At 45.1% G+C, this 72,089-nt stretch overlaps 1 pseudogene; it reads left to right on the top strand.

Annotated features, from left to right (window-relative positions):
- The first annotated feature begins 44,528 nt into the window (after positions 1–44,528).
- On the top strand, positions 44,529–70,587 carry LOC145338578 (tubulin alpha-1C chain-like; annotated as a pseudogene).
- Positions 70,588–72,089: the final 1,502 nt, after the last annotated feature.

Here is a 72,089-nt window from a genome sequence, read left to right as displayed (position 1 = left end):
AGGGCACTTTGGCAGCTGACTGAAAATTAGCTGGTCAATTAGCTGGTTCAGCCAGCTGACCAACAGATGCCACAGCCAATCAGGGAACTCCAAATGCCAGGTGAGGGCTGGCTCAGCCAATGGGAGTTGTCCTCCGCTGACTTAAAGCTGATCAATTCAATCATAGAGTTTCAAGTGACAGAAGTTTCAACCAATCAGGGCACCCCACCTTTGAATGCCGCAGCCAATGGAAAAGACCCTCTGCAATCCTGTTGCTGGGCAAAATCTGCCCCGCCAACCACCTGACTGGCAACTTCTTCAACCAGTCAGCAAGTTCCTTGCAGCTCATTGACCAATCAAAATTCAGTCTTACCCTGGTCGCTGACCAGGCCAAAGTTCTTAAAGCAGAGGTGCATGGAGAATTATGGTCTACTGACATTATTTTGCGGTTGTTAATTAAAGTGACAACCAGAGGGCAGAAATTCGGAGGGCAAATGATGAAGAAGGCACAGGAAAGAGGGAGTGAAAAAGTGCAAAGAAGGCTCACCAAGATCGTGCCCGGTCTCGACTATGAGGGGAGGTTGTAAAAACTAGAACTGTTTTCACTGAAAGACGGAGGCTGATGCGATTCCTTGGAGGGGTCTCCAAAATTATGACAGCCATCGACACGGTGGACAATCAGACCCATTTTCCCAGGTGGAAGTGTCAAATACAAGAGGGGAAATGTTAAGGGTGAGAAAGGGAAAGTTTAAGGGAGATTTCCAGGCACGTTTTTCACAGGGATTGGTGGATGCCTAAAACATGCTGCCAGAAGAAGTGGTAGGAGCAGGCACATTATGAACATTGAGTAGGCATTTGGATGGGTACATGAATAGGGAGGGAATAGAGGAATATGGACCGAGTAAGGGCAGAAGGGTTTTCTTAGTTTAGTTAGGGTATCATGATAGCACAGGCTTGGAGGGCCGAAGGGCTTGTTCCTGTGCTGTAGTTTTGTTTGCTCTTTGTAAAGACGCAGGAATACCAAAATGTTACATTGCAAAATAAGACAATTTGACCCATTATTTTTCTTCTGACTCTCTGAATGAGCAACTCAGCTGTTCCTGTTCTAAACAAACTTTTTTTTATTTCAGAAAACAGTCTTATCCCCTTTTGAAATGTTTCAATTGAACCTTCTTTCACCACACACTCAGGCTGTGCATTCACTGTGCTCACTACTCACTGTGTGGAAAAGCAAAGTCCATAGTTCAGATCATCATTGCTTCATTTAGAGATTAATTTAAATGGGGACAGTTTCTCCCTCTCTCCTCTACACTACTCATTATTTTGGATACTTCAATATCATATGAGGAGAGACTAAGTCGGTTAGGATTATATTCACTGGAGTTTAGAAGAGTGAGAGGGGATCACATAGAAATTTATCAAATTCCCACAGGGTTAGACAAGTTAGATTCAGAAAGGATGTTCCTGATGGTGAGGGAGTCCAGAATTAGGGCTCATAGTTTGAGGATAAGGGGTAAACCTTTTAGGATTGAGGCGAGGAGAAATTTCGTCACCCAGAGGGCGGTGAATGTGTGGAATTCACTCCCACAGAAAGTAGTAGAGGCAAAATCGTTGTCTCATTTCAAGAGGAAATTAGATAGAGCTCCTGGAGCTAAAGGGATCGAGGGATATGGGAGGAAGACGGGATGAGGAGATTGAATTTGATGATCATAGTGAATGTTGGAGGAGACTCGAAATGCTGAATGGTCTACTCCTGCTCTATTTTCAATGCTTCTATGAATCTTCTCTCTGACTTTTCTTCTTCAAGGAAATCCCTCCTATCCTCACCAATCTATTGTCACGACTGAAGTTCTTTAGCATGGGAAAAACTCTCGTGAATCATGTCTGCACTCCATACAGTACCTTCCCAATGCACACGAGCTAGGAATTGGATCCAATATACCAATTGAGACTTGTACAAGTTCTACATAAACTCTTTGCTCTTACACTTTATGCCCCTATTATTAAGGCCTATCATTTGTATTTGTTTGGGACCAGAGCAGAAACTCCAAGTTACTTTATGCAGTTAGCCAAACCCCAACTTTTGCAATAGGCTGTGGGTAAGATGTTATTTTCCAGGCATGATGCAATTGGCCCACTATTTTTACTTAAAAACACAGTTTGAAAAGAATTAACATAATTTTACCAATTAAAATACTTAACATGACATGGAATAATACTGAACAACCAACAATCTCTATAGTTCTAATGTAAGCAACATGCTCCATGGACATAAATCCCCTCATCAGAACCAGTTAGCACTAAAACCCAATATATTCACGGGGCTGCTAGATTTCCTGCCTTTTAACCCTACTGGACAGAGATCCAGACAGACACCTGGTTTCTAATTCACATACAGAAACCTCCCGAGAAAGATACATCTCCAAGTAGCAGAATCCCACAGAAAGGGACATATGTCCTGACAGATTTTTACAGAGACTATTTCCTCGGGTGGATGTAGCTGTTACTAGGGGGCATAAATATAAGGTTCATGGTGGGAGATATAGGAGGGATGTCCGAGGTAGATTCTTTACTCAGAGAGTGGTTGGGGTGTGGAATGCACTGCCTGCTGTGATAGTGGAGTCGGACACTTTAGGTACTTTCAAGCGGTTATTGGATAGGCACATGGAGCACAACAGAATGATGGGGAGTGGGATAGCTTGATCTTGGGATTGGACATAGCTCAGCGCAACATTGAGGGCCGAAGGGCCTGTACTGTGCTGTAGTGTTCTATGTTCTAGATTCCAGTCTCTAAGTCTAAAGAGAAAGAGAGACAGAGAAAGCAACCTTTCCCCACAGATCAGAAACAGCACACTGCCCTTGAGTTATCTGTGTAAGCCTAGCTCCACCCAGTCACCTGATTCTCCTGTCACGCAACCTAATCAAGCCCTCCTGTTGAGTTTATGAAGTTAGAATTTGATGTTGGTAAAGATGTAAAACGTTTAAAAATGTGAGAGGGAAAGAACATTTTGCGGTCCCTTTAAAAACTGGTGTTTTGTTTCAGTGCTTGGAGGTTTCAAATGCAAAGTACATCCAGAATCCAAGCTGAAACATTTGTATCTTGACAAGACAACCTCTTTCTGTTTGAATTTTGCCCAGTCATTTTTAAAGCAGACACTCAGCTGCCAAGTACCTGTCAGAGTTGAACTTGATAATGTTGACAACATCAGACAAATCCTATTGTAGGAAAATTGATTGGTCATCACAGGTATAAAAGGGAATGTGGGGTGGGTGGGGGGGGGGTAAACAGAAGACAGCAACAAGAGTACTGCTACCTCTCAAGGTTTGACAAGGAGAGAGCAGCTCTCAGCAATGCCAGCTTCAGATATCTCTTACAAGAACCACCTAAAATCCAAAGTTCCAAATCAGTAAGAACTTCGACAGAGGAATCAACAGAGGAATTCCAAAGATTCCGAAAGCCACAAACCTGGTTGTATTTTTGAGAGTGACTGAATTCCATTGTTATGTTTTTATTTGGATACAGAATGAACATCAGAGTTATTTGAACAGCATTCCATTTGAATCTTATTTTATTTGGTATGTTGTTGTTTAGTTAAAGATCTTTGCTAGTTAAATAAATGAATTGTTAAGTGTTTCTTTTAAAGTGAGCGTGAGTTATTTCTGATGGTTACCCACTAAACGTTACTGAAGAACAGCTCACGCTTTTCGACACATTTTTAACAGATCACAGGATGAGGTATTCCTCTTTGGGGGGTATTTGGCATTACTTCTCAAAAGGGAATCAATCTCTGCCTCATAATACTCATCTGAAAAGTCCCAGGGAAAATCTCAATAACAAATTAAAACAAACATTATGGAAATTAAGATCAATTATGCTGCTGCAGTAACAACAGAGGCTGCTGGTTACTGTCAAAAGGACATTGGTTAGAACCTATTGTTAGAAGAGAAACATGCATTCCTTAAAGGTACAGTACTGTCACATATTCTATATTAATTCACAACGTCCTGCCACATTCAACACTACCCTTTGGTCTTGCCAAATTATTGATGTACCCTTTATTTGACACGGCCTCTATCTTTGAAATGAACTATCCTGGGAGGAAGACACCTAAATATTCAATTCTCAAACACGGCCCCAAGGTTTGTTGTGGTGCAGGATGAAGACAAAAGAGGTCTCCACATTCTGACTGAACATCGTCATGTGGGGAGGCTATGGCCCAGTGGTGGTATTGCTGGACTAATAATACAGAAACTCAGCTAATGTTCTGTGAATCCCGCCCTAGCAGGTGGAGGAATTTAAAGTCAATAGAAATATAATCTGAAATTAAGACTCTACCAATGGCCATGAAACAATTATCAATTGGTGGAAAAAAAACATTTGATTCACTAATGTTCCTTGTGGAAGGAGATCTGTCACTCTTACCTGATCTGACCTACATGTGACTCCAGAGCCACAGCAATGTGGTTGACTTGTCAGCTGCCCTCTGAATAAGGGCAACTAGGGATAGGCAATAAATGCTGGCCAGCCGGTGATGGCCAGTCCCACAAATGAATTAAAAAAAGTTGGTTTGCATCAGGTTTAATTTAAAAGGGACGCAATCCCCCATGGCTGCCTCCAACCCATTCATTTATTTCTTGTTGTTTGAAAGCAGCCACTTAAACCAGGCTGTTTGATTCTGAGAAAGAGCAAGTTTCACCCCAAGAAAGATAATTAAAAACTCAGCAGTAACACACCCACAGATGTGAATTGAGAAGTTAATAGCACAAGGAAATTTTAAAATATATGTATATACAAATCAGCATTTGGCTTGCCTGTGAGGCATAGATGGTGATTCCATAAAATATATGGCCATATCATTCAACCCATCGAGTGTGCTCCGCCATTTGATCATGGCTAATAACTTTCTCAACTTCATTGTCCCACCTTTTCTCTGTAATATTTGTTCCCCTTTCCAATTAAAAATCTATCTATCTCTATCTGAAATACACTCAGTAAACTGAGTTCCACAGCCTGATGTGGCAATGAATTCCAAAAATTCACCACCTAGGCAAAAAATATCCTCCTCATCACAGTTCTAAAGTGCGGTCCCTTTACTCCGAGGCTGTGCCCTCGGATCTAAGTCTCTCTGATTAATGGAAACATCTGCCCCGCGTTCACTCTATCCAGACATTTCAGTATTCTGTCAGTTTTAATGAGATAACCCTTATCCTTCTAAACTACATCGAGTACAGATCTAGAATACACAAACGCTCCTCATACATCCTGGAATCATTGACATAAACCTCCTCTGGGCCCTCTCTGGGGCTAGCTCATCCTTCCTTAGATACGGGGCCCAAAATTTCTCCCAATATTCCAAACGTGGTCTCACCAGAGCCTTATAAAGCCTCAGCAGTACATCCCTGCTTTTGTATTCTAGTCATCTGGACACGAATACTAACATTGCATTTGCCTTCCTAACTACCCAACTCAACATGCAAGAGGATCCTGAACGAGGACACCCAAGTCCAGCTGAGCTTCTCTTAAACGTTCCTGACATTAAATTGGATGATTCCAGAGGAACTATCTGGCAGATTCACAGTCATTGGGAGACATTTCTTCCCCCAGGAGCACGGGAGAGGCTGTCCTATTCCCTTTGGATTGTGGCTTCCAGCAAAACCAAGACAGACTTTGTCTGAAAACTGCAGAAGTGATGGTCTAATGTTCTTTCTTGTTTGTGTCACAGGCGATTACAGTAACATACTGGCACCCAGGCCAGGTGTGGAGGAGCTTGTTTCTTCACTTCCCTGTGGTAATCTTGAAAGAAAATATTGTACAGGCAAAATGTATGATCTTTCAGCCTCCACCATTTCCACATTCTGATTAATAATTGAACAGGAATTGGATTTCAAGACAGCAGCTCTGAGCTGAAGCAATCAGTCTCCATTTTCTCCAGAACCACAGAATATTAATGTTTAGCCTCATGCATTTCATATGGTCTTTTTCAAGTGTTTCTTTTTAAACTCTGGCTCTGAAACCTCTTTACTTGTAACACTCCATGTTCTCTCAGCACTGTCTGTCATGAGAATCCACATTGGACTCCTCCAGGAAGTGGTGCTATCGCACTATCAGCCGTATGTTGCTCAGTTTTATTGTGCTTCTTTTTGAAAAGACTTTTGGAAAAAGGATGTGCATTGTAGGAAATTTTCCAGGAAGTGGTCTATTTGCAATATCACCAGTATTTTGCAGTTCTTTTTAAATAACTGGTCTTCCTTTAAATAAAAGTGATATATGTCCATATCTAACTTGTGGCTGTAATCTCTCTTCCATTGTATTGCCAAAATAAAATATTGTACATTTATACATATGTGCATTGAACATTGTGACAAACTATGAGTGATGTCGAGGCGAGCACAGACGGAAAATCTCCACCAAAGTCTTCACCACGTCTCTAACACCCTCTCCCACAATCTCGCTGACTTCACAAATTCACTCATGCTTCCAGTGTCCCACTCTCCCTCTCCAAAACTTTGTCCAACTCTCACTCTCTGGCGTTCTTTCTCACAATTCTTTACATACTTGCTTAGACTCTTTCACTATCTTCCTCATTCACTTGTGTTCTCTCCCTTTCTATTCTCTGCCCTCCTCTCTCACTCTCTCTCTCCCATTCTCATACTCACTCTTCCTCTCTCACACTCATGCACCCACATGCTCACTCTTCCTCTCTCACACTCACGCACTCAAATGCTCACACTTCCTCTCTCACACTCACGCACTCACTCACTCTTCCTCTCTCACTCACATGCTCACACTTCCTCTCTCACACTCACGCACTCACATACTCACTCTTCCTCTCTCACACTCACATGCTCACACTTCCTCTCTCACTCACGCACTCACATACTCATACACATATTGAATTACACTAACACACCTGTATCATCTCATGCTTGCTGTCTCACTCATGCTCCTTTGCGCAGTCTGTCTCACTCACACTCACTCAATCTCTCTCACTCTTACACTCATACACCCACTCATATTTGCTCTCCCATGCTCACACACACAAAAATACATTCGTTCACAATCTCTGTCACGCACTTTCAATTACATTCTCTTAAAATCACCCAACATCTCACATTCCGTTACACACTCCATCACACAATTTCTCCCTCACTATCACTCACTCATTCTCAAAATTTCTCACTCTGTCCTTCAAATTCACACTCTCTCGCACACTCCCACTCTCACGCATTCTATGTCACATTTTCTCCCACTATCTCTAGCTCTCTCAAACTCTCACAATGTCCTTCCACGCCTTTTATTCTCTCTGTCTCTCACACTCACTCACTGGCACTCAAATACTCATACACATAATGACCAAATATTCCAATGCAAACTCACACACACTAACACACCCTGGCAAAGTCAATCTCTCCCACTCCATAGCCCTCAGCCTCCCGTCTCACTCTCTATTTCGCCCCATCAGTCTCTCACCCTGTCTCAGTCCAGGAACTATTCTCTTTAATTGTGTCTGAACTCACGAAAGATCTTCACATCCTTCTTGAAGTGTGTCACCCAGAAGAGGACACAATACTCCATGGGGCCATTTCAATTGAGTAAAGCACTGAGCCATTTATGAGAGAGTTGGCTTTCCTTAAAGTTATGCTCATAATTTAACCTCTATAATCTCACCCCATCTGCCTCTCCTATCCTCTCACTCACGCTCAACTTTCCAAGGAATCATAGAAACCATACAGTGCAGAAAGAGGCCATTTGGCCCATCGAGTCTGCACTGACCACAATGCCACCCCAGGTCCCACACCATATCCACCCACTATTCCCTCTAACCTATGCATTTCAGGACACTAAGGGGCAATTTTAGCATGGTCAATCAACCTAACCAGCACATCTTCGGACTGTGGGAGGAAACCGGAGCACCTGGAAGAAACCCACACAGACACGAGGAGAATGTGCAATCTCCACACAGACAGTGACCCAAGCTAGGAATTGAACCGAGGACCCTGGAGATGTGAAGCAGCAGGGCTAACAACTGTGCTTGTGCCGTCCTTGCTACCTATGCTCATACCTATTGTCTCACTATCCTCTCTCTCACTTAGCCAAACAATCTCCACCGATTACCTATTTTTGTCTACCGCCCTCTCTAACTCACTGTCTCTTTCTCTCCTGCCTTATCTATTCTAAGCCTATCTCACAACTCACCTGTCTCTCTCTCTCTCATTCTTCTCTCAGGTCTCTCTCATACCTGTTCCCTTCACATTTCAACACATTCTCTCTCACACTTTCAATGTGTGTATCAGATGAAGGAACAGTTAGAGTTGGAGCCTGTCCATTTCCTTTCACAGCTGGCTATGCTTTTGGCTGCTCTCCATGTTTGTCTCTGTTGCAGCCTCTGCATTTTCTGAAACATTCCATTGTAGAACGTAGAACAGTACAGCCCAGTACAGACCCTTCAGCCCTCAATGTTGTGCCGAGCTATGTCCAAACCTAAGATCAAGGTATCCCACTCCCTATAATACTCCATGTGCTCCATGTACCTATCCAATAATCACTTGAAAGTTCCTAAAGTGTTGGACTCCACTATCACAGCAGGCAGTCCATTCCACACCCCAGCCACTCTCTGAGTGAAGGATCTACCTCGGACATCCCTCCTATATCTCCCACCATGAATCTTATAGTTATGCCCCCTAGTAACAGCTACATCCACCCGAGGAAACAGTCTCTGCACGTCCACTCTATCTATCCACCTCATCATCTTATAAACTTCTACTAAGTCGCCTCTCATCCTCCTCCGCTCTAAAGAGAAAAGCCCCAGCTTCTTCAACCTTTCCTTATAAGAACCATTGTTTTAAAATGTTTTCTCAGTTTGAGAAGTTGCATTAGATTGAAGAATGGAATCATTTTCTTTGGACACTAAAGAGCGCCAGATAATTGAATTTTGCAATTTCTGCTCACCCATAATTCATTTAAATCCCATAACTGAGTGTCCACAGTTAAAGAGTCAGCTAATGCCAGAGTTCAGTTGCATCACCCAGGGAGAAACACACTAACAATTGGAGCTTAATGACTGAATGGTCACTGTCCAGTGACAGATATCACCGAAACAACCTGAGATCTACAGATGGGACTGATGGTGTTTGAGTGGACAGTATCTCTCCTGTAATTATTTATTGATAAATATGTTCAACACACTCCAGTGTTTGGAAAGAGATAACTCACTCTCAAAATATATATTTTCCATCACTGAATTCAATATTGTAATCTGTTTACTCTTTTTTTTAACATAAAATGATGCTGCAACCCCAACATCCCTGGAGTGAGCCATGAGGGTATAAATGAAAAGCTTTGGGAATTTCCAACCTGAGAGTTTAAGACGGAGAGACTGACGCAGCACAAAGGGACACTTCACAATAACATTGAAAATGATGTACACAATTCGAATGGTTGAGAAGATATTCTACACAAGCCTTGCTGTTATCGGTCTCCCTGGTAAGCGACTACACCCACTGAAGTTGTGTAAATCTGTGTTCTCTATTTGTAAACTCTGACTAAAAATGTTCCCTGCTGATCTCATGTTCACTGTTACAGGCACATCAGATGAATGCTGCAATTCATTTAAATCAAATGTCTTGGAAAATCTTGATGGTTTTAATTCTGTGCATGAACTGATTATAAACCTCTGTAAGAAATTCATCAGCTCTCTCTGATCAGTGTATGTGTGAACTTTCGTGGAGTATTGTGTACTGTTGGATTGGACCTTAAAGTAGGCACAGTTGTTAGCAAAGCTGCCTCACAGTGCCAGGGACCGATTCCCACCTTGGGTCACTGTCTATGTGGTGTTTGCACATTCTCACCATGTCTGCGTGGGTTTCCTCCCACAGTACAAAGGTGTGCAGGTTAGGTGAATTGGACATGATAAATTCTCCCTCTGTGTACCCAAACAATGGCCAGATTGTGGTGACTAGGGGATGTTTACACTATCTTCATTGCAGTGTGAATGTAAGCCAACTTGTGACTAATAAATAAACTTTATTTTAAGACAGTCTCTCTGGAGCAAGGTATCGTACAGTTAATTATAAGATTGCAGTAATGTTGGTCATTAATGCGATTGGATTTGCTGACAGCTCTGAACAGGTATTCCTTGAAATATCTGTCAGTGTAGAATTGTATTGAAAGTGTGTCTCTCGCCACGGTGGAATATCTAAGTATCCATCCATTTCTGGCAGTGTCTGCCTGTGTAAGAACATAAGAACATAAGAAATAGGAGCAGGAGTAGGCCATCTGGCCCTTCGAGCCTGCCCCGCCATTCAATAAGATCATGGCTGATCTGTCGTGGCTCAGTTCCACATTCCCGCCCTCTCCCCATAACCCTTAATCCCCTCTCTTATCAAAAACCCATCAACCCGCTTCTTAAAAATATTTAGCGAGGTAGCCTCCACCACTTCAACAGGCAGAGAATTCCAGAGATTCACCACCCTTTGAGTGAAGAAGTTCTTCCTCAACTCCGTTCTAAACCGCGCCCCCCCCCCTTTATTTTGAGGCTGTGCCCCCTAGTCCTACTGTCCTTTCTGAGCGGGAAGAGTCTCTCCACCTCTATCCTATCCATCCCATTCATCATCTTATACGTCTCAATGAGATCTCCCCTCATTCTTCTAAACTCCACCTGCAAGCTGGGTTTTTGCGACTCATGCACAAGGACCCCGAGGTCCCTCTGCACCGTCGCCTGCTGCAGTTTTTCTCCACGTAAGTAATAATCCTTCCTACCATTATTCCTACCAAAGTGGACCACCTCGCACTTGCCAACATTAAATTCCATTTGCCAGTTGTAGAATTGAATTGTGTGTGGGACAAGAACTGGAATGAAATAATAATATGGAGATGCCGGCGACTGACGGGGGTGGGAACAGTAAGATGTGTCACAACACTAGGTTAAAGTCCAACAGGTATATTTGATAACTGGAGCTTATGGAGACCTTCTCTTTCATCAGATGAGTGAGCCACTCACATGATGAAGGAGCAACTTAATCTAGTGTTGTGAGACTTCTTACTGGGATGAAGTAAAGTGATGCTATCTTGATTTTATATCGGTGAATGAGTTCTCCATTCCATGGAGCTGGCTCTTTGTTTTATCTTTGGAATAGATTGAAAACAGGAAGAGTTTAATACTGTTTTGAAAATATTTGCTATTGAGTGTATGATGTGAAATGTCTCGCTATCTCTGATTTCCACTACACTGTTCCAACAGAAACAGATCTTAACTAGTCTCTGACATCCAGACAGGCCAGCACCACATGTGCAGTATTTCGGATTTTTTTTTGTGTGATACTTTTTTCATCTCCATTAACCTCAAAATGAATTTGGATGTGTCTTTCTAACATGTGTTATTGTTTCACAGGATTTGTGAGTCTGTTCACATGAACCCTCGAGTCCATTCAGATACTTGTTTCACAAGCACCGACTCCTTTATAGAAGAGTCAACTTCTCTCTAAGATTATACTGGTATTTTAAGCTCCATGTATCGCATCCCATCTGCCGCCCCCATCCTTTCCCCATGCCCTTCTCCACTGTCTCTCTTGTCTCTCTCTCTCTCCGATAATCAATCTCCACCTCTGGCTCTTCGCCAGTTTTTTTTTCTTCCATCCTCCCTCTCCCCTTCTCTGCTCTCATTATATTAATTTCCCAATTAATCTGCTCACTTTATTATTGTTAATGTATTACTGTATTTAGTTGGGTTCTTCCCCTGTATTTGTGATCTTTCTCAGTTTTGTCTGTCAATTTCAAAATTATCATTTTGTTTCCCAATTCCATATTGTTGATGTAATTGGTGAAGGACGTTGATCCCAGCACTGATCCAGGTGGAAAACCACTTCCCACCTTCTACCAATAAGAGAAAATCCCTTTAACTCCTACTCGTTACACGCCTATAACTGTGTGGCCAATTTCATCTCCAACTCGATTCTCAAGTTGCTGATGATACCATCGTAGTCAGTCAGATCTCAAACAAGGATGAGACAGAGTCCACGAAAGAGATAGAGAATCTGGTGTACTGGTGCAATGACAATCATCTGTCCCTCAATGTCAGTAAAATGAAAGAGATAGACATTGGCCTCAGGAAGCGTAATGGATAACATGCCCCTCTCTACATCAACAGGGATAAAGTGGAAATGGCCGAGAAATTCAAGCTTCTAGTTGTCCAGAACACTAACAACCTCTCCTGGTCCCTCCACAATAATGCTGTAATTAAGAAAGCCCACAAACATCTCTACATTCTCAGGAGGTTAAGGAAGTCAGCTACGACTCTCATCAACTTTTAAAGATGCACCATAGAAAGCATTCTTTCTGGTTGTATCACAGCTTGGTATGGATCCCTGCTTTGTCCAAGACTGTAAAAAATTACAAAGGGTCATGAACAAAGCCTAGTCCATCACGCAAACCAACCTCCCATCCATTGACTCTGTTTACACTTCCCGCTGCCTCAGTAAAGCACCTAGGATAACTAAGGACCCCACGCACACTGGACAAATCCTTTTCCACTGTCTACTATCAGGAAAAAGATACAACAGTCCAGGACACATACCAACCGACTCGAGAACAGCTTCTTCCCTACTGCCATCAGATTTTTAATACATCGACCTCATATTTTCTCTACACCCTAGCCATGGCAATAACACCACCTTCTCACAATCAGAGGTGACTTAGGGTGATAATATTCCCTCACTAAATCCAACGTCTCTGGGACAGTTAAGCTGTGAAGAATGGAAAATGCCAATGGTCCACAAGTGGTTGGAAGAATGATCCATTACTTTTTATCTATCGCAACGTTATTGGCCCCAAAAATAAATTATATATGGGTTGCACATATTCTTCCCTAGTCCTCCCTCCACAGCCAGGTCAGAGATCGGTTTCCCAATCAGAAGCACGATGGCTGAAATTGCTTTACTCCAAGTACAGCTGGCTGTTAGGGAGCAAGTTCCTTTGAGTTGTTCTTTTTCCTCGTTGCCAGTGAAATAACTCCTTAGAGGCCAGTGTCTCTTCACCTGAGTCCCTGTATTTACAAACATATCACCTCTCCAAAGAGTTCTCCATCATAAAGTCGAAATCCAGAAAGTCAGTAGCCCTGACACTCCTGAATATGTGTACAGGTGAGACTCCCTGATGGGGCAGGCAATCATCATCACAATCAGGGAGCTCATACTCCAAGAGGCCCACCTCATGGACCTTGTTGAGATCATTACAATTTCCAAACTTTGGGGGGATGGGGGGTTTATTCCTGGGAATAGTGTGATATGGGAATGTTCAGAGAAAGACAATGCTGTATTTTTGGGAGTGGGTGCTTTACGAATGAATGAACCTGGAGAGGGTCTATTCCTGGGAAGAATGCCCTGGGGCAATTACTGAAATGGGAGGGTGCATGGAAAATGCACCCACCTAAGGCAAAGTGCCTCATTCCGGGTAATTCATGACCTGGGGTTCAGCTAAAGCTACTCCTCAAAAGCACGATTGCTACGGATGCTTGGAAACTGGAGTTGCTCTGCTCCTAGCAATAGTGTTCCCTGGGAAGTGTCCAACATTGGAGGGAGGCTCCTTCTGGGAAGACTATACAATTGGGAGATGGTTGAACATCGATAGGGTGTATTCCATGGAAATCTCTGCTTTGTGGTGTCCAACTGCATCAGATATCCAGTCCAGGGAAGGGTCCAAAATGGTCGGGAGACCGATTATTGGGTGGGAGGAGGGATGACAGTTCCTATTGACAATCTCTGCTATATTTGTGTCTACTTTGTGAAACCGGGCCATACTGAGTTAATACTGCCAACAGATTAAATGAGAGATATTATGTCTTCAAATGATATTTCAATTGGCACGGTAGCACAGTTGTTAGCACTGCTGCCTCACAGCGCCAGGGACGCAGGTTTTATTCCAGCCTGGGGTGACTGTCCGTGTGGAGTTTGACAATCTCCCTGCATCAATTTAGGTTTCTTCCAGGAGCTCCATTTCCCTCCCACATTCCAAAGATATGCAGATTAGGTGAATTAGCAAAATAAATTGCCCCTTAGTGTGGGTTAGGTGGATTGACCATGTTAAACCGCCAATACTAAAGTGTCAGGGGGATTAGCGGGGTGAACACGTAAGATGACGGGGACAGGGCCTGGGTGGCATTGTTGTCAGTATTTGATTGGTGGACCGAATGGCCTCCTCCCGCACTGTAGGGATTCTATGACTCTAATTAACAACGTGATCTTGCTACTGCTCATCAAACTGACAGAACTGCAACTCACAGTTTCCTGTAGCAACCCTCACCCACATGCCCCCCCCACCCCCAAACTCCCCACTTAAACAATTGGATGAGTTACAGTATTTTCTGTTCTAAAACTTTAATCTACCAGCACTCCTCCACCAACACGTTCAAGCCAATGCCCATTTTTCCTTCAGGTTCAAATCCAATACTTCCCACCAGTTCAGACACGGACAATGGTTATTCAGTAATATTCCGGCTCTTCTCTCCCTGACAGTCAATTTATTGGGAATTGTGATCCTGAGTCGGGGAAAGTGTGGCCTAAGTTCCTGCATCACTCGCTACCTGGTGGCCATGGCTTCAGCAGATCTGCTGTACGTGATCTTTTCACTCATATTGGGCCGAATCAACAAGTATTATTTGCCATGGAATTTCTTGTCCTTCAGCCCTGTGTGTCAAGTTAGAACAGTCCTAGGGTCTGTAACCTCGGACTGTTCTGTCTGGTTCACCGTTGCTTTCTCTTTTGATCGATTTGTGGCCATTCGCTTCCAGAATCTGAAGACTCAATACTGCACCGGGAAAACTGCCACTGTGATTCTGGCGACAACTGGCTTCCTGCTCTGTGTAAAAAACATTCCCTGGTACTTTACAATGCAACCTGTGACGATAATCAATAACGTCCCATGGTTCTGCACGTCAAAGCCAAGCTCTTTCACTGATGATGGATGGATTGGATTTTCCTTGTTTGACAAGATTTTAACCCCATTGCTGCCATTCGGTTTAATCCTGCTAGTTAATGCTCTGACAGTCAGTCACATTTTAGTGATCAGCCGAGTCCGGAAAGGACTGATGACTCACAATAAAGGAGAGAATCACAGAGACCAAGAAATGGAGAGCAGAAAGAAGTCAATGATTTTACTTTTCAGCATATCCGGCATTTTCCTTCTCCTCTGGTCAGTGAGTGTTGTGAAATTTTTCTATTTGTTCAGAGTACATTACATCTCTATCTCTGAATATGTATTACAAAGTGTGGGATTCATGCTGCGCAAGGTACACTGCTGCACAAACACTTTTATTTACGCACTGAGCCTGTCCAGGTTCAGAGAACAGATGAAGATCATGGTGAAATATCCAGTTACTAAAATTATTCAATTAATAAATTAAGCTGACTGCCAGCCAATGAGTGACTGCATTTGCCAATCAGGAGATTCACGGAGCCAATCATGGAGTCCATGCCTTCAAAAAGCTAACGCTTCTGATAATCAAGGAGCTCGTAACGCTCATTATATTACCATCAGCCAGAATGATAGCCCCCTCACCCAGTGAGGGAGCTTCTGACTGAAAGACATCACAGCCAATCAAGAACCTCCACTTGCTGAAACACAATTGCCAGTACCAATGAGGGAGCTTTGGCAGCTGACAAAACGATCCTGAACCAATCAGCTGGTTCAGCCAATTGACCGACAGATGCCTCCGCCAATTAGGGAAGCCCAGCTCAGCTGAGGGTCACCTCAGCCAATGGGAGGTGTCATCCACCTACCTACAGCTGGTCAATCCAATCATAGTGTTTGATCAAGTGACAGGCAGAAATCTCAACCAATCAGGGCACTCCATCTGTGAATGTCACGGCACAATGGAAAAGACCCACAATCCTGTTGCCGGGCAACGTCTGCCCCACCCACAACGTGACTGACAACACCTTGAGCCAATCAGCGAGCTCCTTGCAGCCCACTGACTGATGGAAATCTGGTCCCATCCTGGCGGGAGATTGGGCCAAAGTTCTTAAAGCGGAGGTGCTCTGGGAATTATGGTGTAGCAACATTATTGTCGATTAAAGTGGCAATCAGGTGGCAGGAATTCAGAGTGTGTGATAAAGGAGGCACAGGAAAGAGGAAGGAGGGAGCAAAGAAGTGCAAAGAAGGTTCGGCAAGATGTCAGGTCGCGGGGGTGTTGACTATGAGGAGAGGGTTTATCAACTGGGATTGTTTTCACTGGAAAGATGGAGGCTGAGGGGAGACCACATAGAGGTCTACAAAATTATGCCAGCAATCGACAGGGTGGATAGTCAGAGGCATTTCCCTGGGGTGGAAGTGTCAATTATAAGGGGGCACAGGTTAAGGGTGAGAGGTGGAAAGTTTCACAGAGATTTCCAGGCAGGTTTTTCATGCAGACAGTGATGGGTGCCTGGAACATGCTGCCAGAGGAAGTGGTAGAAGCAGGCACAGTATGAACATTGATTAGGCATCTGGATGGGTACATGAAAAGGGAGGCAATAGATACAGATCGAGTAAGGGCAGAAGGGTTTTCTTAGTTTATTTATAGCATCATGATGGACACAGGCTTGAAGGGCTTGTTCCTTTGTTGTTTATCTGTGTAAACACACAGGAATACAGAAATGTTACAGTGCAGCATAAGAACATTTGACCCATCATATTTGTCCCAACTCTCTTCATCTCTCTCCTTTCTCCCGAGAACTCTGCACGTTTTGATATCAGAAAATAGTCTAATGTGCCGTTGAAATGTTTCAGTTGAACCTTCCTTCACCACACAGTCAGGCTGTGCATTCCCAGCCCTCACTGCTGGCTGTGTGGTTAAAAAAAAAGTCATAGTTTATATCATCATTGCTTCGTTAACAGAGTAATTTAAATTCTAACCCCCCCCCCCCCCCGCAAGCTCTCAATCTTTTCACAAATGGAAACAGTTTCCCCCTCTCTCCTCTAAAATACTCATTATTTTGGAAACTTTGCCTTTCATACGAGGAGAGACTAATTCAGTTAAGATTATATTCACTGGAGTTTAGAAGAGAGAGAGAGGATCTCATAGAAACTTATCAAATTCTCACAGGGTTAGACAAGTTAGATTCAGAAGAAAATGTGCCCAATATTATGGGAGTCCAGAATTAGGGGCTGTAGTCTGAGAATGAGGAGTAAAGTTTTTAGGATTGAGGTGAGAGTAAATTTCTTCACCCAGAGAGTGGTGAATTTGTGGAATTCTGAATGTAGTTGAGGCCAAAACGTACTCTCATTCCAAGAGGAAATTAGAAACACCTCCAAGGATGAAGGGATATGGGAGGAAGGCAGGATGATCAGCCCTGACCATAATGAATAGTGGAGCAGGATTGAAGGGCCGAATGGCCTACTCTTGCTCTATTTTCTATGTTTCTATGAATCTTCTCTCAAACTTCACTTCCTGAAGAAATCCCTTCTAACTTCTCCAATCTATCATCGTGACTGAAGTTCCTTAGCGCTGGTAATGTTCTCGTGAATCATGACTCCACTCTATACAACACATTCAAATTCTTCCCAAAGCACGCCACCTGCAACTGGATTCAATACTCAAACTGAGACTTGTGCAAGTTCTATATAAGCCCTTTGCTCTTACACTCTGTTTCCTATTATTAAGACCTATCATTTGTATTTGTTTGGGACCAGAGCAGAAACTCCAAGTTACATTATGCCTCGACCCCAACATTTGCATTAGGAAAAGCATCAGCTGTTTTGCTCCAGGTGTGATGCAGTTCACCCACTTTTGACCCCTGCTTTCATCAAAGCAAACTTTATTTAAGAACACGGTTTGAATATAGCAAAAAGAATTAACCTAAATTTATCAATTAAGATACTTAAACACAAACAAGGTATAAGTCTCAACAACCAACACTCCCTATAGTTCCAGTGTAAGCAACATATTCCATAGACATAAATCACATTTTCAGAACCAGTTAACACTAAAACCCAATATGCTCACAGGGCTGCTAGGTGTCCAGCTCTTTAACACTACTGGACAGAGATCTAGACAAGACATCTGTCTGCTAATTCTCATACAGCAACCTCCCGAGCTCTGATCCATTCCCAAGAAGCAGAATCTCATAGAAAGGGACTTATTTCTTTGCAGATTCAAGTTTCTAAACCCAGAGAGAACGAGAGGCGGAGAAAGCAATCTTCCTCTACAGATCACAAACAGCACACTGTCCCTGAGTAATCAGTGAAAGCCTTGATCCACCCAATTCTCCTGTCACGTAACCTAATCAACCTCTACTGTTGCAAAGTTGAGCTTTGAAGTTAGAATTTGATATTGGTAAAGATGCAAAAATTTTAAAAATGCTGGAGGGAAAAAAACATTGTGTGGTCCCTTTAAAAGCTGGTGTTTTGTATTAGTGCTTGGTGGTTTCAAATGCAAAGTACATCCAGAATCCAAGTTGAATCATTTGTATCAAAACATTAAATAGTAGTCTTGTCAAGACAACCTGTTTCTGTTTGAATTCAGCCCAATTGGTTTAAAACAGACACTCAGCTACCAGAAAAAAATATAAGATTGAATTTGATGATGTTGACAGCAGCAGACTAGTCCTGTTTTAGGAAAATTGATAGCTCATCACAGGTAAGGGGGAAACAGGAGAGAGCAACAGAAGAACTGGCACTTCTCAAGCCTCGAGAGGGAGATAGAAGCTCTCAGCTCTGCGAGCTTCATATATCTCTTCTGAGAATGCACCATCTATTGAAAGGCACCAAATCAGTAAGAACCTACAGACAGAGGAACAACAGAGGAACTACAAAAGATTCCAAAAGCCACAAACTTGGTTGCATTTTTAAGAGTGACTGAATTCCATTATTATATTTTTTGGTTTATGAATGAGTATCATATTTATTTGAACATCATTCCATTAGAATCTTATTTTATTTGGTATGTTACTTATTTAATGTTCCCTGCTGGCAAAATAAATCAATTTTTAAGTGTTTACTTTAAAGTGAGTATCAGGTATTTCTGGTAGATAACCACAAAAAGTTACAGAACAACAGTTCACACCTTCCCACACACTTTTAATAGATCATAGGATGAGGTATTCCTCTTTGGGGGAGTCGGTCTTACTTCTTAAAAGGGGGTCAACATCTGCGTTGTAACACTGCTCTGCAAAATCCCAGGGGAAAACTCACTAATAAATTAAAACAAACACTATTGCAGTTAAGATCAATTATGCTGCTGCAGTAACAACAGAGGCTGCTGATTACAGTCAAAATGGCACTGGCTAGAACATATCGTTAAAACAGAAACGTGACTGGAATACATTTCTTAAAGGCACAGTACTGTCATATATTCCATATTAATTCAAAACGTCCTGCCACATTCAATGACTATCCTTTGATCTTGCTGATGTACCATTTCATAACGCTGCCTCTACTTTTTTATTGAGCTATCCAGAGAAGAAGACCACTAAATTCTCAAATCACAAATGGGACCCCAAGTTTGTTATCGTATGGGGTGAAGAGGAATGAGCTGTCTCCACATGCTGATTGAACATCCTCAACAAGTTGAGTTTAAGAGGGATGCAATTTTCCATGGCTGGCTCTTCTCCATTCTTTTTTTTATTATTGTTTAGAAGGAGCCACTTAAACCAGGCTTATTTGATTCTAAGAAAGAGCAAGTTAATTTAACTTGTGAAATATAATTATTGCACACAGATATGATTTAAGAAATTCATAATTCAAGGAAATGTTGAACTAGATATACATAAGAATCAGCATTTGGCTTTGTAATGACACATAAATGGCGATACCACAAGACCATAAGAGATGGGAGTAGAATTAGATTATTCGATCCATCAATTTTGATCCACAATTTGATCATAGCTGATAAGTGTCCCAAACCCATTGTCCCACCTTTTCTCCATAATTTTTGTTCCCCTTACTAATTAAGAACACAGCCAACTCTGTGTGAAATACACTCAATAATCTGACCTCCACAGCCTCCTGTGGCAATGATCTCCACAGATTCATCACCTTGGCTGGAAAACTCCTCCTCACCACAGCTCTAAAGTGTTGTCCCTTTACTCTGAGACTGCCCTCGCAACCTAGTCTCTCCGACAAATGGAAACATCTTCCACATGTCCACTATACCCAGGCCTTTCAGTATTCTCCAAGTTTCAATGAGAACCCCACTCATTTTTCTAAAGTCCATCAAGTACAGTTCCAAAGTCCTCAAACACTTCCCATATGTTAAGCCGTAATATCCCAGGATCATTGACACGAGCCTCCTCTGGACCCTCTCCAAGGCCAGCACACACTTCCTTAGAAATGTGGCCTAAAATTGCTCCCAGTATTCTAAACATGGTCTGACCAGAGACTTATAAAGCTTCAACAGTACATTATTGTTTTTGTATTCTAGTCCTACCTGACTACCAACTCAACCTGCAAGTTAACTTTAAAAGAATCCGGAAGTAGGACTCCCAAGTCTCTTTGTGCTTCCCTTAACCATTCCTGACATTAAGCTGGGTGATTCCAGTGCAGCTCTCTGGCAAATTCACGGTCATTGGGAGCCATTTGTTCCTCCAGGGTCATGGGAGCAGCTGCTCTTTTCCCTTTGGATTCTGGCTTCCAGCAAGATCAAGACAGTCTTTGTTTGAAAACTGCTGGGGTGACGGTTTAATGGTTCTTCTTGCTTGTGTCACACACTCACTACACCAACATGTTGGCACTCAGGCAATAGATTTTATATTCACTTTCCTGTAGTAATCCTGGAAGAAAATGTTGTGCAGGAAAACTCTTGTGTTCTTTCAGCTTCCACCATTTCCACATTCTGAGATACGATTCAACGAGAATTGGATTTCAGGATAGCAGCTCTGAGGTGAGGCAATCAGTCTCCATTTTCTCCAGAACCACAGAATATTAATGTTCAGCCTCATGCATTCATCTTTTTCAAGTGTTTCTTCTTACACTGGCTATGAGACCTCTTTAGTTGCAACATTCCATGTTCTCAGCACTGTCCGTCATATATAATCCACATCGGAATTCTCCAGGGAGTGGTCCTATCACACTATCAGCCCTATGTTGCTCAGTGTGTTTTATTGTACTTCTCTTAGTAAAGACTTTTGTAAAAAAAAATGTGCATTGTGGGAAATTTTCCAGAAAGTTGTCTCTTCACAATATCAACTTTATTTTGCATTTCTTTTTAAATAACCGGTCTTTCTTCAAATAAAAAGTGAAAAATGCCCATGTGTAATTTGTGGCCGTAATCTGTTTTCCATTACAGTGCCAAAAGAAAATATACATTTCTCCAAATCGAACATTGTGACAAGTTATGAGTGACATTAGCGCGAGTGCAGCCAGGAAATGCCACCCAAAGTCTTCACTAGTCTTTCACACACTTTCTCCACACTGTCACACTCTCTCACAAACTCACTAACGTTTTCAGTCTCCCACAATCCCTTGCCCAAATCATCTCAAACTCTAACTCTCTCACACTCTCTCACAAACTCTTTTACGTACTTGCTTAAACTCTTTCACTGTCTTCCTTACTCGTGTGCTTTCCCTTTCTATTCTTTGCCTTCCTCTCTCACTCTCTCCCATTCTTATACTCACTCTTCCTCTCTCACACTGATGCACTCACGTACTCACACTTCCTCTCTCACACTCACATACTCATGTAGATATTGAATTACACTAACCCACCTACACCGTCTCACTCACGCTCTCTCACTCTTGCTCCCTCATGCACTCTCACTCAATCTCTCTCACACTCACACACCCACTCCCTCATATTCGCTCTCTCACACTCTCACACACACTCATTCACAATCTCAATCACACTCTCACTTACAATTCTGCTTGCACTCTCTTAAAATCACTCAACATCTCAAATTCTTTTTCACACTCCATCACATACTTTTTCCCTCACTATTACTCACTCACTCTCAAAATCTCTCTCTCTCTGTCCTTCAAACTCACACTCTCTTGCACACTCTCACTCTCACGCATTCCATGTCATATTCTTTCCCACAATCTCTTATGCTCTCTCAAACTCTCACAATGACCCCCTATATTCTCTTTTGTGCTCCATCTCTCTCCGTCTCTCACACTCACTCACTTGCACTCACATAGCATACACATAATGACATGCACAAGCATCCCCAAACAAATTCATACACTCACTCACTCTGGCAATGTTGCACTCTCCCACTCACTCACTCTCTCCTGTCCTTTGTCTTTCTCATTCATACCCACACACTCTAAATCTCTCACCCACGGTACAATCTCCCTCACCGTATCTCACTCTGACATATAATCTCTCACGCTCTCACGTTCTCACCCTCTCATACCCCTGCACAATCTGACACTCTCTCTCACCATTTCTCTCTCTCACCCTCTCATCCTCTCTGACACTCTCCTTCTCTCAAATGCTGTCTCGGTCTCTCTCATTCTCATCCAGTCATAGTCTTGCATATTCTCACAATCGCCCTCAAACTCTCAAAGTTCTTCTCACTTTCTCTCTCATAATCTCTCTTCAAATCTCTCTCATATTCTCTCACTGTCACATTAAATGTACATGCACACACATAGACATAAACAACCAAATCATAGGCACATTTGTTTTCTCTCTCTCTCTCTCTATCTCTCTCTCTCAAAGACACACAGGTTCACGCACACCTTCTTTCACTCTCCCAAATGATCACAGGCAATTCTACTTTACTACCTGAAACATGCATACACACAGACACACACATTCACAGATATAATCTCTCTCACACACATACACTTCAATGTACACTCTCTCACACAGACATATCACACTCTCTTTCAGACACATTTAAACACACAAAGACACACACCCTCACTCATACACATGTGGAAATTAGGTTGCAATAATTGTGGAAATTAGGTTATGGCAAACAACTCTGTCAATAAATGGAAAATGCTTATTAGCAAACAAGGCCTGCAGTAAGGCTAGCACTTGCACTCTGAGGATAAGAGACTAATCTAACCTTGTGTCAGTTCCATAAACACTGCATTCCAGGGCTTGGCTACAGGATGAAAACAAAGACAAGTTACCATGACAAATACCAAAAAAACAAGATATATTGACATATTACGCGAATGAAGGAAACTTTTCTTTATTGGATAAGAAAGAGCAAAAAGCTGATCTATAGTTGGTGGACAATGTATGCAAATGAAGGATTATAAATTCTATTGGTTGAAAGTACACCAATTTGGCTATAAGGCTATTGGTGATTTAACTGGCATGTTCTCTCTCACTGGCTAAAAAGAGCTACAACTGATATTGTTTGCGGAACTCTGTGAGAACACCACCATGAAATTCACTGTGTCTGTTCTCCTTGCTAGAAGGTAATAATACCTTAAAAGATTTGAGAACTTATCGTGCATTGTCTGGTTAATCCTAAGCGCACACAATGTCATAAAGTCTATCACATATACACACAGAGAAACATATGTACAAAATTTCAGACACTCTGCACAGGCACCCATACTCTCAAAAACACACACACGCCACACACACACTTACACACTCATAGACACATACACAAAGATGCAAACACACACACACACACAAACATACACACATGCTCATAAGCAAATACACATACAGATAAACATACACACACACACAAACATACACACATGCTCATAAACAAATACACAAGTACACATACAGATAAACATACACACACACACACACACACACTCAACCTCGACCTCTCTCACACTCGACCCTACTTCAAACATAGTCTTTTAACTTGCAGTCTGTCACGTTTTGTCTCTCTTTCACCTTCTCTCACACTCACATACTGATACACACTGACTCACACCAACATTTAGACCATTTCTCTTGCAATTGTGTGTTCTCACAAACATACTCATATTTTTCATTCTCAAACTCTCAGATACTCACATTATAACACATTCACTCTCTCACAAAGTCTCACAAACAATACTTCTTTAACACTAGCTCTATCACTCACACTCCATCTCTCACACACTCACACTATGTCATTCTCTTCCCCTTGCTCCGTCTTCTCTCAGGCAATCTCAAATCCATTCACCCCATACGTATCCCAATCTCTCTCTCTCTCCCACTGTAAATCTCTCTATCTAACTCCCTCTCTGTCATCGCATGTGTCTCCGTTTCTCTCTCCGTCTCTCTCACCCACTATCTCATCCCACTTGCTTCCCTCTTTATCAATCCATTTGTCACCCTCCGCAAACAGCGAGGCATCTTGAGGAGAATTGTTTGATAGAGCAGACGCAGCACGGTTTCGTTAAGGGGAAGTCGTGTCTGACGAATTTATTGGAGTTCTATTAGGATGTGTCTAGGGCGGTGGATAGAGGAGAGCCGGTGCATGTGGTGTTGCTTGATTTTCAGAAGGCGTTTGATAAGGTGCCGCACAAGAGGTTGTTACAGAAGGTTAGGGGGCATGGAGTTGGGGGTAGGGTGTTAGCGTGGATAAGGGATTGACTGTCAAATAGGAGGCAGAGAGTGGGGGTCAATGGGTGCTATTCGGATTGGCCATTGGTGACTCGTGGAGTGCCCCACGGGTCGGTGCTGGGGCCTCAGTTATTTACCATTTATATAGGTGATCTGGAGGAGGGAACCAAGTGTATGGTGTCAAAATTTGCTGATGACACCAAGATTGGTGGAACGGCAAATTGTGCAGAGGGTGTGAAAAGTCTGCAGAAGGATCTAGATAGGCTGGGCGAATAGGCCAGGAACTGGCAAATGGAATTTAATGTTGGCAAGTGTGAAGTTGTCCACTTTGGTAGGAATAATGGTAGGAAGGACTATTACTTATGCGGCGAAAAACTGCAGCATGCTACGCTGCAGAGGGACCTCAGGGTCCTTGTGCATGAGTCGCAAAAACCCAGCCTGCAGGTGCAGCAGGTGGTCAGGAAGGCAAATGGGATGCTGGCCTTCATAGCAAGGGGGTTTGAATATAAAAGTAGGGAGGTCTTGCTGCAACTGTACAGGGCACTGGTGAGGCCGCAGCTGGAGTACTGTGTGCCGTTTTGGTCGCCGCACTTAACGCGAGGATATTTTGGTCTTGGAGGGAGTGCAGAGGAGGTTTACTAGGCTGATACCGGAGTTGAGGGGGTTGAACTATGAGGAGAGGCTGAATGAACTAGGCTTGTACTCATTAGAGTTTAGAAGAACGAGGGGAGATCTCATTGAGACATATAAGATGATGAATGGGATGGATAGGATAGAGGTGGAGAGGCTCTTCCTGCTCAGAAAGGACAGTAGGACTAGAGGGCACAGCCTCAAGATAAGGGGGGGGGGGGTCCAGTTTAGAACGGAGTTGAGGAGGAACTTCTTCACTCAAAGGGTGGTGAATCTCTGGAATTCTCTGCCCGTTGAAGTGGTGGAGGCTGCCTATCTAAATATATTTAAGACGCGGGTAGATAGGTTTTTGATAGGCAAGGGGATTAAGGGTTATGGGGAGAAGGCGGGAAAGTGGAACTGAGCCACGACAGATCAGCCATGATCTTATTGAATGGCGGGGCAGGCTCGAGGGGCTGGATGGCCTACTCCTGCTCCTATTTCTTATGTTCTTATGCCTCATTCTCTGTCATCCACTCTGTTTCCTTTACCTCCACCTTCCTGTCTCACTATCTCAAACTCAGTCTCCTACCATCTCTCAATCATTCTCTTGAATCGTGTCTGAACTCTGTAAAGGTCTTCACATCCTTCTTAAAGTGTGTCACCCAGAACAGGACCCAAAACTCCACTGAGCCATTTCAATTGAGCAAAGCACTGAGCCATTTATGGCAGAGTTGACGTCTATCGAAGGTTATCTCACCCTATCTCTCTCCTCTATCCTCTCACCCGTGCTCTCACCCACAGTCTTTCTTTCCTCTCTCTCACTCAGACAATCAATCTCCACCTCTCTCTCCTACCCATTTTTTCTCCCTTCCTCTCTCTAACTCTGTCTCTCCCTTCCCGCCATGTTAAGTCTAAGCCTAGTTCCCAACTCTTTCTCTCTCTCTCTGTCTCTGCCTCTATCCCTTTCTCTCTCTTGCATCTTCATCTCGCTGGTTTTCTCCACACCTCAACATGTTTTCTATCACACACTGAATCTGTGAATCAGATGAAAAAAAAAGTTATAGTTGGAGCCTGCCTATTTCCTTTCACAGTTAGCTGTGCTTTGGGTTGCTCTATGGGTTTGTATTTGCAGCAGGCTCTGAACTTTCTGAGGGGTTTTATTCTTTCGATGTGCTTTCTCAGTTTGAGGAGCTGCAATAGGTTGAGAAATGGAATCTTTTTTTGGGACATTAAATAACTTCAGATGATTGATTCCCTGAATTTTGAAACTTATTCTTACTCAGAACCCACTTGAATCCTATAATTGAGTGTCCACAGTTAAAGAGTCAGCTAACGCCAGAGTTCAGTCGCATCACTGTTCTCCGGAGCATTGAGCCTGGTGGCTGTGGCTGTGGTGAGTGACTGATTTGAATTGAAAACCGCTTTTTTCCTGTACTTCCGGTTCTCGGGGCTCGTGAGTGTAGTTTACTTCCGTACCGGAAGTTAGGTGAGGGGATAGTCGTTAAGGGGGAGCGGGGGGTATAAATCGGATACTCACCCGGGGACCCACCTCATTGTTCTCCGGAGCATTGAACCTGATGGCTGTGGCTGTGGTGAGTGACTGATTTGAATTGAAAACCGCTTTTTTCCTGTACTTCCGGTTCTCAGGGCTTGTGAGTGTAGTTTACTTCCGTACCGGAAGTTAGGCGAGGGGATTGTCATTAAGGGGGAGCGGGGGGTATAAAAAAGGGGTAGCAGCACACAGCGGGCAGCGTCGGGAGCGGGCAGCGGAGTGAGTGGGAACTGAGTGAGAAGGGCTTTGGCTCGCTGGGCTTAGGAGAGAGTAGGCTCAGAGAAGGTGAGTGACAGATTTCTACCTTTTGCCACATACAGGAGGTTGGGACATGGCAGGGAATATAGGGAGGAATATAAGTTGTGTCAGGTGCCACATGTGGGAGTTCTTGGTGGTGTCACGTGTCCCCAAGGTCCACATCTGCAGTAAATGTTTAGAACTGCAGCGGTTGAGGGCCCGGGTCAGGCAACTCGAGGGGCATCTGGAAGATGCGTTTCTAATCAGGGAAAACGAGGAGTTGATGGCTAGGAACCACGAGCAGGAAGAGGTCCCAAGGGCTGAAGAGCAGGAAGGGTGGACGACTGTTAGGAGGAGAAAGAGGAAGAAGAAGAGTAGTCAGGGTCCCCCAGCCTCCCCGGAGGCCCCCCAAGGTTCGTCGACAGGGGCACAGAAAGATAGGCAGGAAGGGGAGACTGACTTAGAGGGACAGAAGGGGGCTGGCAAGGTGATAGTGGTAGGGGATGGGAGGGTCCGAGGTATTGATAGGAGGTTCTGTGGACAGAGGCGCGACTCCAGGATGGTGGTCTGCCTCCCTGGAGCAGGGGTAAAGGATGTAACGGAAAGGGTAGAGGGAATTTTGAAAGGGGAGGGGACCCAGGCAGAGGTCATAGTACACATAGGGGAGGGGGGCATAGGAAGGAGGAGTAGGGCAGAGGTCCGTAGGCAATTTAGGGAGTTGGGGTCCAAACTAAAGAGCAGGACCTCCAGGGTAGCACTCTCTGGATTGCTGCCCAGTACTAGCAGGGCAAAGAATGACGAGATCATGCAGTTGAATGCATGGTTGAGGGATTGGTGTAGGGTGGAGGGCTTTACTTTTGTGGATCACTGGGAGGTGTTTAGGAGAGAAGGGCAACTGTACAGGAGGGGTGGGGAGAATTTGAACGGGAGGGGAACTAGTGTCTTAGCGGGGAGGTTAGCTGGGGTGTTCAGGAATGGTTTAAACTAATAGGGAGGGGGGGTGGGGAGGTGGCTGGGAGAGAGTCGGGTGAAAGGAAAATTATCAGGGAGAAGGAGGTTCCGAGGGACGCTCGTGGGTTGAACTGTGTCTGTTTCAATGCTAGGAGTGTGGCAGGGAAAACGGATGAGCTTAGGGCCTTGATGTTTGTGAGGCAGTTAGATGTGGTGGCTGTAACGGAGACATGGTTACGGGAAGGGCAGGACTGGCAGCCGAATGTTCCTGGGTACAAGTGTTTTAGGTGTGACAGAGGAGGGTTGAAGAGAGGTGGAGGGGTGGCACTGTTTGTAAAGGAAAACATCACAGTAGTGCAGAGGGAGGACGATATGGAAGAGACAGGCATTGAGTCACTGTGGGTGGAGTTGAGGAATCTTCCAGGAGTGAATTGGAGGGGGCCTAGAGCTGGGGGTACGGAGGGAGAGGAGTTTGTGAAATGTGTTTTGGAAGGGTCTCTAGAGCAGTATGTAACTAGCCCGACTAGGGGAGGGGCTATACTTGATTTAGTGTTGGGTAATGAGCCGGGGCAGGTGGGTGAGGTAGAGGTAGGCGAACATGTGGCTAACAGTGACCACAAGTCCGTCTACTTTAGGATAAAAATGGAAAGGGACGAGTGCCGGCCGAACGGGAGTGTGCTGAACTGGGGAAAGGTGAGCTATAGCAGGATTAGGAGGGAGCTGCAGGACACTGATTGGGAGGGACTGTTAGCTGGAAAGTCCACGGTTGGCAAGTGGGAAGCTTTTAAGGGCAAAATGAAATGGTTGCAGGGGAGGTATGTTCCGGTTAAGCGGAAGGATGGGAAAGGTAGGATTAGAGAGCCGTGGATTACAGGGGGTATTGAAGACTTGGTCAGGAAGAAGAGGGAGGTGTATGTTAGGTCGAAACGACTGGGTACGGAGAGTGCGCTGGAGGAATATAGAGAGAGTAGGAGGGAGCTAAAAAGGGGAATTAGAAGGGCGAAGAGAGGGCATGAAATGGCTTTGGCTGGTAGGATTAAGGAAAATCCAAAGGCATTTTATTCCTATATTAGAGGCAAGAGAGTAGTTAGAGGGAAAATTGGTCCTCTTAGGGACAAGAGTGGAGAGTTATGTATTGAGTCGGAGGGAATGGGGGAGCTCCTGAATGAATACTTTGCGTCGGTATTCACGAAGGAAAGGGGTTCGGAATCGTGCGGTCTCTTGGAGGGAGCTGAGGATCAATTGCAGGGGATATCTATTACGAGGGAGGAAGTGCTAGGGCTTTTAGGTAGCGTAAGGACGGATAAAGCTCCGGGGCCTGATGGTATTTATCCCAGGCTGCTTAGGGAGGTGAAAGATGAAATTGCTGGGCCTCTGGAGCAAATCTTTGTCTCTTCTTTGGACACAGGTGAGGTCCCAGAGGACTGGAGGGTAGCAAATGTGGTACCACTGTTCAAAAAAGGTAGTAGGGATAACCCTGGAAATTATAGACCGGTGAGTTTGACATCGGTGGTAGGGAAATTAATGGAAAAAATACTTAGGGGTAGGATGTATGAGCATTTGGAGCGTTGCGATCTGATTAGGAATACGCAACATGGCTTTGTTAGAGGGAGGTCTTGCCTTACGAATCTGGTGGAATTCTTTGAGGAGGTGACAAAAATGGTTGACGATGGGAGAGCCGTTGATGTCATCTATATGGATTTCAGTAAGGCGTTTGACGAAGTCCCTCATGGTAGGCTGGTAGAAAAGGTTAAGGCGCATGGGATACGAGGCCAGGTAGCTAGGTGGATTGAGAACTGGCTGGGTAATAGGAGACAGAGGGTAGTTGTGGAGGGGACCTTGTCGGGCTGGAGGCCTGTGACCAGTGGTGTGCCGCAGGGCTCAGTACTGGGACCTCTCCTCTTTGTAGTATACATAAATGACTTGGAAGAGAGTGTAGGTGGTGTGATCAGCAAGTTTGCTGATGACACCAAGATGGCAGGGTTGGCGGGTACTGAACTGGATTGTCAGGTGATACAACAGGATATAGATAGGTTGGTGCATTGGGCAGACAGGTGGCAGATGGAATTTAATCCTGACAAATGCGAAGTGATGCATTTTGGAAGGAATAATGCAGAGAGGAGCTATGTGATAAAAGGTAGACAGATTAGGAGTATAGACATACAGAGGGACCTGGGAGTGCAGGTTCACAAGTCTATGAAGGTTGCGTCACAAGTGGAGAAGGTTGTTAGGAAGGCGTATGGAATGTTAGCCTTTATAGGAAGGGGTGTAGAGTATAAAAGCTGCCGTCTAATGCTTCAGTTGTACAGAACGTTGGTTAGACCGCATTTGGAGTACTGCGTCCAGTTCTGGTCACCTTACTACCGGAAGGACGTGGAGTCTCTGGAAAGGGTGCAGAGGAGGTTTACCAGGATGTTGCCTGGCATGGAGGGGCTCGGTTACGAGGAAAGGTTGGAGAAACTGGGACTTTTCTCCTTGGAAAGACGGAGATTGAGGGGGGACATGATAGAGGTATATAAGATACTGAAGGGAATAGATAGAGTTAATAGTGAGAGACTGCTCCCTAGACTGGGTACAAACACAAGAGGTCATGATTTAAGGGTGAGGGGGGAGAGGTATAATTTGGAAGTGAGAGGAAGGTTCTTTACCCAGAGAGTTGTGGGGGTATGGAATGCGCTACTGAGTAGGGTGGTGGAGGCAGGAACGTTGGACTCGTTTAAGGTTGTTAGATAGATAGACACACAGGCGACGGTGCAGAGGGACCTCGGGGTCCTTGTGCATGAGTCGCAAAAACCCAGCTTGCAGGTGCAGCAGGTGGTCAGGAAGGCGAATGGGATGCTGGCCTTCATAGCGAGGGGGATTGAATATAAAAGTAGGGAGGTCTTGCTGCAGCTGTATAGGGCATTGGTGAGGCCGCAGCTGGAGTACTGTGTGCAGTTTTGGGCGCCGCACCTGCGCAAGGATATTTTGGCCTTGGAGGGAGTGCAGAGGAGGTTTACTAGGCTGATACCGGAGTTGAGGGGGTTGAGCTATGAGGAGAGGCTGAATAAACTAGGCTTGTACTCGTTAGAGTTTAGAAGAATGAGGGGAGATCTCATTGAGACGTATAAGATGATGAATGGGATGGATAGTATAGAGGTGGAGAGACTCTTCCCGCTCAAAAAAGACAGTAGGACTAGGGGGCACAGCCTCAAGATAAAGGGGAGGCGGTTTAGAACGGAGTTGAGGAGGAACTTCTTCACTCAAAGGGTGGTGAATCTCTGGAATTCTCTGCCCGTTGAAGTGGTGGAGGCTGCCTCACTAAATATTTTTAAGAAGCGGGTTGATGGGTTCTTGATAAGAGAGGGGATTAAGGGTTATGGGGAGAGGGCGGGAAAGTGGAACTGAGCCACGACAGATCAGCCATGATCTTATTGAATGGCAGGGCAGGCTCGAAGGGCTAGATGGCCTACTCCTGCTCCTATTTCTTATGTTCTTATGAGTGAAACGAGGATGGAGGGTTATGGTAGGGGCTATTAAATAAGGTTAGAACCTCAGGAGTCACCGGAAAAGCAGGCTTGTAAGATTAACGTTTTTGTCTTTTTATTCCGCAGGTGGAGGTCCACCTCGTGTCAAACGAGGGGCATGCACACGGTGGGTCATGCGTGGGCTGCTCTTGGAAGTTCTGGGAGTGGCCTCGTACTTCGTGTCGGTGTGTGTGCTTGATCCTGGACCGGTAGACGGGCGCCGCAACAGCTCAGTGACTAGCACTGCTAGCTGTGCAGATACATGGATTTGGGCCTGTGTCTGTGGGAGTTTGCGCATTCTCCCTGTGGTTGCGTGGGTTTCCTCCGGGCGCTCCGGTTTCCTCCCACACCCCAAAGATGTGCTCTTAGGCTGATTGGTTTTACCAAATTGACACTATTCTCCCCTGAATCTGGCTAAGTTAGGGGTTCCATTCGTAGACATGCAGGGTAGAATAGGTGTAGGGTGATGCAGCGGCATGGGCTCGTTGGGCCGAAGGGCCTGTTTCCCGTGCTGGGTTGTTCTTTGTATCACCCAGAGAGAAACACGCTAACAATTGGAGCTTATTGACTGAATGGTCACAGTCCAGTGACAGATATCACTGAAACAACCTGAGATCTACAGATGGGACTGATGGTGTTTGAGTGGACAGTATCTGTCCTATAATTATTTATTGATAACGTGTTCAACACACTCCAGTGTTTGGAAAGAGATAACTCACTCTCAAAATATATATTTTCCATCACTGGACTCACTATCGCAATCTGTTTGCTCATATATTTTAAAAAACATAAAATGATGCTGCAATCCCAATATCCCTAGGGTGATTCTAGAGGGAATAAATGAAAGGCTTTGGGAATTTCTAACCTGAGAGTTTAAGACGGCGAGACTGACACAGCACAAAGGGACACATCACAATAACACTGAAAATGATGTACACAATTTGGAAGGTTGAGAAGATATTCTACACAAGCCTTGCTGTTATCGGTCTCCCTGGTAAGTGACTACACCCACTGAAGTTGTGTAGATCTGCACTCTCTGATTTTAAACTCTGACTAAAAATGTTCCCTGCTGATCTCATGTTCACTGTTACAGGCACACCAGATGAAAGCTGCAATTCATTTAAATCAAATGTCTTGAAAAATCTTGATGGTTTTAATTCTGTGCATGAACTGATTATAAACCTCTGTAAGAAATTCATCAGCTCTCTCTGATCAATGTACGTGTGAACTTCCGTTGTATACTGTTGGATTGGACCTTAATGAAGGCACTGTGGTTCACAGAGCTGCCTCACAGCGCCAGGGATCTGGAAGTGATTCCCGGATGGGTCACTGTCTGTGTGGTGTTTGCACACTCTCACCATGTCTGCGTGGGTTTCCTCCCACAGTCCAAAGGCGTGCTGGTTAGATGAACTGGTCATCATAAATTCTCCCTCAGTGTACCCAGAGTGCAGCAACTGGCGGATTTTCACAGTATCTGCATTGTAGTATGAACATAAGCCTACCTGTGACTAATAAATAAATTTCAACTTTACATTAAGACAGACCCTCTGAAGGAAGGTATATTGCTGCTAATTATGAAACTGAAGTGAAGTTGAGCATGAATGAGATTGGATTTGCTAACAGCACTGAACACATATTCCTTGGTGTATCTGTCAGTGTATTGAATGTGTGTCTCTCACCAGGGTGGAATATCTGACCTAAGTATCCATCCATTTCTGGCACGGTCTGCCTGTGTAAAATTGAATTGTGTGTGGGACAAGAATTGGAATCAAATAATGATGTGGAGGTGCCAGCAATGGACTGGGATGGAAACAGTAAGAAGTCTCACAACACCAGGTTAAAGTCCAACACGTTTATTTGGTATCACGAACTTTCAGAGTGCTGCTCCTTCCCCAGGTGCCTGGCTCATGATGCCAAATAAACCTATTGGACTTTAACCTGGTGTTCATTCTTACTAGAATCATAGAACCCTACAGTGCAGAAAAAGGCCCTTCGAGTCTGCACCAAACAGTCACATCCAGGCCCTACCCCCATATCCCTACACATTATACCCACTAATCCCTCTAACCTACGCATTGCTGGACACTAAGGGGCAATTTCTTCGCATGGCCAATCAACCTAATCCTCACATCTTTGGGCTGTGGGAGGAAACCGGAATACCCGGAGAAAATCCATACAGACACGAGGAGAATGTGCAAACTCCACACAGACAGTGACCTGAGCCGGGAATCGAACCCAGGACCCTGGAGCTGTGAAGCAGCAGTGCTACCACTGTGCTACTGTGCCATCCATGTTGATTTTATAGAGGTGAATGAGCTTTCCTATCTATGGAGCTGCCTCTGGGAATAGATTGAAAACAGGAAGAGTTTAATATTGATTTGAAGATGTTTGCTGTTGAGTGTATGAAGTGAAATGTCTCGATATCTTTGATTTCCACTACACTGTTCCAACAGAAACAGATCTTAACTACTCTCTGACGCTCAGAACCATACGTGCAACCTTCGAATTTTTTTTTGAATTCCAAAATGAACTTGAATGTGTCTATTTAAGCTGCGATATTCCATTACAGGATTTGAGAGACTGTTCACGTGAACCCATGAGTACATTCAGACACTTGCTTTCCAATAGTGGCTCATTTATAAAAGAATCAACTTCTCTCTGAACTTATGCTAGCATTTTAAACTCTAGATATCTCAACTTCTGCCACCCCCCCATACCTTCCCCCATACACTCCTTCACTGCCTCTCTTTTCTCTCTCGCTCCCTCAGATTGTCAATCTCCACCTCCATATCTTCCACAGTTTTTTCTTCCATCCTCTTTTTCCTTCACTATCATGATCTTAATTTCCCAGTTGACCTGCTCACTTTAGCATTAAGTTATTGCTGTATTTCATTGGATTCTTTCTCTGTATTTGTGGTCATTCCCAGTGTTTTCTGTACATTTTCAAATTATCATTTTGTTTCCCGATTCCATATTGTTGATGTAAATGGTAAAGGCCAGTCAGTGATCCCAGCGCTGATCCCGGTGGAACACCACTTCCCACCTTCCAGAGTAAATTCATTGAATACCTAATTATGCACCTATGACTGTGTGGCCAAATTCCCCTCCAACTCGATTTTCAAGTTGCTGATGACACCACTGCAGCGAGCTGGATCTCAAACAATGATGAGAAGGAACCGGAAAGAGATAGAGAATCTGGTGAACTGCTGCAACGACAATAATCTCTTCCTTAGTCTCAGTAAAAGGAAGGAGATAGTCATCGACCTCAGGAAGCTTAGTCGAGGGTGTGCCGCTGTCTACATCAACAGGGACAAAGTGGAAATGGTAGAGAAATTCAAGCTTCTAGGTGTTCAGATCACTAACAACCTGCCCTGGTCCCTCAACGCTAACACTATAAGTAAGAAAACCCACCACTACTTTCTCAGGAGGGTAAGGAAGTCCACTACGACTCTCACCAAATTTTATAGATGCACCATAGAAAGCATTCCCTCCGGCTGCATCACAGCTTGGTATGGATCCTACAACCTGCAAAAAAATTACAAAGGGTCGTGAATGAGGCCCAGTCCGTCACGGAAACCAACCTCCCATCCAGTGACTCTGTCCACACTTCCCACTGCCTCAGAAAAGCAGTCAGCATAATTAAGGACCCCACGCACCCTGGACATTCTCTCTTCCACCTTGTTCCTTTGGGAGAAAGATTATTATTGTAATATATATTGGCATACAGTAAAAAGCATTTCTACTTGTGTGCTGTACAGATCAAACATACCGTTCATAGAATACACAGGGGAGAAGGAAAGGAGAGAGTGCAGAATGTAGTGTTACAGTCACAGCTAGGGTGTAGAGAAAGATCAACTTAATGTAAGGTCGGACCATTCTTAAATCTGTTGGTCTTAATGAAGATGCTGTTCTTGAGTCACCTGGTATGTGACCTCAGACTTCTGTATCTGTTTACCGACGGAGGGAGGTGGAAGAGAGAATGTGCAGAGTGTGTGGGGTCCTTGATTAAGTTGGCTGCTTTTCCAAGGCATACTTGAAACAATCACAATGCCTTGCCAGGCTGGATTCTGAAGGAGCTGTTGACTGTCTGGTCAAAACATGGCTTGCCTTTGGGGCTTTACTGCAGGCAGATGTGGGCTTACCTGTCTCTGGATACTTCCTGGGGGAGGCTATTGAATTGTCTGCACTCAAGTGGTCCCTGTCAATTTCCATTTGTATTCAGAATGGGGGCTTAATCACCTCTCTGAGAACTAACACTCAACCACTCAACATGTAGTATCTCCCTTCGTAACCTATCAAAGGGTTTGTGAGAAGGGGAATTATCTGCCTTTCAACAATTTTTAATGGTCAAATCAAAATAACTACTTGAGACTCTCTCTGAAAAACAACAAATGACACTTTATTCTTCTAATTACCAGTAAACACGTTAACTAAACTACTAACAAACCCAACAAAACACTCATCTAATGGAATGCTGTTTAGATAATTATAATTCCCACTTATTGACAAAAAATAGAACTTTTAATCAAACTCAAAATGCAATCAGGTTTGTCGTATCCCGCGACATTCTTTCTTTGCTGATTTTTTTTTTGCCTTCACTGTCTTCTTTTGGAACCTTCACAATTGAGATGAAGCTTTCTTTTAAGACATAAGTGTGGTTGTTACATTGGCAGAGACAGTTGTTATCTATGTCACCCTCTGTAGCTGTGATCTGTGGCTGTTGCTGGCAGGTGGTCTTCTGGCTCTTCTCTGCAGCTGGGAGCTGGCTTTGTACCCCTGATCACACACCAGACTTCACACGACAGGATTAGCGTACAGATTATCAAAATATCAAATTCAAATCAGAGAGGCTGCTGCTATTTAAATGGTCATTTCAAAATGACTGGTTAAGGTTCAAAAACAACTTGTCTTGGCAGTAATTACCCCTACTACAGCATTACAATATTTCACTTTGGGTCTCTCTGTGCACTTGCACCTCTTCAATACAGAAAGAAAAAAACTACCTTTTCTCATAGAATCATGAAATTTGACAACTCTTAGCTTTTTAGAAGTTTTTTTTACAAAAATTAACTTCATACAATCTGGATACCATGAAACTCATATGCTCCACTTGCATATGAATCATTTTCCAAAAATACAGCCATAGTGTCTGTTTGAAGTCCAGTTGGCCTTTAGTCAACGGACGTTTTTGGATAGTTATATTATTGATCCTGCATACCAAATGGTCCCTGACCATCACATTAAGCATCAACCCGAATTCACATGCTTCTGCAAGTCATCTGAATCTTTTCAGGAATCTTGTAACAGACTCCCCCAAGTGCTGAGTGAAACCAGTACCTTCACATAATCAGAGGTGCTTTAGGAACATAATATTCTCTCACTAGGCTGGACAATGCCTGGACAGTTTTGATATCCGGTGACTCTGGGAAAGTTAAGCTGAGAGAAATGGAAAATGCTGATGGTCTACAATGTAATTTGACCCCAAAAAAGTACATATGGGTTGTACATATTGGATCCAGTCCTCACTTCACAGAGGTCAGCTTCCCAAGCAGGAGTATTATGGCCGAAAATGGCTTTGTCCAAATAAAGCTGGCTGTTAGTGAGCAAGTTCCTTTGAGTTATTATTTTTCCTTGTTGTCAATGAAATAACTCCTCAGAGACCAGTGTCCCTTCACTTGATTCCCCTTATTTACAAACTTATCTCTCTTCCTAACAGTGTTCTGGGCACAAAGTCAAAATCCAGAGAGTCAGTAGCCCTGACACCCCTCAATGTGTGTACAGGTGAGACTCCCTGATGGGGAAGGCAATCATTATCACATTCCCAGGGATGTAATAATCAGGGATCTCATACTCCAAGAGGAAAAAGGCAATATTTTACTCCTGGAAGAGGGTGCCTTATGAATGAGTGAACCTGGAGAATCTATTCCTGGGAAGGATGCACTGGGGCAGCTTCTAAAATGGGAGGGTGCATGTTCTCATGAAAAACGTCCCCAACTGAGGTTCCAAACATGCGGAGTGCCTTATTCCGGGGAACTTTATGACATGGAGTTCATCTAAAGCTGCAGAATAACTACTCTTCAGAAGAGGGATTGCTGTTGATGTTGGGAAACCGGAGTTGTTCTTTTGCTGGCAATAGAGATCCCTGGGAAATGTCCAACATTGGACAGAGTTTCTTTCTGGGAAGAATGGGAGCTGATCCAATATTGAGAGGGTATATTCCATGGAAATCTCCATTCTGTGATGTCTTATTCCATCACATGTCCAGTCCAGGGAAGGGTTCAATCCGTTTTGGGAACAGATTATTGGGTGGGAGGAGGGATCACAGTTCCTGTTGACAATCTCTGCTATATTTGTGTCTGCCTTGTGAAACCTACATTGAGTTAATCTTACCAAACAGATTAGAATAGAGACATTAACTCTTCCAAAGATATTTCAATTGGCATGTTGGCACAATGGGTGGCACAGTGGTTAGCACTACTGCATCATAGTGCCAGGGACACGGGTTCAATTCCAACTTCAGGTGACCATCTGTGTGGAGTTTGCACGCGCTCCCTGTGTCTGTTTGAGTTTCTCCAGGGGCTCCGGTTTCCTGCCACACTCCAAAGATATGCATGTTAGATTGATATGCTCAGGCTAAATTGCCTATAAATGTCGGTGTATTAGCAGGGTCAATGTGTGGGGTTTCAGAGAATGGGCCTGGGTGAAATTGCTGTCAGTACAGGCTCGATGGACAGAATGGTCTCCTCCTGCATTGTAGCGATGCTACGATTCTAATTATCAACATGTTCTTGCAACTGCCATCAAACTAACAGGACTGCAATTCGCAGTTTACTGTATCACACCCTCCAATCCCACCCACACCCATCATAAACATGGGGTGAGTTATGGTATTTCTTGTCCTACAATTTTAAGCACTCGTCCACAACCCCACGTTCAACCCCACCCACCCCATGCCCATTTCCTCGATGCTGAAATCCAATACTGGCCACCAGTTCAGACACGGACAATATTTATCCTGTAATATCCCGGCTCTTCTCGCTTCTCTCTCTGACAGTTAATTTACTGGGAATTGTGATCCTGAGTCGGGGAAAGTGTGGCCTCGCTTCCTGCACCACGCGCTACCTGGTGGCCATGGCTTCAGCGGATCTGCTGTACGTTATCATTACACTCATATTGACCCAGATGAATAGTTATTACTTGCCCTGGAGTTTCTTGTCCTTCACCCCCGTGTGTCGTGTAAAAGCAGTCCTGGGGCCTGCAGCATTGGACTGTTCTGTCTGGTTCACCGTCACTTTCTCCTTTGATCGACTTGTGGCCATTCGCTTCCGAAATGTGAAGACTCAATATTGCACCGGGAAAACTGCCACTGCGGTTCTGGTGACAACTGGTGTCTTGCTCTGTGCTAAAAATATCCCCTGGTACTTTACAAGGCAACCGATGGTAATTGACAACATCTCATGGTCCTGCACGACAAAGCCAAGCTTTTACACTGATGATGGATGGATTGGATTTTCCTTGTTTGACAAGATTTTAACCCCACTGCTGCCATTCGGTTTAATCCTGCTAATTAATGTTCTGACAGTCAGTCACATTTTAGTGATCAGCCGAGTCCGGAAAGGACTGATGGCTCACAATAAAGGAGAGAATCACAGAGACCAAGAAATGGAGAGCAGAAAGAAGTCAATGATTTTACTCTTCAGCATATCCGGAATTTTCCTTCTCGTCTGGTCTGTGAATGTTGTAAAATTTTTCTATTTGTTCAGGCTACCTTACATCTCTTTTTCTCAATATATATTACAAAGTGTTGGATTCATGCTGAGCAATTTACACTGCTGCACAAACACATTTATTTACGCATTGAGCCTGTCCAGATTCAGAGAACAGATGAAGATCATGGTGAAATATCCAGTTACTTCAATTATTCAATTAATAAATAGAACTGCCAGCCAATGAGTGAACGTGTTTGCCCTGTCCGCCACTCAGGAGCTGCACAGACTGTGGAGCCAATCATGGAGACCATCTCTTCGACAGGCCAACGCTTCCACCGATCAAGGAGATTGTCACACACATTATAATCACCATCAGCCAGAATGATAGCCCTCTCATCCAATGAGGGACCTCCACCTGTTGACTGAAAGCCACCTAGGCCAATCAAGAGGCCCCGCTTGCCAAGAGGCAACAGCTAGTACCAATGGGGGAGCTTTGGCAGCTGACAGAAAGAATCCTGAACCAATCAGCTGGTTCAGCCGGTTGACCAACACATGCCTTAGGCAATCGGGGAGCTCCAAATGCCGGCTGAGGGCCGCCTCAGCCAATGGGATGGATCGTCCATTGACCTACAGCTGGTCGATCCAATCATACAGTTTTATCAATTGACGGGCAGAAATCTCAACCAATCAGGACACTCCATCTGTGAATATCACAGACAATGGAAAAAGCCCTCCACAATCCATAACGTGACTGGCAACGCCTTGAGCCAATCAACGAGTTCCTTTAAGCTCATTCACCAATCAAAATACGGCCTCACCCCAGCAGGAGATGGAGCCAAAATTCTTAAAGCGAAAGTGCGCTGAGAATTATGGTCTTTCAACATTATTTCACTGTTGTCAATTGAAGTGAAAACCAGATGGCACAAATTCAGAGGGCGCGATAAAGGAGGCACGGGGAAGAGGAAAGAGGGAGTAAAAAAGTGCAAAGAAGGTTTGCCAAGAAGTTGCCGGGTCTTGAGGGTGTTGACTATAAGGAGAGGCTGTATAAACGAGGATTGTTTTCACTGGAAGGACAGAGGCTGATGGGCAACCTCATCAAGGTCTAGAAAATTATGAGGGCGATCTACATGGTGCATAGTCAGAGGGATTTTCCCAGAGTAGAAGTGTCAATTGCAGGGGGGGGAGGAGGAAGAGGAGGAGGAGGAGGACACGGGTTAAAGGTGAGAGAGGGAAAGATTAAGGGAGACGTGAGGGATACATTTTTCATGCAGAAAGTGGTGGGTGCCTGGAACATGCTGACAGAGGAAGCTGCAAAAGCAGGCACACTTAAACATTGAGTGGGCATCTAGATGAGTACATGAACAGGGAGGGAATAGTGTGGTACATACAGAGTAAGGGCAGAAGGGTTTTCTTGGTTTAGTTAGGGCATCATGATGAGCACAGGCTTGAAGCGCCGAAGGTCTTGCTCCTGAGTAGTACTTTCCTTTGTTCTTTGTAAATACACAGGAGAACAGAAATGTTACATTGCAGAATAAGGCCATTTGACCCATCATCTTTGTCCCAACTCTCTGAATCAGCAACTCAGCTGGTTCTCTTCCTTTGTCCCCAAACCCTGAACTTTCTTCATTTCAGAAAATCCCTTTTTGAAATGATTCAATTGGACCTTCCTTGACCACATACTCAGGCTGTGCATTCACAGTCCTCACCACTCGCTGTGTGCGAAAAATGTCATAGTTTCTATCAACATTGCTTCACTTACAGATTAATTTAAATTCTAACATTCCCCTCTCCCCCCCTCACCCCCAAGATATCAATCTTTTCACAAATGGGGAAGTTTCTCCCTTTCTCCTCTACACCACTCACTATTTTGGATACCTTGACTCTCATGTGGGGAGAGACTAATCGGTTAGGAATATATTCACTGGAACTCAGAAGTGTGAGAGGGGATCTAAGAGAAATATATCAAATTCTAACAGGGTTAGACAGAGTAGATTCAGGAATAATGTTCCCAATGGTGTGGGAGTCCAGAATTAAGGATCGCAGCTTGAGGAGAAGGAGTAAACCTTTTAGAACTGAGATGAGGAGAAATTTCTTCTCCCAGAGGATGATGAATGTGTGGAATTCACTCCCACAGAAAGTAGTTGAGGCCAAAACTTATCTCATTTCAAGAGGAAGTTAGAAATAGCGCTTGTGGCTAAAGAGATTTGGAGGGTGGCAGCAGGGGAAGGCGGGATGAGGATATTGAATTTGATGATCAGCCATCATCATAATGAATGGTGGAGCAGGCTCCAAGGGCCAAATGACATACTCCTGCTCTACTTTCCATGTTTCTATGAATCTTCTAACTTCTCTTCCTGACAGAAATCTCTCCTAACCTCTCCAATCTATCATAATGACTGAAGTTCTTTATTATGGGAGGCATTCTTGTGAATCATGTCTGCACTCCAGACAATACCATCGAACTCTTCCCAAAGCACACCATCAGGGAACTGGACTCAATGCTCCAATTCAGACTTGCACAAGTTCTACATAAATTATTTGCTCTTACACTCTATTCCCCTATTATTAAAGCCTATCAGTTGTACTTGTTTGGGACCAGAACAGAAACTCCAATTACATTATGCAGTAAGCCTGGAGACCAACTTTCGCATTGGGTGACAATAAAGTGCTTCTCTTCAGGATTGATGCAATTGACTCATTGGGAAGCCCTTCTCAAAAGAAACTTTATTTAAGATCACCGTTCAAATACAACAAAAAGAATTAACATAATTCTACCAATTAAAATACATAAACATGACAAGATATAATAAAATATATATTAAAATTAATAAAAATAATTAAAGAAATCAAATAATTAAATTAATAATATATTAAAAATTAATAAACAACATTCTCTACAGTCCAATTCTAAGCAATATGCTCCATAGACATCCTATTTTCAGAAGCAGTTAGTGCTAAAACTCAATATGTTCGCAGAGGTACTAGATTTCCAGCCTTGTAGCCCTTCTGGACTGAAATCCAGACAGACACCTGTCTTCTAATTCTCATACACACTCCCGAGAAAGATCCAGCCCCAAACAGCAGAATCTCAGAGAAAGAGGCTTATTTACTGGCAGATTCAAGCCTCTAAGTCAAGAGAGAGAAAGAGAGAGACAGAGAAAGCAACCTTTTTCTGGAGATCACATACAGCACACTGCCCTTGAGTTATCTGTGCAAGCCTTGCTCCACCTAGTCACCTGATTCTCCTGTCACGCAACCGAATCAAGCCCTACTGTTGTCAGGTTGAGTTTGTGAAGTTAGAACTTGATGTTGGTAAATATGCAAAAATTTCCATCCCCAAGTGTCAGGATCTCGGACAAAGATACTTATTCTTTTGCAGGTTCAAGTCTCTAAATCCAGAGAGAGGAAGAGAGATAGAAAAAGAAACCTTTCTCTCCAGATCACAAACTGCACATTGCTGTTAGGTTAGGTTGATTGGCTAAATTGACCCTTAGTGTCAGAAACAAACAGGGTAAATGTATGGGGTTAAAAGGATAGGGTCTGGGTGGAATTGTTGTTGGTACAGACTCAATGGGCCGGATGGCCTCCTTCTGCACTGCAAGGATTCTATGATATGAACTCCGGGGTTTGTGTACATTGGTATTTGGTATGTTGCTTTTGCACACAGTTGCATAATGGAATTTGGCAGGTATAGGTGTGCTGGACGTTGAGGAGTTCTGCCTTGTATTGACATTTTGGGGAGAAGAGTTAAGGGTATGACAGAGCAATGGAGGGTGTGTATGAGTATACGGACAGTGGGAGGGTGGGTGTGGGTAAGTACAGACACGGTGAGAGTGTGAAACTGCAAATGTGAATTGGGGTACGTGCAGCATTGTACTTGAATTACATTTGTGCATTTGGGTGCATGCAGGTTAGTGTGACCATTGGTGTGTGCACAGGTGGATATGGATTTTGGGGAGTGTACACTCGTGTACAGGCATTGAAGGTAGCAAGGTGTGCTTGTACATTCAGGGCAGTTTGTGGATGTGTACAGGGGGTTGTGGGGTGGGACAGAATGCAGAGGTGTCGGGTGATGTGCAGGCATTGGGATTGTGTACAGCAACTGTGGGTGTGAGGTTGTGTACAGGTACTGTCTGAAGATTTGTACTGTGATTGTGAGCGTGAAAGTGTTTATGGGTATTGGCAGGTACGTAGGCGATTATGGACATTGTACATAGGAATTGAAGTGTTGTATATTTGTGTGTGGACACAGGATTATGTACTGCTATTAGTGGCCATCCAGGTATGTACATACATTATGGGTGCGCAGGTACAGTGGGGCATTAGGTTTGAGCAAGTGTATATGGGCACCGGTGGAGGGTGGTGTGAAGATGTGTACTGGCATGAAGAGAGTGAAGGTGCATACAGGTGTGGAGGTCTGTACGACTTGGGGGTGAGCATGCATACAGGCATATGTGTATTGGCATTTTGAATATGAACGTGTGTACAATCATAGAATCCCTACAATGTAGAAGGAGGCCATTCTGCACTGACAACAATGCCACCTTCGCCCTATCCCCGTAACCCCATATATTTACCCCATTAATCTCTCTAAACTACGCATCCCAGGACACTAAAGGGCAATTTGGCATGGCCAACCCATACATCTTTGGACTGTGGGAGAACATGCAGACACGGGGAGAATGCGTGAACTCTGCACAGACAGTGACCCAAGCCAAGAATTGAACCTGTGTGTGGATAGCCAAGTTCCGCACACATGAGAACGGCCTCAACCGGGATCTTGGGCTCATGTCACACTATCTGTAACCCCCATGACTTGCCTGGACTTGTAAAATCTCACTAACTGTCCTGTCTGGAGACAATACACATCTCTTTAACCTGTGCTTAAAGCTCTTTCCACTCACATTGTCTGTACCTTTTAAGAATTGATTAACAGTGAAGATTCACATTCCAATCATTACGCATGTAAATTGTGTTTGCGTCTTTGTGTCATTTTTACGACCAGAACTCCCAGCCACCTGACGAAGGGACAGGTTGTCCCGAAAGCTTATTTTTTTACTCCAATCCAACCAAGTCAAATTAAAGCCAATTCAGCGTCCCAACAAGTTGAGACATTCCCGATCCAAGCTGACAAGACAGGGATCTCACCTCCTGTCTTGGGCTTGATCTACATGATCCAAGCGGACTGGAGTGGGTGTAGTTCCTCCTCCAAGGCTTGATCTAATTTGCATCTTAGGCAAAAGGCCGAGATGCCGCTTTAAAAAATTGCTTCAAACGAAGCTGAAATGTAACCTAATGACTTCAACCAAGTGCAGCATGTCGACACTACACTGGTGTTGTGGGATTTCTTTGTGTTTTACCTCAGTCCAACGCCGGCATCTCCACATCATGCTATGTGACAGCCAGTTTTCAGTCCATTCGAACACATTTCCTCCAATTCCATGGCCTTTTACTTCATGCAGCACCATCTCAAAGCCTTTCAGAAACCTGGGGTGCCGGACAACAACCACTCACCCCGCCATAGCGTGGAGTACCGCGCATGCGCCAACCCACGCGGCGGGATGTTCAAGCCGCATGCGCAATATTCGGGAGGGAGCGGAGCCCGTCCTTCGAAGGTTTGAGCATGCGCGGCGTCACGGTGGGTGGGGCACGCGAAGTGCCGTGATCAGATGGCTGCGCGCGCGCGCGCGCGGAGTCTGGCCGGCCTGAGGAAGACGGGCAAGTGGGGCGAGGGATTGTACACACATGCGCAGAGAAGGTGTCGAGCCGTTGGACTTGTCTCTCTGGGGTAGGGGAACGTGCGCGACTGGGCTGAGCTTTGCGAGTGCGCATGCCCGATGGTGCGCGGAGTCGGGGGGGGAGGAGGCTGTTGTGCGCAGGTGTGAGGCGGAAGGCGGGAAGTCTGGCACGAGATTGTCGATTTGAAAGATAACGGGCGGGCAACGTTTGACTGGGGGCGGGGACAGACCCTGGATAGAGACCCTGACTGAGGGAGGGGTGAGGAGTCAGAGATCAACTGGAGAGGGACCCCCAGACGGGGGGGAGGGGGGTCATACGTCAACTAGAGAGTTACTCCCACACTGGAGGGGGGGGGTGGCCAGATGTCATCTGGAGAGGAACCCCCAAACTGGAGGTCAGAGGTCAACTTGAAAGTGGCCCCACACTGGAGGTTCAGAAGTCAACTAGACAGGGGCCCCAAACTGGGGGTCAGAGACCAACTAGAGAGGGACCCCCAAATTAGGGGGGGGGGGTCATAGGTTAACTAGGACATTACTCCCAGACCCGGGGGGAGGGGGGGGTTGGTGAGAAGAACCCCAAACTGGAGGTCAGAGGTGAACTTGAAAGTGACCCCCCACACTGGAGGGTCAGAAGTCAACTAGACAGGGACCTCCAAACTGGGGGTCAGAGATCAGCTAGAGAGGGACCTCCAAACGGAGGGGTCATAGGTCAACTAGGAAGTTACTCCCAGACTGGGGTTGGGGGGGGGGGGGGTGTCAGACGTCATCTGGAGAGGAACCCCAAACTGGAGGTCAGAGGTCAACTCGAAAGTGACCCCCACATTGGAGGGTCAGAAATCAACTAGGCAGGGGCCCCAAACTGGGGGTCAGAGATCAACTCGAGTGGGACCCCCAAACTGGGAGTCAGAGGTCAACTAGAAAGTGACCCCCCCCACTGGAGGGTCAGAGGTCAGCTATAGAGGGACCCCACACTGGGGGATCAGAAATCAGTTGGAAAGGGATCCCATACAACATGGTTGGATGGGTGGGTGGGGGGAGGGGGGTTGCCAAAAATCATCTAGTGAGGCACCCACACTGATAGATGTCTGAAATCAACTAGACAGTGATCCCTCATCGGGTGGGTGGGTGGTGATCCACTAGAGACAGATGCTACACACCACGTATTTTCTTGAGATGTCTAATGAATCACCCCCATTTATTGGGGCTGTGGAGAAGTAGGGGAGATAACTAATAATTTGTTTGGATTCCATGCCCTATCTGTTTCATGCAAGAGAACACTTTGCATTTTAAGTTTTGAATTTTCAATGTGCTGAGTGCTCCCGGGTTCCATCTTCCCCGACCAACTCCAGATGTTACTCTGCTCTGTCACTTTCCCATTCAACACACATTTCCCTCTTTCTGGCCCTGTTGCTGGTCAGGAAGACGGACTCTGCATCCCTGCTCAACTGAGCCAATGTCTCAGCATTTACAACTCTGAAAGATTCAAAGGTCAACTAGAAAGCAATCCCATACATGCTGGTGCTCATGCCCCACAAGACATGCTTCCTCACATCCCATACTTCATATCTCCTCTATCCCCATATTCTTCTCTTCTCCCAAGCGATTAGCCAACTCTCTCCCCTACTCCTTCCCCACCTTAAAGCACATTGACATTTTTCATTGCGACCATTCCACATTCTCATGGCTCTCCAGTTGAAGATGTTACTCCTGGATTCCACTTACATTTCTCTCATCTTCAGGACCATTCTTCTGAAGCCGATTACACCACAGTACTATCTTCCCGCTCTTTAAGGAAGGAATCCACAAAGGTTGGCCTTTGGGGGACATTCTCAGGTGGTGAAAACTTTCTTTTGTACCTCATGCATCCCATCCTGTATTTCGCTTCTCAGCTCCAGGCTTGAGACTCTTTACGTTGGCGAAGCGCAGATCGCAATGATGTCACACGGTCCGGTGCAAAGCCATTGTGACACAGTCCCGTGTTGTCAAGGTACCCGCCATGTTTGTTGACGTCGTCCTGCTTCGCCCGCTTCCATGGTTACCCCGGTTACTGGACATTTACCGGTGTTTTGCCATTCTACCTGCCAACTGTCCACACAGTCAGCAGCTACTGAGGGTAAGTATTGCTTCCCCCCAACACCCCTTCCCACTCATGGCCTGGATTCCACACCCATGATAAACAAAGTTGATGTCAAGGTGGATGATCCCTTCATTCTTTTGAGGATATAGGAAGTTATTAGCACCAGTAAATCCCATCTCCGTTCCCCCAACGATTAATGAGGTGGAAAAGTCAGCGGACCGGTCCGCCGCACCAAAATATTGAATGTATTCAAGAGGCAACTGGATGTAGCACTTGGGGCGAATGGGATCAAAGGTTATGGGGAAAAAGCAGGATCAGGATCAGGGTATTGAGTTGGATGATCAGCCATGATCATAATCAATGGCGGAGCAGGTTCAAAGAGCCAAATGACCTCCTCCTGCTCCTATCTTCTATGTTTCTGTGACACCAAGGCAAAGATCTCAGTTGCCATGGTGGCTGAGGAGGTAGCCCTTGAAATTGGAACATTGCGACCTCCTGCCAAGAAAGTAGCTGTTGAAGTAACATAATCTGATGTTGAGGAAAGGGGGATTTATCTGTTCCAGCGAGTCCAGTTGAGCATTGGTGCGGGCCACATGAGATGCATAAGAACATAAGAAATAGGAGCAGGAGTAGGCCATCTAGCCCTTCGAGCCTGTCCTGCCATTCAATAAGATCGTGGCTGATCTGAAGTGGATCAGTTCCACTTTCCCACTTCCTCTCCATAACCCTTAATTCTCTTGTCTATCAGAAATCTATCTACCCGTGACTTAAATATATTCAACGAAGTAGCCTCCACCACTTCAACAGGCAGAGAATTCCAGAGATTCACCACCCTTTGAGTGAAGAAGTTCCTCCTCAACTCCGTTCTAAACACCCCCACCTCCTTATTTTGAGGCTGTGCCCTCTAGTTCTGTTTTCGTTTCTAAGCGGGAAGAATCTCTCTACCTCTACCCTATCTAGCCCCTTCGTTATCTTGTAAGTCTCTATAAGATCCCCCCTCAGACTTCTAAACTCTAACGAGTACAGACCCAGTCTATTCAATCTCTCTTTATAAGCTAACCGCCTCATCTCCGGTATCAGCCTGGAATTCTCTGCCCGTTGAAGTGGTGGAGGCTACCTCGCTAAATATTTTTAAGACGCGGGTTGATGGGTTTTTGATAAGAGAGGGGATTAAGGGTTATGGGGAGAGGGCGGGAATGTGGAACTGAGCCACGACAGATCAGCCATGATCTTATTGAATGGCGGGGCAGGCTCGAAGGACTAGTTGGCCTACTCCTGCTCCTATTTCTTATGTTCTTATGTTCTTATGAACCTTCTCTGTACTCCCTCCAAGGCCAACATATCCTTTCGCAAATAAGGGGACCAAAATTGCATACAGTACTCTAGCTGCGGCCTCACCAGTGCCCTGTACAGTTGCAGCAAGACCTCCCTACTTTTATATCCTATCCCCCTCGCTATGAAGGCCAGCATTCCATTCACCTTCTTGATCACCTGCTGCACCTGCAGACTGAGTTTTTGCGATTCGTGCACAAGGACCCCAGGTGCGTCTGCATAGTAGCATGCTGCAGCTTTTCACCCTTTAAATAATAATCCCTCCTACTATTATTTCTACCAAAGATGCTCGCAGAATCGGATTATAATTAGGGGAAAGATTTGCCACTCAAGTGGATAGAGCCGCGAAGAAGGCTTATAGTATGTCAGTGTTTATTAATAGGGGGCTTGTGCTTAAGAGCCGTAGGGTTATGCTGCAACTATACTGGACATTGGTGAGACCACATCTGGAATATTGTGTTCAGTTCTGGTCACTTCACTATAAGAAGGATGTGGAAGCATTGGAGAGAGTGCAGAGGAGATTTACCAGGATGCTGTCTGGTTTGGAAAGGTTGACGGAGCTGGGACTTTTCTCTTTGGAGCGGAGGAGGATGAGAGGTGACTTAATAGAGGTTTATAAGATGTTGAGAGGTGTTGATACAGTGGATGTGCAGAGACTATTTCCTCGGGTGGATGTAGCTGCTCCTAGAGGGCATAACTATAAGGTTCATGGTGGGAGACATAGGAGGGACGTCCAAGGTAGATTCTTCACACAGAGTGGTTGGGTGTGGAATGTGCTGTCTGCTGTGATAGTGGAGTCGGACACTTTAGGAACTTTCAAGCAGTTATTGGATAGACACATGGAGCACTCCAGAATTATAGGGAGTGGGATAGCTTGACCTTGGGATTGGACATAGCTCGGCACAACATTGAGGGCCGAAGGGCCTGTTCTGTGCTGTACCGTTCTATGTTCTATAATGACTTTTCAAGAGATAGCTTTTGACTCAGTGGGCTGGGTCGAAGATGCAAAGGGTTTTCAGGTGGCTTCATAAGTCTTTCAAAGTGTCGACCAACAAGGGTCAAGATTCAGGTGATTTAGAGAAGGGTTGCCCTGCAAGCGATGGTTCAGGGACTACCACCCTGCTGCACCCCCCGCCTCAAACCCAAGACACTCTCCACACGTGGAAAAGTGGGACAGTGTGAGGCCAGGGCAGATTGCTGAAGTGGCTGGGGCCAGACCCTGTCAGGATGGCCATCTCAACCACAGTGAACTTGCAAAAAGAGTTGTGGCTGCTTCTGATGTCCCTCAACATCCGCACAAAGTAGGGGAACTAGTCTTGGAGGGGGTCCCAATGAATTTGGAACCTGTGTGGTTGAGGACCCTTCCTCACTGACCCAACTGCCAATGCAAGTAAAATGGAGGAAAGGTGTCCACAGGTCAGGAAATCAAGCTACTAATGACAGACTGCGAGTTCCGAACTGGAGCCCAGGAAAGGGAAATCCTGATGGGAAAAGAGACAGCTAATCTGCAAAGGATGGACAAGGAATGGCCCTCAGGCACGGTCAAAGAGAATCTCACCAACACTACCTTAGTGCTGTCCTTTTGCAAGATGGACAGTGAGTACCCATTGGCAGGCACTCGTGCCAAAGACAGACAGTCTTGAAACAATTCCATTCATCAACTGCAGTCCTGGGGATGAATATCAGAACAGCTCAGCAGCCAGAAGATCGACAAGGTTCCGCAGTCATCTTCAATTTCTTTGACCACTGCTCTGTGCAGTTTGGGAGGACATAAGAACATAAGAACATAAGAAATAGGAGCAGGAGTAGGCCATCTAGCCCTTCGAGCCTGCCCCGCCATTCAATAAGATCATGGCTGATCTGTTGTGGCTCAGTTCCACTTTCCCGCCCTCTCCCCATAACCCTTAATCCCCTCTCTTATCAAGAACCCATCAACCCGCTTCTTAAAAATATTTAGCGAGGCAGCCTCCACCACTTCAACGGGCAGAGAATTCCAGAGATTCACCACCCTTTGAGTGAAGAAGTTCCTCCTCAACTCCGTTCTAAACCGCCTCCCCTTTATCTTGAGGCTGTGCCCCCTAGTCCTACTGTCTTTTTTGATCTGGTAACTACGCAAGCAACTGGGCCAAGAGCAATGGGAAGAATCAGACCACTAACTGGCACTAGAAAGGCTCAAACTCAACAGAAGAAAGCTTGCAAAGATCTTCTACTTTTAACATTTCATTCCGACAATTTATGGCGTTTGGATGAATATAACCAATCTTTCAGGGTACAGCAAATGCTTGGAGCATTTGGCATGACCGAGAGGTGGAGCTGGATAAAATGCCCAGTCAATTCATTTCAGGGAGCACAGCTTGAGGGAGAAATGTTGGCCAAGCCAACAACATGGCTGTACACTTGGAAGTTCTGAGATGAAATGTCACCCTTTTTTGCTTTGCCACTTGCCACAAGAGGCCTCCCCGCTTTGACTCTGGGAATCCAGCCCGCTCCTCCCTGTGCATTTCCGCCTCTCATTTGCCGCTCCAACTTGTCCATAGTTTCACAAAACATTTACAGCATTGAAGTCGACCATTCAACCCAACTAATCTGTGCTGGGATCTCTGCTGCATCTTCTGGTGGATTCGGTCCCCTGCCACTCACCCCTCCCCCACCCCGGCACTTCAATCTCTCAATGAAGCAACAGAGATCAGTCCTTCAAAAAAGGCTTCCTCAGGTAGGTGATTGGCAAAGCCAAAGTCGGGTTGCGGAGTTCAAAGCAACCACCAGTAAAGCACCTTAAACTTTCATTTGGACATTCAACTAGTGACGTATTTTTTATAATTGAAGTGCAGTCAAGAATATGGTCAGTGTGTTCACAGCAAGATTTCATGGACAGTGCACGTTCCCCGATGGGATCTGGTGGTCGTGTGTCCTGACAGATGGGATAAGATGGATGCCTGAGCATCACAGACAGAATGCATGGGTTTACAGCAAATGGATTGTCATTATTTACCACAAGCAGAATGGAATTTCAAAGCAAGGTTGGTGAGACCATACGGTGTACAACTTTTGGCACAGTGGTCAAAGCTGCTGCCTCACAGCGCCAGGGAGCTGAGTATAATTCTGGCCTTGGGTGGCTGTGGATTTGCGCTCTGCCCCGTATCTGTATGGGTTTCCTCCAGGTACTCCAGTTTCCTCCCACAGTCCAAAGATGTGCAGTTTAGTGGATTGATCATGTTAAATTGCCCCTTAGTGTCCAATGATGTGCAGATTAGGTGGATTGGCCAAGATAAATTGCCCCTTAGTGTCCAAAGATGTGCAGGTTAGCTGGTTTGGCCATGCAAAATTGCCCCTTAATGTTCAAAGATGTGTCGGTTAGGTGGATTGGTCATGGTAGTTGTACAAGGTTGTGGGGATAAGGTGGGTGGAGGCCTAGGTAAAAATGCTCTTTCGGAGAGTTGGTGCATATTCAATGAATGCCTTCTTCTGCACTGTAGTGATTCTATGAAATGTTTTAGTCTCCTTAGTGCAGGTTAGGTGGATTGGTCATGGGAATTTACCCCTTAGTGTCCGAAGATATGTAGGTTAGGGGGATTAGTGAGGTAAATATGAGGGGTCACCGGAAAAGAGCCTGGATGGAATCCTGTCGGACAGTCAGTGCAGACTCAAAGGGCTGAATGACCTCCTTCAGCAATGTAGTAATCCTATAATAAGTTTAAGTCCCCTTATTTAAGAATGGGTTTAATTGCACGAGAAGCAGTTCAGAGAATGTTCACTGGGGTGAGGAGGTTACCTTATAAGGGAAGATTGGGCCAGGATCCATCAGAAGAATGAAAGATAATCTGATTGCAACATATCAAATCCTGAGGGGACTGGACAGGGTAGATACTGAGAGGATGTTGTGTCTTGTGGGGGAAGATTAGAATTTTGGGGATACAGTTTATAATTAAGGAGGTCACACATTTTGGGACAGATGTGAGGAGAATTTACTCCCTTACTGGGTTGTGAATCAATGAAATTCGCTTTCTCCAGACTGGTGTGCTAGAGGCTAGGTGTTGAAAATGTTTAAGGCAGAAATAGATAATTTCTAAGGGAGACAATCATTATTGGGGGTGCAGACAGGAATTGTAAAGTTGAGACAAAAAATCAGATCAGGCGTGATGTTATTGAATGGTGTCACAGGCTCGATGGGCTGAATGGCCTACCCCTGCTCCTATATGTTGGACCATCACTGCTTGACTATTGTTCGGGCCTTGGACCAGAATCCCAAAGTACATTAGGAAACCAAAATAGATCCCAACAATTTTTCTATTTTGGCATAAATGTAAGGACAGGATGTTTCGCTCCAAGGTAATTCCACTGACAAATTTGAGATCTTTTATAGTGAAACAAATTGTACTCAGTAACAGTTTAAGTATAGTCTTAACATAACGAAGCAGCTTAACTCTTAATAGTTAAACTACAGTTAAAAAAATGAAAAGAAACAACTCCAGTTTCTAATTTATCACTCTTTCAGTTCCAAGTAAGCAACATTCTCTTACAGACTTAAAATTGCACTTTAAATACATACTCTAAATGCTTGTTATATTTCCGTCTATACTTCTGTCTACACTTTTTATTAGATAAATCCAGAAGCTTTGAGAGAGAGAGAATATTTCAGAGCCACTTGCAGGCCTCTGTCTTTGAACATACCCGTGTTCAAACCCAGAACTGAAAGCTGTTTTTCTATAACAAACCTATCCCTCCCATTAACTACATCATCACAGGACCCTGTCAATCAACCTAATCAAAAACCCCAGGGGGAAACTCCATCTATAAATAAAACTCCATTCACTCTCCCCTAAGTAAACACTACACGGCTGAAATGAATAATTATCCTGCTCTCCCAACATCTGAGCCGTATTCCTTCCAGACAAACCAACTGCTTGTGGAAAAAAGCTGAATTTTAAAATGTTCCCCTTAAGCAAAAATATAGCGACTACTATCTTCACACTACATCCATCATTTCTTGCTATAATTCTTGCTTCATTTTGCACAGCAGCTAATTAGAGACGACCTGACTGCGAGGATTCTCACTGGTGACAAATTGGAAGCCTTGCTGTTGGAGTGAGCTTGTCCTAGGGTGGCCACTGTCTGTACCAAACAAGTCAGGGAGGCAATTTCTTGATACGCAACAGGAACAATAGCACAAGATGGTGAGTATCCAACGAGTAGGTTCCTCATCCCTGAAATCATTCTCATGAATCTATTTTGCATACTCTCCCACTAAAGATTTCACATCTTTCCCAATGTGAAAAACCCAGAACTGGATACATTAGGAAACCAAAATAGATCCCAACAATTTTTCTATTTTGGCATAAATGTAAGGACAGCATGCTTCACTCCAAGGTAATTCCACTGACAAATTTGGGATCTTTTATAGTGAAACAAATTGTATTTAGTAGCAGTTTAAGTATAGCCTTAACATAACGAAGCAGCTTAACTCTTAATAGTTAAACTGCAGTTAAAAAAATGAAAAGAAACAACTCCAGTTTCTAACTTATCACTCTTTCAGTTCCAAATAAGCAACATTCTTTTACAGACTTAAAATTGCACTCTAAATACATACTCTAAATGTGTATGTATTTACATTTAGATCAACATCCCAGGCATTACCATTGACCAGATACTTAACTGGACCAGTTGTCTGATACTGTGGCTACCAGGGCAGATCAGAGGCTGGGAATCCTGCGGAGAGTAACTCTCTTCCTAAATCCACCAAGCCCCCCTCTCCCCCCACCACCCTCCCCCCCTTCCCAAAGCCTGCCCACTACCTACAAGGCACAAAACAGGAGTGTTCTGGAATACTCTCCACTCGCCTGGATGAGTGTGGCTCCAACAACACTTGAGAAACTCAAGACCATCCAGGACAAAGCAGCCCCATCACCACATTCACTCCCTCTGCACATAGCGGCAGCACTGTGTACCATCAACAAGATGCATTACAGAAACTCATCACACCCAAACCCCACAATGTCTAGTGCCTAGAAGGACAAGGGCAACAGACATATGGGGACATTGCCATCTGGAAGTTCCCCCCACCACACACACACACACACACACACACACACACACACACACACACATACCATCCTAACATGGAAATATATCAGCCATGTCTTCACGGTCACTGGGTCAAAATCCTGCAACACCCTCCCTAACAGCATTGTGGGTGTACCTACATTACATGTAACTCCAACAGCTCATGGTGACAATTCACCTTCTGAAGGGGCATTTAAGGATGGGCAATAATTGCTGGCCAAGTCAGCAATGCCCACATCCCAAGATTGATTTAAATAAGAATCTGAGGGCAAGGAGGCACAGAAGGGGGAGGAGCCTCACCTGAATAGGTGGCCAGAAGGATTGACATTGAGAATGTGATTCTTAGTAGTGAGGAGGAGAATGAGAGGATATAAGTCTTTGGATTAGTTTGAGACACCGCGAGTGAGGGAGCGGGGCACCAATAAAATCTCTTCCCCAGAAAGCAGTGAAGGCTGGGACATTGAAGTTATTTGAGATTGATTGCTAGGTTGATTCCAGAGTTGAGAGGGTTGGCTTATGAGGAGAGAGTGAATAGACTGGGGCTGTACTCATTGGAATTCAGAAGAATGATGGGAAATCTTATAGAAACATATAAGATTATGAAGGGAATAGTTAAGATAGAAGCAGGGAAGTTGTTTCTACTGGCTGGTGAAACTAGAACCAGGGGGCATGGCCTCTTAAATGTCGGTACAGATTCAATGGGTCGAGGGGCCTCTTCTGCCTTGTAAGATTCTATAATTCTGTGGCAGAGCCAAATAAGGGAGGGAATCAACAGATAATTTCATACGGAGGGGAGGGGTGGGGAGGGGGGTACACACCATGCGTGATAGTCAGCGAGTGGCCATTTCTCAACCCCACACCCACCGCTCCCCCCACCCACCCACACACACACACACCCCACACACATTCGTCTCATTTCCACCCTCCCACTTACCTGCTAAAGCACTGCCCACCACAATCGTGTCAATAACTGAACGTTCTCTCCACTGTAGCGGGAATGTCTTTCGCTCCACATTGGCCAAGCTGGTGTGCAGATTGGCAATGCTTGCTGGGAGCTGTATTGCTTGGAGCACCGAATTAAACCAGATGGGAAAATGCGTACTTACAAGAACTCCAGAGGGGTTGATGCCTCCTTCAACACCTTCTTCAGTGAGACGGGGGCGGGTAAACACATTCCCCGAGCGGTGTTTGTAGATCTGGAGCCCACTGTGATCGGTAAGATTTTCTTGTCAATGGCTGTCGCTAAATTCTTTGCATTATGATATGGCAGGCTGTGCAAATCCAAAAAGGAAACATGAACAAGATAACGCAATGATTTTGCAATAGGTATGAACATAGAATCATAGAAAATAGGAGCAGGAGAAGGCCCTTCAAGTCTGCTCTGCCATTCATTATGATCATGGCTGATCATCCAACTCAATAGCCTGATCCCACCCTTCTCCCCATATCCTTTGGTCCTGTTCGCCCCAAGAGCTATATCTAACTGATTCTGATTCTTGTTTTGGCTTCAACTACTTTCTGTGGTAGCAAATTCCACAGGCTGACTTGATCTCGGTGAAGAAATTTCTCCCCAGTGTAGGCCTACATGCCCTACCCTGTATCCTCAGATTGTGACCTCTGATTCTGGACACTCTCACTATTGGGAAGATACTTCCTGCATGTAGCCTGTCTGATCCTGTTTGTTTAGATTTTTATGAGATTGCTCCCTCGTTCTTCTGAACTCCAGAGAATACAATCATAACTGACTCAATCTATCCTCATACATCAGTCCCACCCTCCCAGTGATCAGTCTGGTAAATCTTCTCTGCACTCCATTTAGATCAAGAATATCCGTCCTCAAAGAGAGACCAAAATGGGACACAATATCCCAGGTGCAGCCTCACCAAGGCCCTATACAATTATACAATCAAATAGGCCCTATTCATACTCGAATCCTCTCAGTATGAAGGCTAACATACCATTTGTCTTTTTTTACTGCCTGTTGCACCTGCATGCTTACCTTCAGTAAATGGTGTACAAGGCCACCCAGGTAAAGATCTTTATACTAATTTATGACCATTCAGATAATAATCTGCCTTCCCATTTTGCTACCAAAGTGGATAACCTCGCATTTTTCCAAATTGAACTGTATCTGCCATTCATTTGCCCACTCACTCAACTTGTCCAAATCATACTGAAGCATCTCTGCACCCTCTTCACAGCTCACCATCTCACCCAGCTTTGTGTCATCAACAAACTGGGATATATTACTTATAGTTCCCCCATCTAAGTCATTACTATATATCCTGAGTAATTGGGGTCCTGGTACCAATCCCTGTGCTACCCACAGAAGTCACTGCCTACCATTTAAAAAAGACTTGGTTTTTGCTACTCTTTGTAGTCTCACAACACCAGGTTAAAGTCCAACAGGTTTATTTGGTAGCACGAGCTTTCAGAGCACTGCCCCTTCATCAGTTGATTGTCCTGATGAAGGGACAGTGCTCCGAAAGCTCGTGCTGCCAAATAAACCTGTTGGACTTTAACCTGGTATTGTGAGACCACTTACTGTGCCAACCCCAGTCCAACACCGGCAACTCCACATCATTCCTACTCTTTGTTTGCTGTCTGCCACAAGTTTTCTATCCATCCCAATACACTACCCCCAATCCCATGCACTTTAATTTTACGTGCTAATCTCTTGTGTGGGAATTTGCTGTCAGCCTTCTGGAAGGCCAAATAAATGAAATATTTGATAAGAAGATATCTTAAGCCAGGAGAAAGAATTGCAAACCACTTGTGAAGATTTCACAAACTAAATTTAAACATTTATTAAAAAAGGAAAATAAAAAACTTCAAGACACAAGATTACATTCATGTAGTTAACAATACTTCTACAAACGTTTCCTAAATTTTTAACATTTAGTTTACATAGAGCTAAAAATCCCTTCCAATAAACAGTTTTCATAGATTTTAATCTAGAAAATTCCAATAATAGTGTCACATGTCTGCTTTTGCCATTGGTGAAATCTTACACAAGCTTTCCCCCTTTTCTCTCTTTCAATACCGAGACAAGACTTGTATCAAAACCTTGCAAACCCAAAAATTTCTCTCTGAGGGTGACAGTAGCAGCTTATTCATGGTCTTGCTTCAAGCTCACACTAGCCAACAGTCTTCCACCCTCTTTAAATACGTATTTCCTCTTTCATTTTTAGTTCTATTGTTCTACATTCATGTGAGGAGAGACTAAGTCAGTTAGGATTGTGTTCATTCGCATTTAGTGGGCAGCATGATGGCACTGTGGTTAGCACTGTGGCCTCACAGTGCCAGGGACCTGGGTTTGATGCCAGACTTGGGTCACTGTCTGAGTTGAGTTTGCATGTTCTCCCCATGTCTGCATGGGTCTCCTCCCACAGCCTGAAAGACATGCTGGTTAGGGTGCATTGACCTGAACAGGCATCAGAGTGTGGTGACTAGGGGAATTTCATTGCAGTGTAAAGTAAGACTTACTTGTGACTAATAAATAAATAAACTTTAGATGAATAAGAGGGGATCTCATATAAAATTTAAAATTTCTAATGGGATTAGACAGAGTAGATTCAGAAAGAATATTCCCGATGGTGGGGGAGTCCAGAACTAGTTTGGGGATAAAGGATAAACCTTTTAGGACTGAGCTGAGGAGAAATTTCTTCACCCAGAGGGTGGTGAAAGTAGTTGAGCCAAAACATTGTGTGATTTCAGGAATAAATTAGAGATAACTCTTGGGGCTAAAGGGATCAGATATATGGGGGAAAGTGGCATCAGGATATTGAATTTGATGATTAGCCATGATCATAATGAATGGCGGAGCAGACTCGAAGAGCCAAATAGCCTACTCCTGCTTCTAGTTTCTATGTTTCTCTTCCCTTAGCATTACCCTTTCTCAGGATTTACAGGTCTTTCATGTTATGTTGTTATATTTATGTTCCAAAATCAATGCACGTTACATTGAAATACTATCGTTAAATTCAAGTCACTTCCCTCATCTTCCTAATGTAAATTTCCATTCATTCTCCATCTAGTATACTCTATGCCATCCACTTCCAACTACTTGCCTTTACCACAAGCTCTTTGATGTTCTGAACTCTGCAGTTTAATTAAGTTATTCACAGTAGGAGAGGCAGTGGCATCATTACAGTTTTACGGATTTTTAAGAATTCATGTTACATCATCGGCCATGGCGAGATTTCAACCCAGATCCCCAGAGCATTACTGTTAGGTCCATGCATTCATTTGAAGAGAGGACAGCACTGGTACCAGCTTCCTTTTATTGCAAAGAACTTAAAGAATGAACATGATAGAATCAAGAAAAGCAAACTAACCAAAGTGAACACTAAAACCAAAATATATTTCAACCTTTATCTCATTATTAGAAGTGTTTTTCCCCACGCTGTCTCCAACCTTTATCTTGTTATTGGAAATGCTTTTCGCATGTTGTCTCCATCTAGAAAAACAATCCTCACAGCTGCTGTTATGGGAAACTGTTGTTTGCCTGCGCTGTGTACCCTTCAAGAATGCCGTTAATTTTTAGCCAACCCATCATGCCTTCTGATTTGACATGGAGTCAAGTTTGCTACATTTGGTCAGTTTAGCAGAGTTAGTTAACCCTTGCAGTCTAGCATTTAAATGTAATTAGGCAGAAATACCTTAAAATGAAGTCTTTGCTGAGACTGAAACCCACAGGGCTAAGCATACACAGGATCCCACAATTACCCGGGTCTTTGGATTACTAGTCCAGTGACATAGAAACACATTAGCCACTGTCTGGCTGGAGACCTTTCTCCTCACCTCAGTCCTAAATACTACTACTCTGCCATCACTTCCCCTCAGGGCCTTTAGGGACAATAGATTCAAGTTCACCATTACTGAAACTATTTTATCAATTCTAGAATGTCCTCATTGAATTTAAATTCATAGAATCATAGCATCTACAGTGCAGAAGAAGGCCATTCAGCCTATTGGGTCTGCACTGACCATAATCCCACCCCGGCCCTTCCTCCATGCATTTATCCTAGCTAGTCCCCCTGACACAAGGGGGCAATTTTAGCATGACCAATCCATTTTGGATTGCCGGAGGAAACTAGAGCAGCTGGAGGAAACCCACGCAGACACAGGGAGAATGTGCAAACTCCATAAGTGACCCAAGCCGAGAATCGGACCCGGGTCTCTGGCGCTGTGAGGCAGTGCTGGCCCCATGGGTCTGAGTTTACAGACCCTCCAGAACACAACTTCTTACTGACTCCCTATGCTGATGGTTCAAGACATGTAAGAGTGGATGAGTGTGGGCAGCACAGTGGTTAGCTCTGCTGCCTCACAGCTCCAGCAATCTGGGTTCGATTCCTGGCTTGGGTCACTGTCTGTGTAGAGTTTGCACATTCTCCCCGTGTCTGCGTGGGTTTCCTCCAGGTGTTCCCGTTTCCTCCCATAGTCTAAAGACATGCGGGTTAGGTGCATTGGCCATACTAAATTACCCTTAGTGTCCTGGGATGCGGAGGTTTGAGGGAGTAGTGGGGTAAATATGGGGTGACGGGGACAGGCTAAGGTGGGATTGTTGTCGGTGCAGACTTGACGGGCTGAATGGCCTCCTGCATTATAGAGTTTCTATGATTTCTATGAGCTAGTGAACTACCCTTTTGTGATTGAAAGCTCTGCGGGTGGAGTTGCTTTGGGTCAAGATCATTCCCTTCAAATCTTATCCTCTGCAAGGGCAGCTGAAATTATACACAGCACCTTTAAAGTGGCTAGGAAGTTACTCAGGCCCCTCCAGAGGAGTGGGAAACAAACGTGACCCCTAAGACACATAAAGAGATATTGTGACAAATGTTTGAAAAGCTTGGTTGAAGACAGCAGGTTCAAGGAAAGTCTGAAAGGAAGAGAAAGCAGGAGAGAGAGAGACAGAGAGGTTTAGGGAGGGAGTTCCAGAGCTTAGGGCCCCCCAATCAGCTGAAGGCATGGCCTCCAATGTTGGAGTGATGGGAATCGAAGGATGCGGGAAATGCCAGATTTGGAGAAGCGCACAGATCTCGGAGGGTTGTAGGATGTTTCAGAGATAGGGAATGTTTTAGCAGCTGGAAGAGGTTACACAAATAGGGTTGTAAGGGCTGGAGGATGCTACAGAGATAGAAAGTGTTGTAGGGACTGGAGGATGTTATCGAGATAGGAAGTGTTGTAGGAACTGAAGAGGATTACAGAGATAGGGAAGGACGTAGGGGCTGGAGAGGGTTACAGAGATAGGGAGCATTTAAGGCATTGGAGGAAGTTACAAAGGTAGGAAGGGTTGTAAGGGCTGGAGGAGGTTACAAAGTTAGGGAGAGTTGTAGAGGCTGGTGGAAGTTACAGAAATAGGGAGAGTTGTAGGGGCTGGAGAAGGTTACAGAGATAGGGAGGGGTCAGGGTTGTAGGGCTTGGAGGAGGTTACAGAGATAGGGAGGATTGTAGGGGCTGGAGGAGATTACACCAGAGATAGGGAGGGTTGTAGAGGGTGGAGAGGGTTACATAGATTGGGTGGGAGGGAGGGAGGGTTGTAGGGGCTGGAGGAGGTTACAGAGATAGGGAGGAGGAGGGTTGTAGGGGTTGGAGGAGGTTACAGAGATAGGGAGGGTTGGAGGGGCTAGAGATTACAGAGATAGGGAGAGTTGTGGGAGCTAGCATTAACTGAGACCAGGAGCAGGTGGGTCATCTTGCAAGGAAAAGACAGACAGATGACACTTGTACCCGGTGGAACCTCGAGGATTTAAGAGACAACTTAATTATAACCTTGAAGATCCTGTGAGGATTTTGACAGGGTGGATATGGAGAGAATGTTTCCTCTTGTCAGTGATCTATAACTGGGTGTTATTGTTAAAATAAGATGGTCTGCCATTGAAGACAGAGACAATCAGAACTTATTTTCCTCTCAGAGGGTGGCAACTCTCTGGAACTCTCTTCCTCAGAAGGTGGGGGGGAGCTTTGAATATAACTAAGGCAGCGGGAGATAGATTATTGATTAGCAAAGGGGAAAGTTGAAAGGTTATTGGGACAGGGGTGGAGGTCGACGGGAATGTAGGGTTGTGGTTACAATCAGATCAGCCATGTTCTTACCGAACAGCAGCGCAGGCTCAAGGAGACCAAGTGACCTAGTGCCTACTCCCTAATTAGTACGTACGCATGTTCTTACGACTGGAAGTTGGCCAGTTAACACTGACAGGGAAGCAGAACTAGTGTGAATTTGGACACAGGGTGGCAGAGGTTTGAACCCAATGTTGACCAATGAGTGAGGCACTCCGTTAATGACTGTCTATCCCTTGCCCTGTCCCCCAGATGAGGTCCGCACTGGCACCTACCGGCAGCTCTTTCATCCTGAGCAGCTGATCACTGGCAAAGAGGATGCGGCGAATAACTACGCACGGGGCCACTGCTCCATCGGCAAGGAGATGGTGGACCTGGTCCTGGATCGCATACGCAAGGTGGTAGGTCACTCGTGAAAAATAAATCGGTGGCGGTGCCTTCTACATACAGTTTCTCCCCTCAAAGTGGTGCACCCCTCATCCTGTGTGAACCTGGCTGGTGAGCACCGATGGTCTACCTAACTTGTCACTGAAGCAAGAGTAGACACGATGACTCTGTATTTCATTCTGATTTCAGGGGAGATTGGGTGTTCTTTAAGAGGAATTTGAATGGCATTATTAAAGTTTCATGCCTGACACTTGTCTCACTCCCTCTACCTCTTTTTCTGCTTGCCCAGATGCCAACCTGATCAGTTTGCAATAACAGGGCACCATTACTTTGATAAAACACCCCTTCCCAAGCCACCTCACACAAGAGTTATGCAATAGTGCTTGACACAGTTGTGTAACCAGATGTTAGAACGTGTGGCGAGAATATTCGATCGATGAGGTTGATTTTATAAAGCCCCTTAATGAGAGAGGAGAAAAAGATTTACGGAGGAAATTCCAGAGTTTAGAACTCAGGCAGCTGAAGGCACGGCTGCCAATTCAGAAACAGTGGCCTAATTATCCCTGTTACACAGGAACAGGAGGAGGCCATCCAGCCCTTCATGAGCCGATTACACAGGAATAGGAGGAGGCCATTCAGCCCTTCTCTCGAGTCTGTTGCACAGGAACAGGGGAAGGCCATTCAGTCCCTCTCGAGCCTGTTACATAGGAATTGAGTGGGGGGGGGCATTTAGCCCCTCTCAAAGCTGTTGTATAGGAACATAAGAAAACCCATTCAGCACCCTCTCGAACCTGTCACACAGGAACAGAGGGAGGACCATTCAACTCTAGAAGAGCCTTTTTCACCATTCAGCCAGATCACTTCTGATCTGTATCTTTACTCCATCCACCTGCGTCAGTTCCAGCACCTTTAATTGCCTCCCCCTCCCCACTCACCCCCCCCTTTTGCCCAACAGAAATTGATTAATCTCGGGTTTAATATCTCCAATCGATTCCCTCTCCAGCATTGGCAGTTCCAGATTTCCTCTTCCCTTCGTACGAGGAAGTAGTTCCTAAAGTCACCCCTGAAGGGACCTGGCTCTCATTTTGAAGATTGTGCTTCCCCTGTTTTAGACTCTTCCTGCCCCCAACTTCCCCACCAGAGGAAACAGTTTCCCTCCGTCGATCATGTCAAATTGTTTAATCATCTCAAACCACCCTCCCTGGCCAAGAACTCGATCAAGGAGAAAATAGCGAGGCATCTTGAGGAGAATTGTTTGGTAGAGCAGACGCAGTACAGTTTCGTTAAGGGGAAGTCGTGTCTGACGAATTTATTGGAGTTCTATGAGGATGTGTCTAGGGCGGTGGATAGAAGAGAGCCGGTGGATGTGGTGTTTCTTGATTTTCAGAAGGCGTTTGACAAGGTGCCTCACAAGAGGTTATTGCAGAAGGTAAGGGGGCATGGAGTTGGGGGTAGGGTGTTAGCGTGGATAGAGGATTGGCTGTCAAATAGGAGGCAGAGAGTGGGGGTCAGTGGGTGCTATTCGGATTGGCCATTGGTGACTAGTGGAGTGCCCCAGGGATCGGTGCTGGGGCCTCAGCTATTTACCATTTATATAGATGATCTGGAGGAGGGAACCGAGTGTATGGTGTCGAAATTTGCTGATGACACCAAGACTGGTGGAACGGCAAATTGTGCGGAGGGTGTGGAGAGTCTGCAGAAGGATCTAGATAGGCTGGGCGAATGGGCCAGGAACTGGCAAATGGAATTTAATGTTGGCAAATGTGAGGTTGTCCACTTTGGTAGGAATAATGGTAGGAAGGACTATTACTTACGTGGTGAAAAACTGCAGCATGCTACGGTGCAGAGGGACCTCGGGGTCCTTGTGCATGAGTCACAAAAACCCAGCCTGCAGGTGCAGCAGGTGGTCAGGAAGGCAAATGGGATGCTGGCCTTCATAGCGAGGGGGATTGAATATAAAAGTAGGGAGGTCTTGCTGCAGCTGTATAGGGCACTGGTGAGGCCGCAGCTGGAGTACTGTGTGCAGTTTTGGGCGCCGCACTTACGCAAGGATATTTTGGCCTTGGAGGGAGTGCAGAGGAGGTTTACTAGGCTGATTCCGGAGTTGAGGGGTTGGACTATGAGGAGAGGCTGAATAAACTAGGCTTGTACTCGTTAGAGTTTAGAAGAATGAGGGGAGATCTCATTGAGACGTATAAGATGATGAATGGGATGGATAGGATAGAGGTGGAGAGGCTCTTCCCGCTCAGAAAGGACAGTAGGACTAGAGGCCACAGCCTCAAGATAAAGGGGGGGCGGTTTAGAATGGAGTTGAGGAGGAACTTCTTCACTTCAAAGGGTGGTGAATCTCTGGAATTCTCCGCCTGTTGAAGTGGTGGAGGCTACCTCGCTAAATATTTTTAAGACGCGGGTTGATAGGTTTTTGATAAGAGAGGGGATTAAGGGTTATGGGGAGAGGGCGGGAATGTGGAACTGAGACACGACAGATCAGCCATGATCTTATTGAATGGCGGGGCAGGCTCGAGGGGCTAGATGGCCTACTCCTGCTCCTATTTCTTATGTTCTTATGTTCTTATCAGATTGCCCCCTTAATCTTGAGAGAACACAAGTCTGATCTGTGCAACCCTTTCCTCGTAGTTGAGCCCTTCTCAGCCCTGTTGTTCTTTCCCTGACAGGCTGAAGAGTGCACCGGGCTGCAAGGTTTCCTCATCTTCCACAGCTTTGGGGGTGGCACGGGCTCAGGCTTCACCTCCCTCCTGATGGAGAGCCTCTCTGTCGACTACGGCAAGAAAACCAAGATAGAGTTTTCAGTTTACCCAGCTCCTCAGATCTCCACCGCTGTGGTCGAGCCCTACAACGCCGTGCTGGTCACCCACTGCACCCTCGAGCACTCTGACTGCGCCTTCTTGGTGGACAACGAGGCCATCTACAACATCTGCCGGCGCAACCTCGAGATCGAGCAGCCCAGTTACACCAACCTCAACCGGCTGGTGGCGCAGGTGGTGTCCTCCATCACCGCCTCACTGCGCTTCGAGGGCGTCCTGAACGTGGACCTGACAGAGTTCCAGACCAACCTGGTGCCCTACCCGCGCATCCACTTCCCACTGGTGACCTACGCCCCCCTGATACCCAAAGGGGTGCAGTACAACAACCATCACAGCACGACAAAGATCGCCAACGCCTGCTTCCAGATGGACAACCAGTTGGTGAAGTGTGACCCCCACCATGGCAAGTATATGGCGTGCTGCATGCTGTACCGTGGAGATGTGTCGGCCAAGGAGGTGAATTCTGTCATCACCACCATTAAGAGAAAGAACACCGTCAATTTTGTGGATTGGTGCCCGACTGGATTCAAGGTAGGTCATCTCTGAGGAGAGAAGCTATTTCTGTAGGGAGGTGGAGAATCAGAGGGCACAGACTGAAAGGTAAAGCGTAGAATCCCTACAGTGCAGAACAAAGAAAATTACAGCGCAGAAACAGACCCTTTGGCTCTCTGCACTGACCATGCTGCCTTACTGAACTAAAACCCCCTACCCTTCCGGGGACCATATCTCTCTATTCCCATCCTATTTATGTCTTTGTCAAGACGCCCCTTAAAAGTCACTACCGTATCCGCTTCCACAACCTTCCCCAGCAATGAGTTCCAGGCACCCACTACTCTGTGTAAAAATCTACCCCGTACATTTCTTTTAAACCTTGCCCCTCGCACCTTAAACTTGTGCCCCCTAGTAATTGACTCTTCCACCAAGAAGGCCATTCAGCCCATTGGGTCTGCACCGACACTCTGACACAGAGTATCTTACCCAGGCCCTCTCCCCCACTCTGTCCCCGGAACCCCGCACATTTACCGTAGCTAATCTACACATCTTTGGACACTAAGAGGCAATATAGCATGCCCAATCCACCTAACCTGCACATCTTTGGACACTAAGGGGCAATTTAGCGTGGCCAATCCACCTAACCTGCACATCTTTGGACACTAAGGGACAATTTAGAATGGCTAATCAACCAAACCTGCTTATCTTTGGACTGTGGGTGGAAACCAGAGCACCTGGAGGAAACCCACGCAGAGACGGGGAGAATGTGCAAACTCCACAGAGTGAGGGACAATTTTTTCACACAGAGGGAGATAGTACTAAAGGCGAGTACAGTTTTATTTTTTATAACGCGTTTAGACAGTTACATGGGTAAGAGGGTATAGAGGGATATAGGCCAAATGCGGGCAATTGGGATTAACTTAGGAGTTTTAAAAAAAGGTGACATAGACAAGTTGGGCCTGAGGGCCTGTTTGCATGCTCCGGATGCTCCAGTTTACTCCCACAGTCCGAAAGAGGTGCATTGGCCATGCTAAATTCTCCCTTAGTGTACCCGAACTGGTGCAGGAGTAGGAAATTTTCACAGTAACTTCATTGCAGTATTGTCAGCCTAGTTGTGACACTAATAAATAAACTTAAACTTGAAAACAAAAATGCACAGGTTAGATGGCCATGCTAAATTGTCCCTTAGTGTTCAAAGAGCTGTAGGCTAGCTGAATTAGTCATGGGAAATGTGTGGGATTATGAGAATAGGATTGGGGGGGTGGGCAGGGGGAGCGGGTTGGTGGGGAGACCTGGGTAAGACACTGTGACAGAGAGTCATACAGACTTGATTGTCCAAATAGTCACTTCTGTACTGTAGGCATTCTATGATTCCATAAACTGAATGTCCTGTTTGAGTCATTTCCACGGGGACAGTTAAGAGTCGACCACACTGATGTTATTGTGGAGCATCTGGAGTCACAGGTAGGCCAGACCAGGGTAAGGATGGCAGATTTCCTCTTCCCTAAAGGGGTCATTAGAGAACCAAATGGAATTTTATGGAAATCCAGCAGCTTCTGGCTCACAGTTATTCAGACTACATTTTAGTTACCTATTTATGTAATTAATCAAATTGAAATTCTACCCACCGCACCCCACCAGTCACAGTGAGATATGAATTCACATCTTTGAATTATTTACCCAGCCTCCTGAGCTCCCCATCCTGCCTCTTGAGGATGTAGTAATGCCCTGAGTACAGGATATCCTTTGGCTCAGTCTCTCATGGTTACACATTCTAGTGGGTACAGGTTACCCTGGGTACAGGATGCCATGGGTACATGATTTTCTGGATAGTTTCTCTGGAGTACAATAAACCTTGTGTACAACATATCCTCAATACAGGTTCACTGGGGTAATTCCCTAGGGAATTTTCACAGCATGGAAACAAGCCCTTCAGCCCAACTTGTCGATGCTGCCCTTTTTTCTAAGATAACCCGTAAACTAATCCCAATTGCCCGCATTTGGCCCATATCCCTCTATACCCATCGTAGCCATGTAACTATCTAAATGCTTTTTAAAAGACAAAATTGTACCCACCTGTACTACTAACTCTGGCAGCTCATTCCAGACACTCACCATCCTTTATGTGAAAAAATTGCCCCTCTGGACACTTTTGTATCTCTCCCCTCTCACCTTAAACCTATGCCCTCTCCCTGGGCATAGGACTCCCCTGCCTTTGGGAAAAGATATTGACTATCTAGCTGATCTGTGCCCTTCATTATTTTATAGACCTCTATAAGATCACCCCTCAGCCTCCTAGTCTCAGTCTATCCAGCCTCTTCTTATAACTCAATTCATCAAGTCCCGTTAGCACCCTAGTAAATCTTTTCTGCACTCCTCTAGTTTAATAATATTCTTTCTAATAATAGGGTGACCAGAATGGCACACAGTATTCCAAGTGTGGCTTTACTAATGTCTTGTGTTCAACAAAATGTCCCAACTCCTGTATTCAGTGCTCTGACTGATGAAGCCAAACATGTCGAATGCCTTCTTCACCACCCTGTCTACTTGTGACTCTACTCTCAAGAAGCTATGAACATTTACCCCTAGATTTCTTTGTCCTGTAACTCTCCCCAGTGCCCTACCATTAACTGAGTAAGTCCTGCCCTGGTTCAATCAACCAAAATGCATCACCTTGCATTTGTCTAAATTAAACTCCATCTGCCATTTGTTAGCCCACTGGCCCAATTGATCAAGGTCCCATTTCAATTGGAGATAACTTTCTTCACTGTCCACTATGCCACCAATCTAAGTGTCATCTGCAAACTTACTAACCATGCTTCCTATATTCTCATCCAGATCATTAACGTAAATGACAAATAACAGTAGACCCAGCACAGATCCCTGAGGCACACCGCTGGTCACAGGCCTCCAGTTTGAAAAGCAACTCTCTACAGCCACCCTCTGGCTTCTGTCAAGAAGCCAATTTTGTATCCATTTAGATACCTCACCCTGAGTCCTGTGAGATTTTACCTTATGCAACAACCTATCATGTGGTACCTTGTCAAAGGCCTTGCTAAAGTCCATGCAGACATCAACTGCACTGCCTTCAGCTACCATCTTGGTTACCCCTTCAAAAAACTCAATCAAATTTGTGAGGCATGATTTTCCACTCACAAAGCCATGCTGATGTCCCTAATCAGTCCTTGCATCTCTAAATGCTAGTAAGTCCTGTCTCTCAAAATACCTCCCAACAATTTATGCACCACAGATGCGAGGCTCACTGGCCTGTAGTTCCCAGATTTTTCCCTGCAGCCCTTTTTAAACAAAGGCACAACATTTGCCACTCTCCAATCTTCAGGCACCTCACCCATGACAATCGATGATTCAAATATCTCAGCTAGGGGACTTGCAATTTCCTCCCTAACCTCCCACAACGTCCTGGGATACATTTCATCAGGAGCCAGATTTATCTATCTTGGTGCGCTTTAAGACTTCCAGCACTTCCTTCTCTGTAATGTGTACACTCCTCAAGACATCACTATTTATTTCCCCAAGTTCCCTAACATCCAGGTTTTTTTCAACAGTAAATACTGATGAGAAATATTCATTTAGGATTTCACCCCCTCTTATGGATCCGTACATAGATGCCCTTGTTATTCCTTAAGAGGCCCTACTCCCTTCCTTATTATTCTTTTGCCCTTTATGTATTTGTAGAAGCTCTTTGGATTCTCCTTTACTTTATCTGCCAAAATAATCTCATTTCCCTTTTTGACCTCCCAATTTCTCTCTCAATTCTACTCCTACACTCTGTATGCTCTTCAAGGGATTCACTTGATCCCAGCTGCTACGCATGTCATGTCCCTCTTTCTTCTTCTTGACCAGGGCCTCAATATCCCAAGTCATCCAGGGTTCTCTACTTCTGCCAGCCTTACCCTTCACTCTAAGAGAATTGTCTTTACTCTGAATCCTGGTTAACACACTTTTGAAAGTATGCCACTTACTAGACTTCCCCAATTAACTTTTGAAAGTTCCTGCCTGATACCATCAAAATTGGCCTTGCCCCAATTTAAAATTTTAACTTTTGGGCCAGACCTATCATTCTCCATAGCTATCTTACAGTATTAATGTAAGCTTACTTGTGACACTATTAGCTTTAAACCCTGATCATAGCCAATTACTGAATGGGCTGTAGGAATAGTTGGAATAGATTTGATTGAGGTGGTATGATGATTAGCACTGCTGCCTCACAGTGCCAGGTACCCAGATTCAATTCCAGCCTCAGGTGATTTGTGGAGTTTGCACGTTCTCCCCATGTCTGTGTGGGTTTCTTCTGGTGCTCCGGTTTCCGCCCGCAGTCCAAAGATGTACAGGTTGGTTGATTGACACTAAGGGGCAAGTTAGCATGACCAATCAGATTAGTAGGGTAAATACATGGGGTAACTGGAATAGGGCCAGGGTTGGATTGCTGTCAGTGCAGACTTGATGGGCTGAATGGCCTTCTTCTGTACTGTAGGAATTCTATGATTCCTGGATACAGGACGACACCCTGGGTACAAGGTCACTAGAATAGAGAATACCCCAAATACAGGTTCACTGGGATACACAATACCATGGGTACAAGCTCACTGGGTTACAGGATACCCTAGGTACAGGTTCACTAGCGTAAAGGATACCATGGATACAGGGTCACTGGTGTACAGGTTAATGGGTATAGACTCACTGGGGTACAGGATATCATGGGTACAGGTTCACTGAGATACAGGTTAACATTGGTTCAGGTTCACTGGTGTACAGGATACAATGGGTACAGGTTCACTGGTGTACAGGTTAATGGGTACATGTACTGGATACTATTGATACAGGTTCACTGGGGTACAAGATACCATGGGTACAAGAAACCATGAGTACAGGGTCACTGCGGTACAGGTTAATGAATACTGACTCATTGTGGTACAGGATATAAAGGGGAACAGGTTCACCAGAGTACAGGATACCATGAATATAGGTTCACTGGGGTACAGATTAATGGGTACAGGGTCACGAGGGTGCAGGATACCACGAATACAGGTTCACTGGTGTACATGTTAATGGGTACAGGTTCACTGGTGTACATGTTAATGGGTACAGGGCCAGTGGGGTACAGGATACCATGGGTACAGGGTCACTGGGGTACAGACCTGCGAGAATGCGCTCTGACGAGTACAGACTAGGAGAGAGAGCGTGACTGAGATAAGCGATAGAGACAGCTCTGAACCTTGTGTGTGCAACGGCCAAACCTCATGCCATTGCTCCTTCCTGCAGATTGGCATCAACCACCAGCCCCGACAGTGGTACCAGGGGGCGATCTGCCCAGGGTGCCTCGGCCATCTGCACGCTGAGCAACACCACTGCCATTGCTGGGGCCTGGACCCGCCTGAACGTCAAGTTTGACAAGATGTACGCCAAACGGGCCTTCGTGCACTGGTACGTGGGGGAGGGGCTGGAGGAAGGGGAGTTCCAGGATGCTCGGGAGAACATGGCCTCGCTCGAGAGGGATTATGAGGAAGTGGGCATGGATTCCAGCTACCTGGATATTATGTCAGAGGAGTAAGGTAACAGTCAGCCACCCACCATCACCACGAACAATGTGAAAGAATCATTTAAAATAACCACAGAGATATTATCGAGCTGCCTGCAAATCAGTTCCTGAGATGTGGGATCTGAGACACAAGGAACTCAATCCCAGGAATATGTCAACCCTCCCCTTCCAGCACCCCTCACCATGCCTGAAAGCATCACCCGGTCAAGCAATGTTACTACCTTTGAAGGGCAGCCTCTGTTGTGAACGTAGAAGAGGGCAGGTGGCCCAGTTTCTGCACAGCAAGATCCCACAAGGAGCAAGAAGACAACTGAGTGCATTTTTTGTTCATTGGTGTTGGTTATGTGTGTGTGTGTATGTATGGGGAGAGGTGGTGGGGGGAGGAGGTTGGCATTTAATATTGAGCCCAATAGACACCAACTTTGCCACCCTCCCTCCATGTAATTCTGATAGTAGCCAGGAGCAGGGACAGAAAGGGTGGGATTAGCCACGCTTAACCTGAAAGACAGCCCCTCTTGATGTGTTGCAGCACTGGGGACCCATGCTCCGAGGGGACGAGATTTCCTCGCAGCCTGAAGAATCTCCGGAGAGCACGGCACGGTACATTGCACACATCCGAAAAGGGGGAATAACGGGAAAAGGGGGAATAACGGGAAAAGGGGGAATAACGGAAAAGGGGGAATAACGGGAAAAGGGGGAATAACGGGAAAAGGGGGAATAACGGGAAAAGGGGGAATAACGGGAAAAGGGATTGCAGTTCCTTCACAAGTGTCTAGGTCGAATATCCTTCCCATCACCACCCCCACCCCCCCCAACACAATCAACACCAGTTAAACAGATTACCCAGTCACTGTCTTCATTGCAGTCTGTGGAGCTTACTGTGCACAAATTGGCTGCCCCTTTGCCCCTCCCTGACAACAGTGACTGCACTTCAAGAAGTGTTTTATTTGCTGTTAAATGCTTTGGGATATCTGGAGATACTGGCAGGTGCTATACAAATGCAACTCTATTGGCTTTGCATTGTTCAATTACCGATGTTTGCACATTTTACACATGTTGTCATTTTAAAGTTCATGTGTGTTGATAAACTGTTTGTCGAAGAAGAGTGTGCATGTGTGTTCTTCTTAAAACACTGCCCGCGCTTTACTTCCTTCGATTACCTGCTACAGCAGGGCGTAACACAAGAACCTCAATAAAAGCAAATTACTGCAGATGCTGGAATCTGAAACCAGAAGAGAAAATGTTGGAAAAATCTCGGAGCGTCTGAAAGGAGAGAAAAGAGCTGATGTTTCGATTCCAGATGACCCTTTGTCAAAGCTAAAAGGCATAGAAAGTGGGAGATATTTATACTGCAGGGGAAGGAATGAAAGATGAGTCAATACCTTCAGAAACCAGGGGAAAAGACTGCTAATAGCTATCCACAGAGAGAATAAAAAGCATAAATGGCCAAACAGCAGAGAAGCTGTAAGCTGTGCCAGATGAAGATGTTGGGAGAGTGGGGAGAATGGGACAGAGGCAGAATGTAGAAAGGGGGTAACGGGGGGGCGGGGGTTTAGAAAGGGGTAAC

This window comes from Carcharhinus amblyrhynchos, unplaced genomic scaffold (genome assembly GCF_965287045.1).
Source record: "Carcharhinus amblyrhynchos unplaced genomic scaffold, sCarAmb.v2.hapA chromosome_102, whole genome shotgun sequence".
NCBI classification, from domain to species: Eukaryota; Metazoa; Chordata; class Chondrichthyes; order Carcharhiniformes; family Carcharhinidae; genus Carcharhinus; species Carcharhinus amblyrhynchos.
The sequence above is the reverse complement of the archived record's forward strand: the minus strand, read 5'-3'. Positions and strand labels throughout refer to the sequence as shown.